Consider the following 69,150-nt stretch of genomic DNA (forward strand, 5'->3'; position numbering starts at 1 on the left):
ACTGCCCTCTGCCCCACTGCTCCCTTCTCTTAATGTGGAGTGGAGGCTGCAGCCCGGATCGCAGTGTCTGGCTGCGCTGGGAGGAACCCAGGCGTCCTGCAGCCCCTGCTGCGGCCAGGAGCCCACTTTGAGCTCTGTGCTCCTGCAGGTTGCCCACCCGCTGGTGCAGAAGCAGCTGGTGAATTACGTCCACAACGGCTTCCTGGTGCCCGTCCTGGGCCCGGCCCTGCACAAGGTAGGCCAGAGCTGGGAATGGTGGGCTGCTGGCATGGGTAACGCACCCCGGCCTGGCTCCGCTGCTGTGGGGGGCTCTGGCAGAGCCATGCAGTGGGGGGGCCCCGGCGGCCGAGCCCTGCGGCGGGGGGGGGTGTTTCCGGCGGCCGAGCCCTGCGGCGGGGGGGGTGTTTCCGGCGGCCGAGCCCTGCGGCGGGGGGGGTGTTTCCGGCGGCCGAGCCCTGCGGCGGGGGGGTGTTTCCGGCGGCCGAGCCCTGCGGCGGGGGGGGTGTTTCCGGCGGCCGAGCCCTGCGGCGGGGGGGGTGTTTCCGGCGGCCGAGCCCTGCGGCGGGGGGGTGTTTCCGGCGGCCGAGCCCTGCGGCGGGGGGGGTGTTTCCGGCGGCCGAGCCCTGCGGCGGGGGGGTGTTTCCGGCGGCCGAGCCCTGCGGCGGGGGGGGTGTTTCCGGCGGCCGAGCCCTGCGGCGGGGGGGGGTGTTTCCGGCGGCCGAGCCCTGCGGCGGGGGGGTGTTTCCGGCGGCCGAGCCCTGCGGCGGGGGGGGTGTTTCCGGCGGCCGAGCCCTGCGGCGGGGGGGGTGTTTCCGGCGGCCGAGCCCTGCGGCGGGGGGGTGTTTCCGGTGGCCGAGCCCTGTGGGGGGGCCCGGCTGAGCGGCTGTCCCGCAGACGGCGGTGGAGGAGCTGATGGCCAGCACGGCGTACCTGGAGCTGTTCCTGCGCAGCGTCAGCGACCCGGCTCTGCTCCAAACCTTCCTGCGTTTCATCCTGCTGCACCGGCACGACCACAGCCCCATCCTGGACACGCTCGTTGCCCGCATCGCCGCCAACTCCCGGGTACGGGCCCCCGCTACCCCCCGACTCCCCTCCCGGGGACGGGCCCCGGCTCCTCCCCCAGCTCCCGGGGACGGGCCCCCCGGCTCCCCTCCCGGGGACGGGCCCCCCGGCTCCTCCCCCAGCTCCCGGGGACGGGCCCCCCGGCTCCTCCCCCAGCTTCCGGGATTGGGCCCCTGCTACCCCCCGGCTCCCCTCCCGGGGACGGGCCCCGGCTCCTCCCCCATCTCCCGGGTACGGGCCCTGGCCCCCCCGGCTCCCCCCACGGCTCCCCTCCTGGGGACCGGTCCCGGCCCCCCCGGCTACCCCCGGCTCCCCTCCCGGGGACGGGCCCCGGCTCCTCCCCTAGCTCCCGGGAATGGGCCCCCGTATCCCCTCCCGGAGACGGGCCCCGGCTCCTCCCCCAGCTCCCGGGGACAGGCCCCCCGGCTCCTCCCCCAGCTCCCGGGGACAGGCCCCCCGGCTCCTCCCCCAGCTCCCGGGGACGGGCCCCCCGGCTCCTCCCCCAGCTCCCGGGGACGGGCCCCGGCTCCTCCCCCAGCTCCCGGGATTGGGCCCCCGCTACCCCCCGGCTCCCCTCCCGGGGACGGGCCCCGGCTCCTCCCCCAACTCCCGGGTACGGGCCCTGGCCCCCCCGGCTCCCCCCACGGCTCCCCTCCCGGGGACGGGTCCTGGCCCCCTCGGCTACCCCCCGGCTACCCCCCGGCTCCCCTCCCGAGGACGGGCCCTGGCCTCCCCCAGCTCCCGAGGACGGGCCCCAGCTCCCCCCCCATGCTCCCAGGGACAGGCCCCAGCTTTCCCCCCAGCTCCCGGGGACGGGCCCCAGTTCCCCCCCATGCTCCCGGGGACGGGCCCCAGCTCCCTGCAGCTCCCTGTTTGGGGTTCCATGGGCCTGTCCCCCCAAGGACTCAGCTCCCCCAGCGGATGTGCTGAGGGGTAGGAGCCAGCCTGGCCCGCCTAGTGCGTGGCTAACACCTCCCTCTCCCCCCAGCTCTGCATGGTGTCTCTGAGCCTCTTCCGCACTCTGCTCAACCTGAACTGCGAGGACGTGATGCTACAGCTGGTGCTCAGGTGACCCGGCGCGATGCGTCCTGGCTTCCAGCCCAGGCTCCCCAGTGACCCTAAGCAAAGCCCTGCCCCACTCTGTGCCTCAGTTTCCCCATCTCTGCCAGGCGCTGCGGAAGGAGGGGCTAGAGCATGTGGTGGCTCTCCAGCAGCGCCATGGCACCCCGGGCAGAGCGCTGGGCCCTGGCTCTTGGCTGGACCGTGTTGTGGCTCTAGGGCTGCTGGAGCAGATCCTGACCCAGGCTCGGACCAGCCAGGCCTAGCCCTGCACCACCTGGCTGCTGCGTCTGTGGCTTGGCCCCATGGGGAGCCCCAGTGCCGGGGCAGGGCTGCTTCCTCCCGAAGCGCATAGGGCTCCGGGCCCCCTCGCTAGCCGGCCAGGCTGTCAGTCTAGCTACTTGGTCCCAGTGTGGCTCCGGCTCCCACCTCAGGCGGGGGCAGCCTTCCCCAGAGCCCGGGGGGCCAGGGACCATAGGGGTCACTTCAGGGTGTGCCGTGGGCCTGGAGCACCCCGGGGCTGGCAGGACGGGAGCCTTTAGGGGGAGTCCTGGCCACATGCTGCTCGGCTTGGAACTAGGGCTTCCCCAGGGCTGGTGGGCGGCGTGTCCCGGGGCTATGCAGCAGGCACAGCCAGCGGCGCGGGGGGGTCAAGACTGTCTGAGGGGGGCCCAGAGCTGGCCGAGACTGGGGGCCCTGGAGAGCCCCCCAAGCTCCTGCTGGAGCCCCGAGCCCTTTGGGGCTGGTGGACAGGGCTGGGCGTGCTTCACCCTTGGGCACCTGGAGGGGAAGCTTGGAGCACAGCACCCCTAGTGCCTGCTCCTGGCATGGCTCTGCTCTGGCTGCCAAGGGAACAGCGGGCACCCTGCCCCCCAGTGGGCTGGGAGCGGGGCCAGGGTGAGCCTGGGGAAGGTGAGGCAGTCTCGAGGCCCATGCCCAGCCCTGGCGGGGAGCTGGGTCCCTGACAGAGGGGGGCGGGCGGGGCCTGGTGTGACCGGGCTGCTCCCCTGCCCCCAGGTACCTGATCCCCTGCAGCCACGTCATGCTGAGCCAGAAGCGGGCGGTGAAGGACCTGGACATCTACGGCAAGACGGCCGACAAGTTCCTGTCGCTGATCCCGCGCTGCTGCCGGGCTGAGAGCCTGCCCGCGCCCGACTGGGAGGAGGAGCACGCCACCTGGGCCAAAGGTGGGCCGGCCCCTGGCACCCCGGGCCCTACCGGAGCCGCCCGGCACTGGGCCAGCCAGGCTTCCCGTGGGGAAAGGGGGCACCGTCACCCAGCAACCCGGGAGCCCCTGGCGTGGTCTTTGGGGGTGCCTGTTGGCGGCTGGCACGCGGGAGTCAGGCTGGCGGGAGGTGCTGTCTGGCCTCACCTGGGGCCATGTGCCCACCCAGAAGATGGGGGGGCTGCTCAGGGCACCCAGCGGGCAGGTGTCCATTCCCCCACCCTGGGGCTGGGGCGCTCGGGGTCGGGGCCAGGCCCACAGTAACGCTCCCTCTCGGCTCCCCCTCGCAGCCCACGGGAGCCCCACCGTGGACACCTCCACCGTGGTCACCGTGCCCAAGCCCTCCACGCCGTCCCGCCTCGCCTTCTTCATGCGCCAGCAGAGCTGCAGCTCGGAGGCGGGGAGCCCGGCGCCCCGCTCGCCCGGCCTGGCCACGCCCGGCGGGAGCCCCTGTCACCGCCCGGCCAGGTGGGAGGAGGTGGCGGAGCTGGACGGGAACTACCTGGAGTACCTGCGGGACGCGCAGCTCGGCGTGGAGCAGTGCGTGCGGGCCTGCCGCGTCTGGTCAGCCCCCTACGACGGGGAGCAGCCGAGCGCCGCCAGCCTGGCCCCCTCCCAGCCCGCCGGCCCCCCTGGCCCCGCCACCCCGCGCACGAAGAAGAGGGGCCTGGCGGAGGAGGGGGTGTGGCTGGCCGGGGCCCCCAGCAGCAGTGAGCCCAGCGCTGGCCCCTCCATGCCCGACGTCGAGGACTCAGCCCCGCTCCTGAACGGGGCCCCTGGGGCGGAGCCGAGCCGGCCCGGCAGGCCAGCCGGGGATGTGGCGGTGAAGAAGGTGTGCCGGGGTCCCCCCTCTGCCGGCTTGGAGCGGGAGCGGAGGGGGCTCAAGGTCCAGGCGGAGAACGGCTCCCCCACCGACCCGGCCCCAGCTTGGGAGCAGCCATCCGTGGACTCCCTGATCGACGAGCTGCTGGCCCGGGCCCCCAGCGAGCCCAACGGCTCCAGCCTGAGCATCGAGAGCTTCTCGCGGGAGCTGCGGGAGCTGGAGGCTGAGCTGCAGAGCGGAGCTGGGCAGCCCCCCGCCTCCCCCACCGGGCCCCTCTCCCAGGAGGAGGAGACCTACGAGCGGTTCGCCTTGCCTCCCGACCGCCCAGCTCCGGCCGCCTCTGGGGGGGCCCCGGGCCCCCTGGCCCAGCTCGTCAGCAGCCCCCTGCGCACCCCAGGACAGCCACCCAGCCAGCCCTTCACAGGTGAGTGGGGGCGGGGGAGCCCCCGTCCCAGCCAGCCGGCACCTGGCATATCCCGGGTCCCAGCGCCAGCCTCAGAGCCAGGGACACCCGGAGCCTGGCTCGTGGCCTGCGATGGACCTGCCCCCTCTGGGGGGTGCCGGCTCCCATCCGGTCCCAGGCCGGGGACTGGCTGGGGTGGGCGGGGGATTGGCTTCATGAAGCCACCTCCTCTTTATTGAGAAGAGGAAGAGTGTGGGGGGGGCTGGAGGGTGGGATGGGCTGGAGCCTCCAGTGGACAGAGTGGGGGCTGGTACCCCAGTGGGAAGGGCAGAGTGGGGACAGGGGCTGGTGGGCAGCGGGAGGCGGGGGCAGGAGGAGGCCGGCGCCCGGCAGGCAGGGGCAGGGACACGGGCAGGGGGAGGCGGGAGCAGAGGGAGGCCAGGGGCAGGGGGAGGCGGGGGCAGGGGGAGGCCGGCGCCCGGCGGGCAGGGCAGGGGGAGGCCGGCGCCCGGCGGGCTGGGGCAGGGGGAGGCGGGAGGAGGGGGAGGCGGGCGCCCGGCGGGCAGGGCAGGGGGAGGCGGGTGCCCGGCGGGCAGGGCAGGGACACGGGCAGGGGGAGGCGGGAGCAGAGGGAGGCCAGGGGCAGGGGGAGGTGGGAGCAGAGGGAGGCCAGGGGCAGGGGGAGGCGGGAGCAGAGGGAGGCCAGGGGCAGGGGGAGGCGGGGGCAGGGGGAGGCGGGAGGAGGGGGAGGCCGGCGCCCGGCGGGCAGGGGAGGGGGAGGCCGGCGCCCGGCGGGCAGGGCCGGGGGCGGCCGGCGCCCGGCGGGCAGGGCAGGGGGAGGCCGGCGCCCGGCGGGCAGGGCAGGGGGAGGCCGGCGCCCGGCGGGCAGGGCAGGGGGAGGCGGGAGGAGGGGGAGGCCGGCGCCCGGCGGGCGGGGCAGGGGGAGGCGGGAGGAGGGGGAGGCCGGCGCACGGCGGGCGGGGCAGGGGGAGGCGGGAGGAGGGGGAGGCCGGCGCCCGGCGGGCAGGGCAGGGGGAGGCTGGCGCCCGGCGGGCGGGGCAGGGGGAGGCGGGAGGTGGGCAGGGCAGGGGGAGGCGGGAGGAGGGGGATGCCGGCGCACGGCGGGCAGGGCAGGGGGAGGCGGGAGGAGGGGGAGGCCGGCGCCCGGCGGGCGGGGCAGGGGGAGGCGGGAGGAGGGGGAGGCCGGCGCACGGCGGGCAGGGCAGGGGGAGGCCGGCGCCCGGCGGGCAGGGCGGGGGAGGCGGGAGGAGGGGGAGGCCGCGCCGGGGGGCGGGGCAGGGGGAGGCGGGAGGAGGGGGAGGCCGGCGCACGGCGGGCAGGGCAGGGGGAGGCGGGAGGAGGGGAGGCCGGCGCCCGGCGGGCGGGGGCAGGGGGAGGCGGGAGGAGGGGGAGGCCGGCGCACGGCGGGCGGGCAGGGGGAGGCGGGAGGAGGGGGAGGCCGGCGCACGGCGGGCAGGGCAGGGGGAGGCGGGAGGAGGGGGAGGCCGGCGCCCGGCGGGCAGGGCAGGGGGAGGCCGGCGCCCGGCGGGCGGGGCAGGGGGAGGCGGGAGGAGGGGGAGGCCGGCGCACGGCGGGCAGGGCAGGGGGAGGCGGGAGGAGGGGGAGGCCGGCGCCCGGCGGGCAGGGCAGGGGGAGGCGGGAGGAGGGGGAGGCCGGCGCCCGGCGGGCGGGGCAGGGGGAGGCCGGCGCCCGGCGGGCGGGGCAGGGGGAGGCGGGAGGAGGGGGAGGCCGGCGCCCGGCGGGCGGGGCAGGGGGAGGCGGGAGGAGGGGGAGGCCGGCGCCCGGCGGGCGGGGCAGGGGGAGGCGGGAGGAGGGGGAGGCCGGCGCCCGGCGGGCGGGGCAGGGGGAGGCGGGAGGAGGGGGAGGCCGGCGCACGGCGGGCGGGGCAGGGGGAGGCGGGAGGAGGGGGAGGCCGGCGCCCGGCGGGCGGGGCAGGGGGAGGCCGGCGCCCGGCGGGCGGGGCAGGGGGAGGCGGGAGGAGGGGGAGGCCGGCGCCCGGCGGGCAGGGCAGGGGGAGGCCGGCGCCCTGGGTGACACCGTGCCCCGCGCAGGTCCCTTCGTGGCCGTGCTGCTGGCCAAGCTGGAGAACATGGTGCAGAACTCGCTGTACGTGAACGTGCTGGTGACGGGGCTGGTGGCGCGACTCGCCTGCTACCCGCAGCCCCTGCTCCGCTCCTTCCTGCTCAACACCAACATGGTTTTCCAGCCCAGCGTCAAGTCCCTGCTGCAGGTACGGCCCGGGGCGTCTGCGTGTGCCAGCCTGCGGCTGGGCCGGGAGCCCGCGGGGCTCGCTGCCCACAGGGGCCGCTGGGGGTGACGGCAGCCCAGGCACGGCCCCTGCCCGCTCTCGGGGTCCCACTGGGCCTGGCTGGCAGCTCCTGTCCCCGCTGGGCCTCTCAGCTCGGTGGCACAACAGTGACCCACGGACGGGGGGGCTTAGATTGCTGGGGGGTCGCAGGGGCTTCGGGCTGAGCCAGCGGGGAGCCCCAGCCCCAGGGCTCCATGTTCTGGGGTCTCCGTACGCTGCCCCTTGGCATCTCAGCAGCTCCCCTGCAGCCTGGCCGGGCCCCCTGCCCTCGGTGGGCACTGACCCGCCTGCCTTGCAGGTCCTGGGCTCGGTGAAGAACAAGATCGAGAGCTTCGCCGCCAGGCAGGAGGACTTCCCCGCCCTGCTCTTCAAAGCCCGCAAGTACCTGCTCGCTCGCGGCCAGCTGGACTGGGCCGATGCCCCGAACGCCGTGCCTGCCCTGCGCCGCTCGGAGACGCTGGGTAGGGCCAGGGACACGGGGGGAGGGGCACTGGCAGGGGGCTGCCGCCTGCTTTGGGCCTGCCTGGCACCGCGCTCAGCCTGCATGTAGCAGGGTGTCCCGGAGTCCCCAGGCCGGCTCCCTACGAAGCCAGGCAGGACTCCAGGGAAGTCTCTCCCCAGGACAAGAAGCTCACACAACTTCCACCATCCTGGGGCTGACCTCGGAGATTCAGCATCCCCGTCCGCACCGTGTGCTTTCCACAGCGAGTCCACCCGGGTGGGCTCCTGGGGATGCCAGAGGGTCCTGCCCCCCAACTCCGCAGTCAGACGGGACTCTCAGCCAGCTGGAAAAACAGAAGGTTTATTAGACCATGTTCCTGTCGTCTAACGCAGAGCTTGTAGGTGCAGAGAACAGGACCCCTCAGCCGGGTCCATCTTGTGGGGCAGGGAGGCCAGAGCCCCATCTGGGCCTCCCTCCATTTCCCCAGCCAGCTCCAAACTGAAACTTTCCCACCCCTCCTCTGGCCTTTGTCTCTCTCCTGGGCCAGGAGGCCACTGATCCCTTTGTTCTCCAACCCCTTCAGTTGGCCCCTTTGCAGAGGGGGGGCCCAGGCCTTCGGTGGCCAGGAGACAGGGCATCGGCCATTCTCTGTGCAGACACCATCCCACTGGCCCTCTAGGGCTCTGCCACAATCACCCCCCTATCCCACCAGGTCACACTCGCTGGGGTCAGCCCCTCGGCTCTCCCCTTCCCAGGACCGACCCTTGGAGCCCCCATCCCCTACCTCACACCGGGAGCTCCCTCGGCGAGTCCCCCTGGGTGGGACCCCGATGGGAGACTTGTACCCCAAGGGAGCCAGGCACCCCCCTGCCTGACTCTGCAGTGACTCAGCCAGCGGGTAACAGCAGGGGGTGCCTGGGGGTCTAGACCCAGCGCAGAGAGTTACAGCCTGGCCAGCCGGGTTGGATCAGAATAACCCCCTCCCTTGTAACCAGGCAGCGCATGGGGGGCACTGAGGCACACACAGCATTTCCCCGTGCTCTCTGCCCCCGGGAGCCGACCCTGCTGACCCCGCTCTCTGCCCGCAGTGAAGAGCCGCAAGCCGTCCATCGGGGAGCTGCTCCTGCGGCACGCCAACAGCCCGACGCGGGTGCGGCAGGCGGCCCAGCTGGCCCTGCAGCAGGCGCGGGAGGTGCCGGCGGGCACGGAGAAGCCGAGCGAGGCGCTGCGGGTGAGGAACGCCGTGTACAGCGCCGTGATCTTCAGCGAGTTCCTCAAGGAGCTGGCAGCCATTGCCCAGGTCCACGCGGTCACCTCGCCCTTCCTGCTGGAGCCCGAGGAGTGAGGGGCACCGGGCCGCACCCCCTGCCCGCCGGCCCCGTCCTCCCGCTGGCCGGGCGCTGCTGGGACTCGCCTTTTTAACCTGCCCTCGGGACACGGACCTTAATTTATTGGGGGTGCGGGGGGGGGGGGGGGTTGCACTGTGGATAAAGGAGAGTGTCCCTCTGGCTGGTGTGTGTGTGCAGGGCCCCCGCGACCTCTGGGCTGTTCCTGCTGCCCCCTGCCCTCCGTGACCTCCTGCCCAGCAGGTTGCCCCCTGCCCCACGGGCTGCCCCCTGTGTCCCCCTGCCCAGCGTGCTGCCCCCCATCTACCTCCATAACCCCCCCGCCCAGTGTGCTGCCCCCCGCGACCCCCTGCCCAGTGTGCTGCCCCTCATCTACCTCCGTAACCCCCCGCCCAGTGTGCTGCCCCCCGCGACCCCCTGCCCAGTGTGCTGCCCCCATCTACCTCCACAACCCCCCACCCTGCGGCTGCCCCCCGTGACCCCCTGCCCAGCAGGCTGCCCCCTTGCCCAGCAGGCTGCCCCCCATCTGCCCCCATGACCCCCTGCTGCAAGCTGCCCCCCCATCTACCCCCATGACCCCCTGCCTTCAGCTGCCCCCTGCTCTGCGGGCTGTCCCCCACAACCTCCTGCTGCAGGCTGCCCTCTCATCTACCCCACGACCCCCTGCTACGGGCTGCCCCCTCTGTCTACCTCCATGACCCCCCTCTCGCAAAGGGCCTGGCAGCTTAGAAGGGGGCCCAGAAGAACGGCAGGAACATTGGGGAGCTGGACCCTGCTGGGCAGTGGGGGGTGCCCTGTGCCCGGGCCTGGTCTACCCAGTGAAGGCTAAGGGGCGCTGCATCACTAGCTGCAGGCTCCTGATTCCTGCGGGAAGCCGGCAGTACCAGGCCAAGGCAGGGCGAGCCCCAGTGGGATTGTGTGGGGCAGGGTCAGCCCAGCCCCCTCACCCTTCATCTTCGCTGCCCACCCTGTGGCAAGGTGCCTGGCTGGGCCCTGCGCTGCCCGCAGTGTGCTCCTCCGCCTCAGGCCTTCGCTCCCCCGCCAGGGGGGCCATGAGGAGGGGCTCAGGACTCCTGGGTTCTTCTTCAAGGGCCTGCTCATATCTATTCCAATAAGGTGTGTGCGTGCCGTGTGCACGATCATCAGAGAATTTTTACCCCCAACACCTGGTGGCTCGGCTGTGGAGCCCTCTGGTGTGGTGCCCTTCATGGCGCTGGATATATGCCCCAGCCCGCCCATTGCCCCTCAGTTCCTTGTTGCTGCCCGGGACGGCTGTTGGAACTGTGGAGCGCGGAGTAGCTGTCCTCCACGCTCCCTAGCTTTTTGCTTCCCGTTGTTAGATGTCATAGTTGTATATAGTATAGTTGCAGTAGTTATAGAGATAGTGATAAGTTTAGACTAAATTTAATGGATTGGAAGGGTCCTTTCTCTCCTCCCTGCCTGCTGCTTTGGCTCATGCCCAAGGCTCCGGGTTTCAAACCTTGCTCAGCCTGCTCAGAGCCTATGCCAACGGGAGACACCCACGACTCCTGTCTGAAGTGCCTCGGGGAGTCTCACCAGGCTGACAAGTGTAGGATCTGTAAGGCGTTCAGACCTTGGACCAAAAAGGAGCAGGACTTTAGACTCAAGCAGCTCCTTATGGAGGCAGCCCTTAGCCTGGGTCCTCCATCGGCACGCCAAGTTCTGGCACCAGGCACTTCGGTGCACAGCACCCTGGCGGCAGCATCAGGTACTGCACTGCGGTTGGACTCTGATAGAGGCCTGCGGCACTGGACCCCTCCGGCACGACAGCCAGTACAAGTGACCCGGTGCCGTTCTCTGTCTCCGGGCCAGAAGAGACAGCGCAAGAGAGACGACTGTCCCACCTCAACAGTCACCGGCAGCTCCTATACCAGCCTCAGAGTCGCGTCCAGCACCGGAGCGACTGAGGGTACAAGCGCCGATATCAGCATCGTTGACTGGCACCGCTCCCCAGCACCTTGCCGGCACCGCTCTCCAGCGATCCAGTACCGATCCGCCCCGCACCCCAGAGAGTCGACACAGGCACGCTCCGCACACCTTGGCCCTCGCGCTCTGCCTGACGGTCGTCACGGTCTGAGGGCGGCTCGCGCTCAGCTACGCCATGCTCCAAGCCACGGCGAGGGTGATGTGGGCCACTGGCAGGAGGAAGGTCTAGACCCTAATCAGGAGCTTTCACAATGGTCCTTCTGGACCCCATGGGCTTTGCCCATTAACCACACCATCCAGACCAATGCAAGACAATATGGCAAACCCCTGCCTCCATCCCACCGACGGCCAGAGGAGTGGAGAGGAAATACTTTGTCCCCTCCAAGGAGTACAAGTATCTTTAAACGCACCCTCAGCCGTATTCACTAGTGGTGGCCTCAGTGAACGAAAGGGAGCGGCATGGTCAACAGGCTCCGGCACCCAAATTGAAAGACGCCAGGGGTCTCGATTTGTTTGGGTGCAAGATTTACTCCTCGGGGGGGCTACAGCTCAGGGTCGTGAATCAACAGGCGCTCCTGAGCCGTTATGACTATAATTTGTGGAGCTCCATGTTAAATTTAAGGAGTTAATTCCTCAGAAGTCCAGGGATGAGTTTGGGGCCTTAGTGGAAGAGGGCAAAAAGGTGGCTAGGACCTCCTTGCAGGCCTCCTTGGATATGGCAGACTCTGTGGCTAGGATCCTTGCATTGGGCGTAGCCATGCGACGCATCTCGTGGCTGCAGGTATTTGGCCTGCCGCCAGAGCTACAACAGACCCTGCAGGACCTTCCATTTGATGGGCAGGGCCTGTTTTTGGACAAAATGGACTCCAGACTTCAGAGCCTGAAAGATTCCAGGGTTACCATGTGCTCCCTAGGAATGCACACACCAGTTACCCAGCGCAGACCCTTTAAGCTGCAGCCTCAACGGTCCTACCTGCATCCTCGACTGAGGCAGGACTTTTATAGATGGTGCAGGCGAGGTGGTAGGAAGAGATCTACCGGCCACCAACTCGATCAGAATCAGGGCCCTCCCAAACCACCAGCGGGGCCTAAGCAAAACTTCTGAAGGTGCGCCTCTCCCATTTCCACTGTCCGTGGTCCCGTATAACTTCAGACCATTGGATTCTTAGCACGGTGGAAAAGGGATATTCTCTTCAGTTTTCTTTCTTCCCTCCCTCCCATCCTCCCTCCCCGACCCTCTTCAGGGACCCTTCTCACAAGCAGCTCCTTACAAGTCCTCCTTTTCTTTTTGCGGATACAGACTAACACGGCTGCTACTCTGAAACAGGAGGTCCAAACGCTCCTGACCATGGGAACGATGGAGGAGGTTCCAAGGGAGCTAAGGGGCAGGGATTTTTACTCCCATTACTTCCTAATCCCCAAGGCCAAGGGCGGGCTTCGACCCATCCTAGATATGCGCAGACTCAACAAATTCATGGTAAAGTTGAAGTTCCGCATAGTTTCACTGGGGACCATTATTCCTTCCCTGGATCCTGGAGACTGCCCTCGACGTGAAGGACGCGTACTTCCACATAGCAATTCATCCAGCGCACAGATGTTTCCTTCGCTTTGTGGTCAATCACGAACACTACTAATTTACCGTCCTTCCCTTTGGCCTGTCCTCAGCTCCCAGGGGGTTCACCAAGTGTGTGGCCATTGTGGCAGCCTCCCTTCGTCGACGGTGGATCCAAGTGTTTCCGTACCTCGACGACTGGCTTATTTGGGGCCGCACCAGGGACCAAGTACAATCCCACGTTCGACTCACCACAGACATGTTCCATCAGCTGGGTCTCCTGCTCAACACCGAAAAGTTGACTCTGGAACCAACCCAGAGAATAGAGTTTATCGGGGCAGTCTTAGACTCCAGACTCGCCCGAGCTCTCCTACCGGACGCCCGCTTTCAGTCACTGGCGAACATCGTCCACAGCCTTCAGCGCTTCCCGACTTCAACCCCGTAAAGGCGTGCCTGAGACTTCTGGGGCACATGGCTTCGTGCACGTACGTAACCAGGCATGCCAGACTTCGGCTTCACCCACTTCAGGCCTGGCTGTCAACAGTATATTGGCCAGGTTGAGACAGCTGGAGCATGGTGGTCACTGTCCCAGAAGTGGTTTTAACCTCCCTCCACTGGTGGTTGGACCCCAGGTCAGTGTGCGAAGGGGTACCATTTCACGCCCACAACCCTCCTTGTCCCAGACGCAGCATCTCTGGGATGGGGTTCCCACCTCAGGAACTGCCGAACACAGGGTCTATGGACCGCATCCGAGCTATCTCCGCACATCAATGTGCGAGTGCTGATGTCAGTGCACCTGGCATGTCAGGAGTTTTGTGGGCACCTACATGGCCGTTCTGTGGCGGTCCTTACAGCCAACACCACGGCCATGTTCTACATCAACAAGCAAGGGGGAACCCGGTCGTCCCCGCTCTGTCAGGAAGCCATTCTCCTGTGGGAGTTCTGCATAGCCCACTCGATCCATCTGGTGGCGTCGTTTCTCCCGCTGGCGGATCGCCTCAGCAGGTCCTTCCAGTCTCACGAGTGGTCGGTTCGCCCAGATGTCATCCACTCCATCTCCCTGACAGGGGGGTTTCCCCAGATTGACCTGCTCGCCTCGCGCAACAATCGGAAGTGCCAAGTGTTGTGTTCTCTCCAGGGACGTTCCCCGGGTTCCCTACCAGACGCCTTCCTACTTCCGTGGAAAGACCAGCTGTTGTATGCCTTCCCTCTGTTCCCGCTAGCCCACAGGGTCCTGCTCAAGTTACGCAGGGACAGAGCACGCCTGATTCTGGTCGCCCCGGCATGGCCCAGGCAGCACTGGTACATCTCGCTCCTGGAGATATTGGTAGACGCTCCGATCACACTCCCGCTGTGGCCGAACCTGATCTCACAAGACCATGGACGCCTCTGTCACCTCGACCTGCACTCCCTCCACCTCACAGCGTGGATGCTGCATGGCTAACTCGGGCAGAGCTGCTCTGCTCACACTCAGTGCAGCAGGTACCGCTAGGTAGCAGGAAACCCTCCACCCGAGCCACATACCTGGCCAAATGGAAATGGTTTTCCTGCCGGTGTGCTCAGAACGGCACGCCACCGCTGCAGACTTTGGTGCCTTTCATCCTGGATTACCTCATGTCCTTAATACAACAAGGTTTGGCTGCATCGTCTGTCAGGGTGCACCCGGGGGAACATGATCGCTCGGTTTTCTCCTATCCTGTCGTCAGCAGATTCCTTAAGAGACTGGACCGTCTATACCCGCAGATGCAACAACCAGTTCCCGCGTGGGACCTTAACTTGGTCCTCTCCAGGCTTATGGGGGCCCCATTTGAGCCAATGGCCACCTGCTTGCTCCTGTACCTCTCCTGGAAGACAGCCTTCCTTGTGGCTATCACCTCTGCGAGGCGTGTGTCCGAGCTCAGAGCCCTCACGTCGGAACCACCATATACGGTGTTGCACAAAGACAAGGTACAGCTGCAACCTCACCCTGCCTTCCTTCCTAAGGTAGCGTCAGCCTTTCACGTCAGCCAGGACCTCTTCCTTCCGATCTTGGTTCTGGCACCGATCCTAGGTAAGGCTTGGGAGTCACCTAATTGGAATCGATATGAGCAAACACTTGAAGAAGAAAAGACGGTTACTCACTTTGTAACTGTTGTTCTTCGAGGTGTGTTGCTCACGTCTATCCAAATCTGCCCTCTTTCCCCTGTTGGAGTAGCCGGCAAGAAGGAACTGAGGGGGCAATGGGCCGGCTGGGGTATATATCCAGCGCCATGAAGGCACCACGCCAGGGGGCTCCACGGCCGACCCACCAGGTACTGCTAGGGTATAAATTCTCCGATGATGGGTGCATGTGGCGCGCACACCTAATTGGAATGGACGTGAGCAACACCTCTCGAAGAACACCAGTTACAAAGGTGAGTAACCGTCTTTTCTCGCTTGGAGCCCACCTGCTGCAGTGGGCTAACCCCAGGCCCGGCTTCAGGCACCAGCAAGGCAAGCACCTGCTGGGGGCGGCACAATTCCAGGGGCGGCCAAACCTAGAGCTGGCCCTGGCTAACCCCCAGGCTGGGAGCGGAAAGGTGACTGGCTCCCCACGCACCCAGCCTGGCCACTGGCACTGGGCTCAGCTGGCGTCTCCCTGGGGTGGGTGCTGCAGCCCCCAGACCGGGCAAGGGGCCTGTGGCAGCAGGGGAAGATAAGAGCCGTGGGTTCGGCTGGTGCAACGCCAAGGCTGGCACAGGGCCCGCCCCCACAGCTGGGATCGCGGGGGAACTGCCAGGCAGGGAGAAAAGGGCCTGGCCTGAGGGAGCTGCCACAGGCAGCCCCCCCCCACTGTGTGTGTGTGTGTGTGTGGGGGGGGGGGGGGGGGGGGAATTGGTCTAGGGCCTGGCCCAGTGCTGGGCCCTGCCCTGGGTCCTGCCCTCCCCTAAGCCCTGGGTCCTGCCCAGCCCTGCCCTGGCCAGGAGCCCCCCAGGACACTCAGACGCCCAGCTGGGTTCAGTGCAGATGCCGTGTTGCATGGCGGGTCGGGGCCCGGGCCCGGTTCAGCCGTCGCTCTCGGACTCGGTGCTCAGGCTCTGCAGCAGTGGCAGGGACATGGCGTGCCGGTCGGGGTCTCCGCGGCTGGGGGTGGCTGGCTGGGTGCGGCTCCTGGTGAACGGCCACTTCCCTGGGGGCAGAGAAGGGGTTGGCGTTGCAGGGCCCTTATGCGTCCATATTGCCCTAGGGCAGGCGCCAGCTGGGCACGCTCCGGCACAGAGCTGAGGGGAGCTGAGCCAGGCTGCCTAGTAGTACCGTGGGGCCCCAGGGTAACGCTGCCCTGGCTGGACCCTGCAGGGGGCTCCCTGAGGCCCCCAGAATCCCTCACCCATGGGCTGCCCTAAATGACCCCCAAATTGGCAGATGTCCCCCAGACCGGGCAGGGTGCATGTTTGCGGCCTATGACTGCCCGTCCCCAAGCCAGGAGACCCCCGGGGCTGGCCTCAGTCCAGTGCTGCCTGCCCCAGCGTGAGGGCCAAGGCTGGGGCTGGCCCTAAGCTCCCCATGGCCCCCCTCCAGTGCCCACAGCACCCCCCACGCTGGCCCGGTTATCTGTCCCCAGGTGGTGGCCATGACTGGGGCTGGCCCTAAGATCCCCAAGGCCCCCCAACGCCCCCTGGCCTCCGCCCACGCCAGCCCCCTTACCTCTCCTGGAGGCGCGGCGGAAGGGGCTCTGGCCCTTGGGGCTGCTCTTGGCAGGAGGCGCCGGGGGCTCCAGCGACCCCAGCTTGAGCCAGACCACCCGCGTGGGCAGCGCGGGGCCTATGGGCTTCTGGGGCCCGAGGAGGCCGCTGGGGCCGAGGGCGAACTTGAGGCAGCAGAAGGCGACGGGGCAGGGCCCCGGCAGGTGCAGGGTGCGCTGGGACTGCCCCCGGGTGACGGCCAGCACCAGGCCGGAGCAGTAGAAGACCTCGTGCAGGAGGTAGAGGCTGCGCAGGCCCCGGAGCCAGGGCAGGTCGGGGCGCAGGGCCACCTGGCCGGGGCGCAGGGCCAGGAAGGCTACCTTCTTGTGCACGTTGGCCAGCTGCAGCCGGATGTGGCACGGGGCGCCCTCCACCAGCCGCGTCTCCTCATAGCGCGCCTCGCCCCGCGCTCGGGCGCGGTATTCCCGTGTGCCACGCGCCAGCTCCGCCGGCTCCACCCCATGCTGCGCCAGCTGGGCCAGCCCCCCCACTGGCACCAGGGGCCGGGCCCGCCCCAGCAGGCGCGGCGCCCGGCCCGGCCTCCTCACCAGCACGCTCAGCAGGTTGTAGGCCGCGGCGTCCTCCAGGAAGGGCACGGGCACCACGGCGGGGCCAAAGCGCTCCTCGATCACCTGCTGGGACGGCGCCGCTTGGAGGGGCTGGGGACGGTGACCTCCCCGTGGGCCACCCAGCCACGCGCAGCCCGAAGGCCATATGGATGAACCCGCCCGGCCCGGCCCGGCCCGGAAATGCGGCTGGCTCTGGGGTGGGGCAGGGAGGGGCAGGGGGCTGGTTATACAGGGACTGGCCTGGCTTGGAGATGTGGCTGGCTCTGGGGTGGGGCAGGGGGCTGGTTATGCAGGGACTGGCCCGGCCTGGAGATGCAGCTAGCTCTGGGGTGGGGAGGGAGGAGCAGGGGGCTGGTTATGCAGGGACTGGCCCGGAGATGCGGCTGGCTCTGAGGCGGGGCAGGGGCTGGTTATGCAGGGACTGGCCCGGCCCAGAGATGCAGCTAGCTCTGGGGTAGGGGAGGGAAGGGCAGGGGGCTGGTTATGCAGGGACTGGCCTGGCTTGGAGATGCGGCTGGATCTGGGGCGGGACAGGGGGCTGGTTATGCAGGGACCACTGCAGTGGTGCTGTGCCCGCAGCACATCTCAGGGGCTCCCTTCCCAGCCCCGAATAGCCTTGACTGCCCACGGGCTGGATGTGGGGCTGGGCATGTGACCCCCTGCAGGTGGAACCTGGGCTGGGGCCCCACGCCCCACACCGCCCTTGCCCCCACCTTGTCTCTGATCAGTGCCCAGTTGCTATCGGCTTCCCCGATCTCCAGCGCCGGGGCCCCACCGTCTGCCATGTTCAGGGGCCGGGCGTGAGGGCTGCACTGGCCCTGCCGGCAGAGCCCAGGCCTGGGGCCCCAGCTGGGCATGGGGCCCGGCTGTGAGGTCACAAAGCCGCTGGCTCCATCAGCCCCCTCCTCTGGCCATTCCCCCCCCGCCTCACGGCCACAGCCCAGGGCTCGCCAAGGACCAGTGCCCCTGGCCCTGGGGTGCCCCAGGAGGGGACGTGGCTGGCGCCCCTGGCAGGGGGCATGTCAGACCCTGCTAGTCACCCTCCGCTGGGTCTGCTCGGTTCCTGGCTGGGGGACCTGGCGGGGGGGAGTTCCACAGGCCCATTGTGCAGCCGTGAGCGCGGCCCCCCCCCCCAATCTCCCGCCCCCGTCGGTGCAGGCCTGTCAGCGCAGGATCTGCATTGCCACGGGGGGTGCCGGCGAACGGACCGGGGCAGGCAGTCATTGCATCACCGCCCCACGGCTTGGGGGCTGCAGCCGGAGCCAGGCCCTGAGCCCAGACGTTGGCCTGGAGCTCTGCCCCCATCCCGTGGTGCTGCTGCAGGGGTGGGGCACAGCAGGTTGGGGGCAGGAAGGGAGGAGGGGCAGCTTCCATGGGGAGGGCAGTTCATGGGGGCGGGGTGGGGCATTTAATGTTGCTGGGGCAGGAGCTGGAGTCTCAGTTTTGCTGCATTTGGGGTGAGCTTGGAGGGTCACAGGGGGGCTGCATTGGGGGGGTGCTCACAGTCAGACTTTCACCTGATGTCCCAGCTGGGCCTCCCCCAGGCGAGTCCCTCAGGCACAGACGGTAGCAATTAACCATCCCCCCCACCCCAGGGGTGGCTGCGTCCCAGCGGCGGGCGAGGGGCTCCCTGTATAACCAGCCCCCTCACGCCCACCCCAGAGGTGGCTGTCCTGTCCCGCACTTTAAGGCCCACTTTGAAGTGCCCAGCCGGTGCCCCTCACTCCCCACCCACAGCCCCCTACCCCCCCAGCCCCGCCGGTGCCCCTCCCTCCCCACCCGCAGCCCCCTGCTCCCCCCAGCCCCATTGGTGCCCCTCACTCCCGCCCCACCGCCCCCTGCTCCCCCCAGCCCCATTGGTGCCCCTCACTCCCCACCCGCAGCCCCACCGGTGCCCCTCACAGAACCCGGCCCCCCTTTCCAGACCCGGTCCCGCCCTCCCGGGTTCCCTGCCCCCGGCCCGCGGGCGCTGGCCGGCTCCGGGCCCGAGCGCGCAGCAGAGCGCGGGTGGCTGCAGCGGGAGCCGCCCTGCGCCAGGCCTCGGGGACGCGAGAGGCGCGGGCGGGGCCGGGATCGGGGCCGCTCCCGGGACACGGCGCCGGAACCTGCCTCGGGCAGCACCGCGCCCCCCGCTGAGACCCCGGCCCACAGCACGAGCCCCCTACTGAACCCCCGCCCCTGCTCAGCCCCCGCCCCACAGCACCGCGCCCCCCCGCTGAGACCCCGGCCCACAGCACCGCGCCCCCCGCTGACCCCCGCCCCACAGCACCGCACCCCTGCTGACCCCCACCCCGCAGCACGAGCCCCCTACTGAACCCCGCCCCTGCTCAGCCCCCGCCCCACATCACCGCGCCCCCCGCTGAGACCCCGGCCCACAGCACCGCGCCCCCTGCTCAGCCCCCGCCCCACAGCACCGCGCCCCCCGCTGAGACCCCGCCCCACAGCACGAGCCCCCTACTGAACCCCCGCCCCTGCTCAGCCCCCGCCCCACAGCACCGCGCCCCCCGCTGACCCCCGCCCCACAGCACCACGCCCCCCGCTGACCCCCACCCCGCAGCACGAGCCCCCTACTGAACCCCGCCCCTGCTCAGCCCCCGCCCCACATCACCGCGCCCCCCGCTGAGACCCCGGCCCACAGCACCGCGCCCCCTGCTCAGCCCCCGCCCCACAGCACCGCGCCCCCCGCTGAGACCCCGCCCCACAGCACGAGCCCCCTACTGAACCCCCGCCCCTGCTCAGCCCCCGCCCCACAGCACCGCGCCCCCCGCTGACCCCCGCCCCACAGCACCACGCCCCCTACTGAACCCCCGCCCCTGCTCAGCCCCCGCCCCACAGCACCGCGCCCCCCGCTGAGACCCCGGCCCACAGCACGAGCCCCCTACTGAACCCCCGCCCCTGCTCAGCCCCCGCCCCACAGCACCGCGCCCCCCGCTGAGACCCCGGCCCACAGCACGAGCCCCCTACTGAACCCCCGCCCCTGCTCAGCCCCCCGCCCCACAGCACCGCGCCCCCCGCTGAGACCCCGGCCCACAGCACCGCGCCCCCTGCTCAGCCCCCGCCCCACAGCACCGCGCCCCCCGCTGACCCCCGCCCCACAGCACCACGCCCCCCGCTGACCCCCACCCCGCAGCACGAGCCCCCTACTGAACCCCCGCCCCTGCTCAGCCCCCGCCCCACAGCACCGCGCCCCCTGCTGAGACCCCGGCCCACAGCACCGCGCCCCCTGCTCAGCCCCCGCCCCACAGCACGAGCCCCTACTGAACCCCCGCCCCTGCTCAGCCCCCGCCCCACAGCACCGCGCCCCCCGCTGAGACCCCGCCCCACAGCACCGCACCCCTGCTGACCCCCACCCCGCAGCACGAGCCCCCTACTGAACCCCCGCCCCTGCTCAGCCCCCGCCCCACAGCACCGCGCCCCCCGCTGAGACCCCGGCCCACAGCACCGCGCCCCCTGCTCAGCCCCCGCCCCACAGCACCGCGCCCCCCGCTGAGACCCCGGCCCACAGCACGAGCCCCCTACTGAACCCCCGCCCCTGCTCAGCCCCCGCCCCACAGCACCGCGCCCCCCGCTGACCCCCGCCCCACAGCACCGCACCCCTGCTGACCCCCACCCGCAGCACGAGCCCCCTACTGAACCCCCGCCCCTGCTCAGCCCCCGCCCCACAGCACCGCGCCCCCCGCTGAGACCCCGGCCCACAGCACCGCGCCCCCTGCTCAGCCCCCGCCCCACAGCACCGCGCCCCCCGCTGAGACCCCGGCCCACAGCACCGCGCCCCCTGCTCAGCCCCCGCCCCACAGCACGAGCCCCCTACTGAACCCCCGCCCCTGCTCAGCCCCCGCCCCACAGCACCGCGCCCCCCGCTGAGACCCCGGCCCACAGCACGAGCCCCCTACTGAACCCCCGCCCCTGCTCAGCCCCCGCCCCACAGCACCGCGCCCCCCCGCTGAGCCCCCGCCCCACAGCACCGCACCCCTGCTGACCCCCACCCCGCAGCACGAGCCCCCTACTGAACCCCCGCCCCTGCTCAGCCCCCGCCCCACAGCACCGCGCCCCCCGCTGAGACCCCGGCCCACAGCACCACGCCCCCCGCTGACCCGCACCCCACAGCACGAGCCCCCTACTGAACCCCCGCCCCTGCTCAGCCCCCGCCCCACAGCACCGCGCCCCCCGCTGACCCCCGCCCCACAGCACCACGCCCCCCGCTGACCCCCACCCCGCAGCACGAGCCCCCTACTGAACCCCGCCCCTGCTCAGCCCCGCCCCACATCACCGCGCCCCCCGCTGAGACCCCGGCCCACAGCACCGCGCCCCCTGCTCAGCCCCCGCCCCACAGCACCGCGCCCCCCGCTGAGACCCCGCCCCACAGCACGAGCCCCCTACTGAACCCCCGCCCCTGCTCAGCCCCCGCCCCACAGCACCGCGCCCCCCGCTGACCCCCGCCCCACAGCACGAGCCCCCTACTGAACCCCCGCCCCAGCTCAGCCCCCGCCCCACAGCACCGCGCCCCCCGCTGACCCCCGCCCCACAGCACCACGCCCCCTACTGAACCCCCGCCCCTGCTCAGCCCCCGCCCCACAGCACCGCGCCCCCCGCTGAGACCCCGGCCCACAGCACGAGCCCCCTACTGAACCCCCGCCCCTGCTCAGCCCCCGCCCCACAGCACCGCGCCCCCCGCTGAGACCCCGGCCCACAGCACGAGCCCCCTACTGAACCCCCGCCCCTGCTCAGCCCCCGCCCCACAGCACCGCGCCCCCGCTGAGACCCCGGCCCACAGCACCGCGCCCCCTGCTCAGCCCCCGCCCCACAGCACCGCGCCCCCCGCTGACCCCCACCCCGCAGCACGAGCCCCCTACTGAACCCCCCGCCCCTGCTCAGCCCCCGCCCCACAGCACCGCGCCCCCCGCTGAGACCCCGGCCCACAGCACCGCGCCCCCTGCTCAGCCCCCGCCCCACAGCACGAGCCCCCTACTGAACCCCCGCCCCTGCTCAGCCCCCCGCCCCACAGCACCGCGCCCCCCGCTGACCCCCGCCCCACAGCACCGCACCCCTGCTGACCCCCACCCCGCAGCACGAGCCCCCTACTGAACCCCCGCCCCTGCTCAGCCCCCGCCCCACAGCACCGCGCCCCCCCGCTGAGACCCCGGCCCACAGCACCGCGCCCCCTGCTCAGCCCCCGCCCCACAGCACCGCGCCCCCCGCTGAGACCCCGGCCCACAGCACCGCGCCCCCTGCTCAGCCCCCCGCCCCACAGCACGAGCCCCCTACTGAACCCCCGCCCCTGCTCAGCCCCCGCCCCACAGCACCGCGCCCCCCGCTGAGACCCCGGCCCACAGCACGAGCCCCCTACTGAACCCCCGCCCCTGCTCAGCCCCCCCCCCCACAGCACCGCGCCCCCCGCTGACCCCCGCCCCACAGCACCGCACCCTGCTGACCCCCACCCCGCAGCACGAGCCCCCTACTGAACCCCCGCCCCTGCTCAGCCCCCGCCCCACAGCACCGCGCCCCCCGCTGAGACCCCGGCCCACAGCACCACGCCCCCCGCTGACCCGCACCCCACAGCACGAGCCCCCTACTGAACCCCCGCCCCTGCTCAGCCCCCGCCCCACAGCACCGCGCCCCCCGCTGACCCCCGCCCCACAGCACCGCACCCCTGCTGACCCCCACCCCGCAGCACGAGCCCCCTACTGAACCCCCGCCCCTGCTCAGCCCCCGCCCCACAGCACCGCGCCCCCCGCTGAGACCCCGGCCCACAGCACCACGCCCCCCGCTGACCCCCACCCCACAGCACGAGCCCCCTACTGAACCCCCGCCCCTGCTCAGCCCCCGCCCCACAGCACCGCGCCCCCCGCTGACCCCCGCCCCACAGCACCGCACCCCTGCTGACCCCCACCCCGCAGCACGAGCCCCCTACTGAACCCCCGCCCCTGCTCAGCCCCCGCCCCACAGCACCGCGCCCCCCGCTGAGACCCCGGCCCACAGCACGCTGACCCCCACCCCACAGCACGAGCCCCCTACTGAACCCCCGCCCCTGCTCAGCCTCCGCCCCACAGCACCGCGCCCCCCGCTGGCCCCCACCCCACAGCACCGCACCCCTGCTGACCCCCACCCCGCAGCACGAGCCCCCTACTGAACCCCCGCCCCTGCTCAGCCCCCGCCCCACAGCACCGCGCCCCCTGCTCAGCCCCCGCCCCACAGCACGAGCCCCCTACTGAACCCCCGCCCCTGCTCAGCCCCCGCCCCACAGCACCGCGCCCCCCGCTGAGACCCCGGCCCACAGCACCACGCCCCCCGCTGACCCCCACCCCACAGCTCGAGCCCCCTACTGAACCCCCGCCCCTGCTCAGCCCCCGCCCCACAGCACCACGCCCCCCGCTGACCCCCGCCCCACAGCACCGCACCTCTGCTGACCCCCACCCCGCAGCACGAGCCCCCTACTGAACCCCCGCCCCTGCTCAGCCCCCGCCCCACAGCACCGCGCCCCCCGCTGACCCCCGCCCCACAGCACCGCACCCCTGCTGACCCCCACCCCACAGCACGAGCCCCCTACTGAACCCCCGCCCCTGCTCAGCCCCCGCCCCACAGCACCGCGCCCCCCACCCTGTGGCAGGGTGGGGGGAGGGGGACTGTGGTGAGGTTGGGGTTGGACGTGGCGGGCGAAGGGGATGGACATGTGGGGCAGATAGACATGGTGGGGGCTCTGGCATGGTGGGAGAGGGGGATGGGCGTGGCTGGGGAGGGGGGAGGACATAGTGGGGAGGAGGGCTGTCCTGGGGTGGGGATGGGCGTGGCAGGGGAGGGGGTGGACATGGTGGGGGAGGAGGTGGAGCCGTGGCGTTGTCATGGGATAAGAGGGAGGGTCCCTCTCATGGATCGGTAACTGGCTAAAAGAGGAAACAAAGGGGAGGAATAAATGGTCAGTTTTCAGAATGGAGAGAGGTAAACAGTGGTGTCCCCCAGGGGTCTGTACGGGGCCCAGTCCTATCTCAAGATAGTTAAGACTCAGACAGACTGTGAAGAGCTGCAAAAGGATCTCTCAAAACTGAGTGACTTGGCAACAAAATGGCAGACGAAATTTGCCCACACCTTGAATGCTGCATGCGGATGTGGTCGCCCTATCTCAAAAAAGATCCATTCGAATTGGAAAAGGTTCAGAAAAGGGCAACAAAAATGATGAGGGGTCTGGAACGGCTGCCGTATGAGGAGAGAGGAATAAAACAGGGACTTTTCAGCTTGGAAAAGAGGCAGCTAAAGAGGGATATGATAGAGGTCTATAAAATCATGACTGGTGTGGAGAAAGTAAACAAGGAAGTGTTATTTACTCCTCATAACACAAAAACTAGGCATCACCAAATGAAATTAATAGGCAGCAGTTTTAAAACAAACACACTATGCACAATTAACCTGTGGAACTCTGTGCCAGAGGATGTTCATAGAATATCAGGGTTGGAAGGGACCTCAGGAGGTCACCTAGTCCAACCCCCTGCTCAAAGCAGGACCAATCCCCAACTAAATCATCCTAGCCAGGGCTTTGTCAAGCAGGGCCTTAAAAACCTCTAAGGATGGAGATTCCACCACCTCCCTAGGTAACCCATTCCAGTGCTTCACCACCCTCTTAGTGAAAAAGTTTTTCCTAATATCCAATCTAAACCTCCCCCATTGCAACTTGAGACCATTACTCCTCGTTCTGTCATCTGCTACCATTGAGAACAGTCTAGAGCCATCCTCTTTGGAACCCCCTTTCAGGTAGTTGAAAGCAGCTATCAAATCCCCCCTCATTCTTCTATTCTGCAGACTAAACAATCCCAGTTCCCTCAGTTCTCCTCATAAGTCATGTGTTCCAGTCCCCTCATCATTTTTGTTGCCCTCCATTGAACGTTTTCCAATTTTTCCACATCCTTCTTGTGGTGTGGGGCCCAAAACTGGACACAGGACTCCAGATGAGGCCTCACCAATGTTGAATAGAGGGGAATGATCACGTCCCTCGATCTGCTGGCAATGCCCCTACCTATACAGCCCAAAATGCCATTGGCCTTCTTGGCAACAAGGGCCCACTGTTGACTCATATCCAGCTTCTCATCCACTGTAACCCCTAGGTCCTTTTCTGCAGAACTTCTGCTGAGCTATTCGGTCCCTAGTCTGTAGCGGTGCCTGGGATTCTTCCATCCTAAATGCAGGACTCTGCACTTGTCCTTGTTGAACCTCATCAGATTTTTTTTGGCCCAATCCCCTAATTTGTCCAGGTCCCTCTGTATCCTACCCCTACCCTCCAGATGCATTCTTGGAGGATAGGTCCATCAATGGCTATTAGCCAGCATGGGCAGGGATGGTGCCTCTGTTTGCCAGACCCTGGCAATGGGTGACAGGGGACGGGTCACTTGATGATTGCCTGTTCTGTTCACTCCCTCTGGGGCACCTGGCACTGGCCACTGTCGGCAGACAGGACACTGGGCTCGATGGACCTTTGCTCTGACCCAGTCTGGCAGTTCTGGTGTTTTAAGGTATGTCAGTGGCCTTGTCACGGGAGGTAGCACCAGGGCGGGCGCAGGCAGGGCCATGGCATGGTTAGGGCAGATGTGGGAGGCCGTGGCAGGGCAGGCCGCACCATGGCGGGGTGGGGGGTGGGCGTGGGATGGGTGTGGTGGAGTAGGGGGTGGGGATCATGGCAAGGTGGGCGTGGGGCGGTAGCAGGGTGGGGGATGGGCGTGGAAGTCATGGCAGGGCAGGCAGCACCATGGCAGGGTGGGGGATGAGCTTGGCGGGATGGTGGCACCGTGGCGGGGCGGGGGATGGGCGTGACGGGGTGGGGGGTGGGCATGGGGGTCATGGCAGGGTGGGTGTGGGATGGTGGCAGGGTGGGGGATGGACGTGGGGTTCATGGCAGGGTAGGTGGCACCGTGGCAGGTGGGGAATGAGCATGGCAGGGTGGGGGGTCGGCATGGGGGTCATGGCAGAATGGGTGTGGGGGGTGGGGGGATGGGCATGGGCATCATGGCAAGGCAGGCGGCACCGTGGCAGGGTGGGGGGTGGGCGTGGGGACGAGGCAGGGCGGGAGATGGGCGGGGCGGGGTAGGGGGTGTGTGGGGGTCATGGCAGGGTGGGTGTGGGGCCGTGGCAGGGTGGGGGATGGATGTGGGGTTCATGGCAGGGCAGGTGGCACAGTGGCAGGGTGGGGGTGGGTGTAGGGCTGTGGCAGGGCAGGCAGCACCATGGCGGGGTGGGGGATGGGTGTGGCAGGGTAGGGGGTGGGCGTGGGGGTCATGGCAGGGCAAGTGGCACCGTGGCAGGGTGGGGCGTGTCGTGGGGCCGTGGCAGGGCAGGCAACACCATGGTGGGGCGGGGGATGGGTGTGGCAGGGTAGGGGTGGGCGTGGGGGTCATGGCAGGGCAGGGGGCACCGTGGCAGGGTGGGGGGTGGGCGTGGGGCCGTGGCAGGGCAGGCGGCCCTGTGGCGGGGCGGGGTAGGGGGTGGGTGTGGGGATCATGGCAGGATGGGGTTGGGGCGTGGGTGTGGCAGGGGCACACTTGGGCAGTCGTGGCATCTCTGGGTGAACTCTCCTCTCCCCCCACAGGTCTGCCTGCGCCTGGCCATGCTGCCCCCACGCAACACGGCAGCCAGGGCGCGGCTGCCCCGATCTGGGGCCTGGCGCGGTGCGGCACGGTGGGGGCAGAGAGCCTGCTGCGGGGCAAACCCTTCCACTGCCGGGAGTGGGCGCTGCAGCGGCTGGCTGGGGGCTGGGGGCTGGCGCGGGGCGGGCCGGGGGGGCTGCTGCTCACAGGGGGGCCCGGCAGCGGCAAGACGGCGCCGTGCACGGAGCTGCTGTGGCCCACGTCGGAGCAGGGCTGCCAGACAGGGCTGGGCGCCCAGGCGCTGGGCCGGCACTTCTGCCAGGCCCATGAAACAGCCACGCTGTCCCTGCACCACTTCGTCCTGGGCCTGGCGCGCCAGGTGGAGCACTGTCCCCTGCTGCCCGGGTACGGCCCCTGCCTGCGCCAGCCTGGGGCCCAGGCCGCCCTGTGGCCCGCCCGCTGCGAGCCGTCCTGATGAGGCCTTCAAGAGGTGAGAGCCCCAGACTGCCCCTGCGCCTCCAGACTGAACCCTGTGCCCCCAGCGCCCCCCAGACTGCCCCGTGAGCTCCCAGTGCCTCCAGCTTGTGCCCTTTGCCCCCAGCGCCCTCCAGACTGCCCCCAGTGCCCCCAGACTGCCCTGTGTCCCCAGCACCCCCCAGACTGTGCACTCTGCCCCCAGCTCCCCCCAGACTGCCCCTGTGCCCCCAATGCCCCCCAGACTGTGCCCTATGACCTCAGCTTCCCCAGACAGCACCCGGTGCCCTGTGCCCCCCAGACTGCGCCCTGTACCCCAGACTGCCCCCAGCACCCCAGTACTCCCACACCCCCTGGCATCCCTGTCCCCTTAGTACCCCTGAGACCACATGGCACCCTCTCTGTGGGGCTGGGCCAGGCTGAGCCCCCGGGTGGTGGGGAGGGGATGGGGCCCCATCCCTGAGCTGAAGAGGGCCAGTGAGGATGGGGGGGGAGCTGTAGGGGAGTTCGCTCAGGTGCTGCATCATCTTGGGGGGGGGCAGAGACTCTCCCCAACCAAATCCCCTGTAACCCCTCCCGTCACCCTGGGGGTCTGGTCTCCCCTCTGACCCCCGTGTTTCCCCAGGGCTGTGCTGCCGGTGGACACGGTAGACGCAGGCGGAGCCCTGGGGGCCAGCGAGTGGCAGCTGGGGGGGGGCGCAGCATCACCATCACCCAGCTGCTGCTCGTCTGCTTGGCCCGGCGCCATGGCAAGGCACTCGCCCGGATGTTTGCTGGTGAGAGTCTGGCCGGGGGGCGGGATGGGGAGGGCGGCTGTTTGCATGGAGGGAGGGGCTGGGATTGGGGTGGGGCCTGGATTCAGATGGGGACCGGCAGCACGCTGGGTGGCGGTGGTTGCATGCGGGGGGGCTAGTTGCACGCGGCGGGGGAGGCCTGTGGCACCCCACCAGGCTGACCCCACCCGCCTGCCCCCAGCGTTCCGGCGGATCTGCCTGGACGACCTGCGGAGGGCGCCGGTGGTGCGGGACGTGCAGCAATACGTCCTGTGCCGGCTGGAGCAGGAGGCAGCGCTGCACCGGCACCTGACTCCCGAGATGGCCGAGATGCTCAACCAGCTGCACATCACCAGCAATGGCTGCATCCTGTACCTGGAGCGGGTGCTCGACGGGGTGGCTGAAGGGTCGGTGGTGCTGCGGGAGACCCACCACATCCCCGGCACGCTCAACGGCCTCTACCTGTGGCTCTTCCAGCGCCTCTTCTCTGCCAAGCTCTTCGCCCGCCTGCGGCTGCGGCTCAACATGCTGCTGGCTGCACCCCACCCACTGCACTCCCACCAGCTCCAAGCCGCCCTCTGGGCGCGCCAGGCCGGCCCCGGCCCCAGCTGGGAGGAGTTCCAGCGCCAGCTCGACAGCCTGACCACGCTGCTGCTGGACGGCCCAAGCGGCACCCAGATCCTCTTCCACACCAGCTTCGCCGAGTGGCTGCTAGACATGAAGTACTGCACCCAGCGCCACCTGTGCAGCACGGCCGAGGGCCACAGCCTGCTGGCCCTCAGCGCCGCCTGCCGTGCCCCCCAGCTCAGCCCCCATGAGGTGCACGACCTGGCTCATCATCTGCTGTGCACCCACCTGCACCTGATGCCCTGCCAGCTGGCACTCTGGATGGTGTGGCAGGACGTGTCCGTGGCCCACTGCCTGCAGGCTGACCTGCCGACACTGCCTCTGGAGACGGAGGTGCTGCAGCTGCTGGTGCTGGCGGAGGCACGCCTGGGCGAGCGGGAGGCCGGTGCGGGGGCCCTGCTGCACCAGGCGCTGGAGCGGGAGGACTCAGTGTGCATGCTGCTGGAGAACGGGGCCAGCGCCAACCAGCAGGATGCCGACAGGTGCACCCTGCTGGCCAGTGCTGCCCACAGCGGCAACCCCGAGGTGGCCAGCCTGCTGCTGGCCTGGGGCGCTGAGGTGGAGGTCCCTGACTGGCACGGGCAGACCCCGCTGACACTGGCCACACACCAGGGCCATGCTAAGGTCCTGCACTGCCTGCTTGCCCATGGCGCCCATGTCAACCACGCTGACTGGAAAGGCTGGACGGCTCTGCGCTTGGTTGCCTGGGGTGGGCACCGAGGCCATGGATACCCTGCTGCGGGCAGGCGGGGACGTGGACAGCTGGGACACGGAGGACCGCACGGCGCTCCGGGCAGCCACCTGGGGGGGCCATGAGGACACCGTGTGGATGCTGCTGGTGCACAGTGCCCAGGTGAACTGGGCCGACACTGAGGGGCGCACGGCCCTGATCGCTGCCGCCTACATGGGGCACCGTGAGATCGCGGAGCAGCTGCTCAGTCATGGTGCCAATGTGGACAGCGCCGATGCGGACGGGCACACGGCACTGTCCCTGGCAGCCCTGTGCGTGTTGGCCAGCCGCGGCCACGCCGAGGTGCTGAGCCTGCTGCTGGAGCATGGGACCGACATGGAGCAGGCAGACGCCGTGGGGCGCAGCCCACTGCTGGAGGCCACCGCCATGGGGCACAGTGCCGTGGTGCAGACCCTGCTGCTGTGGGGCGCAGCCACGGGCGCCAAGGACAGCAAGGGCCGGACGGCTCTGAGCCTGGCGGCCGCCCAGGACAATGAGGATGTGGTGCAGGCCCTCCTGGAGTGCGGGCTGGACAAGAACCACCAGGACGCCATGGGCTGGAGCCTGCTACAACTGGCCGCCCACGAGGGGCACGTGGGGGCCTGTGGGGCACTGGCCAAGCATGGCGCCCGCCTGGCCCAGCAGGACTGGGACGGCCACACCCCTCTCATCCTGGCAGCCCAGGAGGCCCACGGGGAGTGTGTGCGGTTGCTACTGGAGAGCGGCTCACACGTGGATCACCGGGGCCATGATGGGCGCACAGCGCTGGGTGCAGTCGCACTGGGGGGGCACCGTGCCACAGCTGAGCTGCTGCTGCGCCACAGGGCTGACCCCAACCTGCTGGATGCCAAGGGGTGGCCCCTGGCCTACCTGCTGGTGCTGGAGGGACGCCAGGCCCTGCTGGAGCTGCTCATGGCAAGCGGCAGTGACCCGGAGGCACGGGATGCCCAGGGGCGCACAGCGCTGCACGTCTCCTGCTGGCAGGGTCGGCTGGAGGTGGTGCGGGCGCTGGTGCACCACGGCGCCGATATCAATGCACTGGACACGGAGTGGTGCTCAGCCCTGCACTCGGCCGCTTGGCAGGGCCACGTTGGCACCGTGAGCTTCCTGCTGGAGTGTGGGACCCACGTGGACCAGGCCTGCATCCAGGGCGCACGCCCAGCCATGTGGCCGCCCACTAGGGCCACGCCACCATCCTGCACCTGCTGCAGAGTTACAGGGCACCAACCGCCACCACCACCTCCCCACTGGCCTCCTCTGGCAGCAGCCCCCTTGCTGCCCCTGCCCCCAGCCAGGGTCCCGGCTCAGACGGTGCCGGCTGACAGCCCGACCTTCACCCAGCAGCTGCAGCACTCGCTGCCCCGCAGCCGCCCGGCCCCTGCCCCCAAGAGCCCCCAGCCGCAGGCAGGCAGCCCAGGGCGGGAGGTGCCATCCCCCGAGTGGGACATCAAGCCCAATGGCCTCCTGCCCTGGCTGGGGGGCTGCGGGTGGGGAGGGGGTGTGCCGGCGGGGCTGCGGGTGGGGAGGGAGGGGCCCTGGGGGGGCGGGGGGCTGCGGGTCGGGAGTGAGGGGGCCGGCGGGGCTGGGGGAGCAGGGGGCTGCGGGTGGGAAGTGAGGGGCACTGGCGGGGCTGGGGGGAGCAGGGGGCTGCAGGTTAGGAGTGAGGGGCACCGGCGGGGTTGGGGGGGGCAGGGGGCTGTGGGCTGGGAGTGAGGGGCATTAGCAGGGCTGGGCTCCCACGCCGCCCCCAGTAACAAAATTTCCCGCCTCGTTTCCAGGCCCCTCCCGGAGGGGGGCACAGCCCATCATTTCACAGGGCAAGGGCAAGGAGGGGCTGGGGGGTGGATGACTGGGACATGGGGCTTTTCCCTTCTGGGGGGCGCCGGCTCCGATCCATCCAGCTGTGCCCCTGCACTTCAGTGCCAGGCGCTGCGTTCTTGGGGGCAGGTCTGGGTGGTTGCCAGGCGGGGCCCGGGCGGGGGAGCGTGAGGGCCGGGGCCATGGCTGGGCACAGGGCTTGGGCTCCCCCTTCCCCAGGAGCAGCTCCGCCTGCCACCCCGTCCCCTGAGACCCTGGAGCGGGCCGTGGTTCTGGGTAAGGAAGGGCCCCGTCAGTTCTGACCTGAGCCCCCACCCCCTGGTCCCGGCGAGGGGCTGGCCGCCCCTGGGGACACCTGCTGCACCCCCAGCCTGGCAGCCCCGCGAGCAGCCCCCCGGCCGGCCCCCTGCTGTGGGAGGGGGATGGAGCGGTGCCGGGCCCAGGGCAGGACCCTCAGCTGAGGGGCAGCTGGGCCAGGCTCTGGGGAGCGTGAACCCCACTCCGGGGGCTGCTGGGCCCCCTGACACCCATAGACAGGGCTGCACCCCCTCCCCAGGGCTGCGCCATGCGCCACCCCCCCTGTATGGGGCTCACGGGGGGGGGTGGCGGGCAGGGGCAGGAGGAAGAGGAGATGAGCCCAGTCGGGGAGAAGGGAGGAAGGAAACAAGCTCCCTGGGGCCAGAAACACCTTTACACCTGTGTGAGCACGACTGGCGCACGGGGCCTTTCCCCTCCAGGGGGCGCTGGATCCCATTGAGCCCGAGGGCCGGCCAGATGTGGACCTCAGAGGTTGATGCAGTCGCTTTCCCCAGTGCCATGTGCTTCCCCTGCTCCAGCTCACCACTCCCTTGCTTATGCATCCCAGGATCTATCAGCCCCTTTGGCCACAGCATCATACTGGGAGCTCCCAATGAGCTGGTTTTACACAATGACATCTAAATCCTGTTCAGGATCCTTGCATTGCATAATACAGTGTCCAAGACTGTGGGCCAGGCCTGCATTTCCTGTTACGAGAGGATACGATACGAGAGGTTTGCATCTGGCTGTATTAAAACATCTCGTTTGCATGGGACACTCTTACCGATGGTCCAGATCAATCGGTATGCCTGCCCTGACCTCCTCATTTTCACCACTCTGCCAATCTTTGGGTCATCTGAAAATTTTACCTGCAGTGATTTTCTGTGTCCTCTCAGATCATTGATGAAAATACTGAATAGCATCGGGTCTAGAGCTGATCCCTTCAGAACGCCATTAGAAACAGGCCCATTCACTAACAATGGCCGATTAACAATCAATTTCTGAGATCTGTCAGTTCACCAGTTTTAGTGTATTTTATTTGTGCACGACTGATATTGTAGAGTGTTAATTATTTTATCTCAGTGTTTTCCCTGAATATATCAAATGCCTCAGGAAAATCAAAGCTTCTTGCAGCTGCATGGTTCCCTTGATCAGCCAAATGTGTACTCTATTAAAGGGATGAAATCAGGTTTATTTGACAAGACCGGGTTTGCATAAACCATGTTGTTGAATGGCATTACTTATATTATAGAATTTTTTTCTTGAACTAATTCCACACCAGCTTTTCCATTGCTTCCTAATCTTCTCAAATCTTTTTTTTAAATAGTACCTTAATTTTTTTTAATACTACATGTAACAAAGGAATTTCCCTAAAACTTTTCTAGGATTCCTTTTGTTCTTAATATACTTAATAACCTCCTTTTTGTAGTCCTCAGCCCTGCCAACTATGGATTTTCCCCTGATGTCTTCAGCGTCCCTTATCAGTTTTCATAACTTCCGTTATGTGTTGCTGGCTATTTTCCCTTTTCCCCATTGATATACATATATCTTCCCCACCCTAATTACTGCCTTCACTTTGCAACTGGACCAGCTTTTTAGCCAAAGGTTTTCACCATCTTGACTGAGCAATCATGCCTTTTTTGCTATCTAATGATCTCTTTTTAAAAAACACTCTCAACTTGCATTCCCATTTTTTGTCTAATTATTTCCTTCCAATCAGTTTTGATGAGAGTTTTCCTCAGCTTCGGGGAATTAGCGCTTTAAAAGCACTAAGTGTCTATAGAAAGTACTGGTTTGGTGTTCTTCTCTGTTTCTCCATTTGAATGTAATCAGTTCCGTTCTTTATTTTGCTGTCCTCTATTATATGCCCCCTTGTTTGTCTCTTCTCTAAACAGCCTCAGACTTTTCAGTCTGTACACATAAGGCAGCCTCCCCATTCTCAGAGCCTGTCTTGGAAATCTCCTTTTTATTTGCTAGATCATTTATAGAGACTAGGTAACCAAAACTGAGCACATATCCAGAGCTGGTTAGTTTCCATTCCATTCCAAAGGCATCCAAATATTGTTTTTATTTTGGCCACTGCTGTGAATGAGCAGGTGTTTCTCCAGAGCTGTTATCAATATGCCCAGGTCCTTTCTCTGAGGTGTTTTCTAGTTGGGATGTTTCCCCTGGCACGTCTTGGCAAAGGTTTGAGGTTTTCTCTCCTCTCATATTTTAAGCAACCAGATGAAAAATGGGAACTCTCTACATGGATTCTCTAGCCTGGCTTTCATTGCGTTAAGGAACAATGATTGATGGCCAATAGTCACACTCATGTTTCCTGTTGGTGCCTCTTCCCTCACTAAGACATGTAAGAATTATTGATGCCTGGAGCATCATAATATATTGAATTGGCATAAGAAGGGTCAATTGTTCAAAATTCATTTATTTAAATAATAAGAATGTCATTTCTCAGTGTATGAAGAGCAACCAATCTACTTCACTCACAAGAGCAGTCTCCAGTAGTGCATGTAGTGTCTCATATTAACATTGTCTCTCCATCTAGGCATTTATAAAGCGACCATCACCCTGCACCCTGGGGACATACAAGAAGTTAGGGGAACCTATGGTGCATGCAGGAGACACCGTTCTGCCTCAGAGTTGGACATCTTCTCCCCTACTCCATGTCAGATTCCAACACAACCGACTTCACCAACCCCTCCACCTTCATCCTCCTGGGCATTCCTGGCCTGGAGCCCGTCCATGTCTGGATCTCCATCCCCTTCTGCACCATATACACCATAGACATCTTGGTCATTGTGAAGATGGAGCCGAGCCTCCATGGGCCCATGTACTATTTCCTCTGCATGCTGGCTGTCACCGACCTGGTCCTGTCTACGTCCACCCTGCCTCTGAAAAAAGAAAGTCGGCGGGGGTGGGGGGGATGGATAGCTCCCTTTGATGGACACCCAGCCAGCCAGTTAGCTGTAAAATCCCTCTTGGTCTGTTTCTCTACTTGCTTTACCTGTAAAGGGTTAAAAGTCCCCCAGGTAAGGAAAAAAAAAGTGGCACCTGAGCAAAAGAGCCAATGGGAAGGTAAGAACAGGAGGACTTGGGGCACCTCAGAGACTAACCAATTTATTAGAGCAGAAGCTTTCGTGAGCTACAGCTCACTTCATCGGACGCATGCAGTGGAAAATACAGTGGGGAGATGTATATACACAGAGAACATGAAACAATGGGTGTTACCATACACACTGTAACGAGAGTGAAAAGGGAAGGAACTTTTTAAAATGGGGAAAGAAACTTTCCCTTTGTCTGTTGTTCTCGGGCTGCAGGGACACGGCAGCCATGCTGTAAGCAGCGTCAGCCAGGGCTGATTACAGATTATCGATTCATACCTTGAACCTACTTATCTGGAGCCTCAGCTATGTAAGTAAAATTAGGGAATGTCTAGAAAGACGCCATTAGGGTTATTTCTTTCATTTCGTATTGGCTTGTGGACTCCTCTGTGCTAACCCCAGATGCTTTAGTTTGCTTGTAACCTTTAAGCTGAACCCCCAAGAAAGCTAGTTTGGGTGCTTGATTTTTGGAATTTCTCTTTTAAAATCTAGCAAAACCCTAAGTTCCAGATGGATTTTCTTCCTTTTTGTTATTAATAAAATGTATCGTTTTTAAGAACAGGATTGGATTTTTGGTGCCTTAAGAGGCTTGTGTGGGTTGTTTGATGAGCTGGTGGCCACAGGTGAATTCCTTTGTTTCCTTTCTCAGCTCTTCCCTGGAGGGGGGTGAAAGGGCTTGTGGGTGCCCCACAGGGAGGAATTCCCAAGTGCTCCTTCCTGGGTCCAAGGGGTGTTTTGCATTTGGCTGGTGGCAGCGTTTACTAAGCCAAGGTCAGAGAGAAGCTGTAACCTTGGGAGTTTAATACAAGCCTGGAGTGGCCAGTATTAATTTTTGAAATCCTTGCGGGCCCCCACCGTCTGCACTCGGAGTGACGGAGTGGGGATTCAGCCTTGACGGGCCTTTTCCCTCTAGGGGACGCCGGCTCTGATCCAGGCCCAGGGCTGGCCACTGGGACACAGGGCGTTTCCTCTCTAAGGGTCTCAGGCTCCCATCCAGAGATAGGGCTGGCCACTGATACACAGGGCCTTTCCCCAGGCAGGAACGTCCCCTGGGACATGGGCACTTTCCCCTCTAGTGGGTTCCGGCTCCAATCCAGCTCCAGGGCCAGCCACTGGGAAACGGGGCCTTTCCCCACCCATGTCCAGCCACTGGGATATGGGGCCTTTCTCCTCTCGGAGGCGCCAGCTCCCATCCAGCCCCAGGGCCGGCCGCAGGGACACGGGGCCTTTCCCCTCTATGGGGTACCGGCTCCCATAGAGCTCCAGGGTTGGCCACGAGAACACAGGTCCTTTCCCTGGGGGTTCACCGGCTCCCATCCAGCCCCAGTGCTAGCAACTGGGAAACAGGGCCTTTCCCCTCTAGGGGTCTCCAGCTCTCATCCAGCCCCAGGGCTGGCCAATGGGACACGGGGCATTTCCCCTATAGGAGGCGCCAGCTCCCATCCAGCCCAAGGTCTGGCCACTGGGATACGGGGTCTTTGTCCTTTAGGGACTGCTGGCTCTGATCCAGACACAGGGCTGGCCACTGGGCTACGAGGCCCTTTCCATATCGGAGGCGTCAGGTCCCATCCAGCCACAAGGCAGGCCACTGAGTTACAGCGACTTTCCAATCTAGGGGGCACCAGCTCCCACCCATCCCTTGGGTTGGCTACGGGGACATGGGGCCTTTCCCCACCTGGATCCAGCCACTGAGACATGGGGCCTTTCTCTTCGAGGGGGTGCCAGCTCCCAGCCAGCCCCAGGGCCAGTTACTGGGACATGGGGCCTTTCCCTTCTAGGGGGTGCCATCTCCTTTTAGCCCCAGGGCCGGCTACTGGTTCACTGGGCCTGTCCCCTCTAGGGGTCAGCGGCTCCCATCCAGCCCCAGGGCTGGCTGCAGGCACATGGGGCCTTTCCTCTCTTGGGGTGCCAGATCCCATCCCACCTCTGGGCCGGTCACTGGGACACAGGGGCATTCCCCTTTAGGAGGCCGCTTCCATCTAGCCCCAGGTCTGGCCACTCAGACGTGGGGTCTTTCCGCTCTAGGGGGTTTCAGGTCTGATCCAGCCCCAGGGCTGGCCTGTGGGATATGGGGACTCTGCAATCTACAGGGAGCTGGCTCCCATCCAGCCCCAAGGCCGGCAACTGGGACACGGGGCCTTTCCCCTCTAGGGGGTGCCATCTCCTTTTAGCCCCAGGGCCAGCCACTGGTTCACTGGGCCTGTCCCCTCTAGGTGTCAGCGCCTCCCATCCAGCCCCAGGGCCAGCTACAGGGACACGGGGCCTTTCCCCTCTAGGGGAAACCAGCTCCCATCCATCTCCAGGGCTGGCCACTGCTACACAGGGGCTTCCCCCTCTTCAGGGCGCTTGATCCCATCCAGCCCCAGGGTGGGAAACTAAGACATGGGGTTCTTCCCCTGTAGGGGGCACCGGCTCCGATTGAGCAACTGGCCTGGCCACTGGGACATGGGGCCTTTTCCCTCTGAGGGGCGCCAGCAGCAATCCAGCCCCAGGGCTGGCCAGTGGGACATGGGGCACTTCCCCTCTAGGGGGCACCGGCTCCCATCCAGACCCAAGTCCGGCCACTGGGATACAGGGTCTTTCCCATCTAGGGACCGCTGGCTCTGATCCAGACCCAGGGCTGGCAAGTGGGATACGAGGCCCTTTCCCTCTAGGGGGCACCAGTTCCCTAACCAGCCCCAGGGCTGGCCACTGAGATACGGGGCTGTCAAGGTTCAACCCCACTCTGAACTCTGGGGTACAGATGTGGGGACCTGCATGAAAGACCCCCTAAGCTTATATTCTACCAGCTTAGGTTAAAACTTCCCCAAGGCACAAATCCTTCCCTTATCTTTGGACTGGTATTGCCGCCACCACCAAGTGATTTACACAAAAATTCAGGGAAGCATCACTTGGTATCCCTATCTCCCCCAAAATATCCCCCCAAGCCCATTCATCCCCTTTTGTGGGGAAGCTTGAGAATAAGAATACCAACCAGTTCCTTAGCAATGGGAGCACAGACCAGACCCTTTGTCTTCAGGACACTGAAATCAATCAGGTTCTTAAAAGAAGAACTTTATTTAAAAAGAAAAAAGTAAAAGAGTCACACCTGCAAAATCAGGATGGAAGGTAACTTTATAGGGTAATAAAAAGATTTAAAACACAGACAATTCCCCTCTGGGCTCAGCTTCACAGTTACAAAAAACAGGAATAAAACTCCCTCTGTAACATAGGAAAATTCACAAGCCAAAACAAAAGATAACCTAATGCATTTCCTTGCTCTACTCACAGTTTCTGTGGTTTTAGATGGATTATTCCAGGTATATTTTCAGGAGATGTTGTACCCGCTTGGCTTCTCCCTCCATCTGGAGAGGGAACAACCCACAGAACAACAAAAAAAACCCTTCCCCCCCCAGATTTGAAAGTATCTTCTTTTCTCATTGGTCCTTCTGGTCAGGTGCCAACTAGGTTATTTGAACTGCTTAACCCTTTACAGGTAAGGCAATCAGTACTGCTGCCAATGCTAAATAAAGATTGCTACCCTTCCCCCTATATTCATGACATGCCCCCAAATCACAGATGGTGCTGGACAGCCTGTTCCACACTTGCTGTGATTTCTTCCTGGAGCTCTAGGAGGAAACAGAGTTAATAAGACACATACACATCTAGACATACTACTGATTATATAAGAACTAACAGTATTTCCTACATTTCAAGGACAATTTTAACCAGTTGATTCTGGGAAACTTTCACGGGAGAGTGCATCAGCCACTTTGTTAGGAGCTCCTGAAATGTGTTGTATTTCAAAATCAAAATCTTGGAGAGCTAAACTCCACCGAAGAGGTTTTTTGTTATTTCCCTTAGCAGTATGCAGTCACTTCAGCTCAGCATGGTCGGTTTGCAGGTGGAAACGCCGTCCCCAAACATATGGGCGTAGCTTTTCCAGAGTGTAGACAATGGCGTAACATTCCTTTTCACTGACTGACCAGTTGCTTTCCCTCTCAGACAGCTTCTTGCTGAGAAACACGACAGGATGGAATTCTTGATCCGGTCCTTCCTGCATTAAAACTGCTCCCACACCAAGCTCGGATGCATATGACTTTTTGTAGATGTTCCAGGTGTTCTGCCCATGAATCAGAAAATATGGCCAGATCATCAAGGTAGGCGACTGCATATTCTCCCAATCCCGCTAGGAGACCATCTACAAGTCTTTGGAAGGTGGCAGGTGCATTCCGCAGCCCGAAAGGGAGCATATTAGATTCATACAGCCCTACATGTGTGGGGAAGGCTGACCTTTCCTTGGTGGATTCATCTAGCGGTACCTGCCAGTACCCCTTGGTTAAGTCCAAGGTAGAGATGAACTGGACCCGTCCAGTTTCTCTAATAGTTCATCTGTGCATGGCATTGGATAGTTGTCGGGGTGAGTTACAGCATTTAGCATTTACAGTAGTCCACACAAAAACGTATCTCCCCATCTAGTTTGGGAACTAGAACCACTGGAGATGCCCATGCACTGCCAGAGGGGTAGAGCATGTCCTGGATCTCCCATTCTATAGCAGTTTTAGCTTGAGGAGACACCCGGTAAGGTTGGGCTTTAATTGGGTGAGCATTACCTGTGTTAATGGAGTGGTATGCCCGTTCGGTCCATCCTGGGGTGGCTGAGAACATCGATGCAAAGCTAGTGCACAGCTCCCAAATCTGCTGTCGCTGCATACGCCCAAGGGTCATGGAGAGGTTCACCTCTTCCACGCCACCAGCACTTTTTCCTTCATAGTAGACACCAGGCCACTCAGCGTCATCTCCTCCCTGGGCTGTAAACTGACAAACTTTTAATTCTCTGGAATAAAAGGGCTTTAGAGAATCAACATGGTACACTTTAGACTTTAGGTTTGAGGTGGGGGATGCTATGAGGTAGTTAACAGCTCCCAGGCACTCTTGGAGTGTAAATGACCCTACCAACGACACTTCCATCTTATGGGCCTGGAGCGCTTTCAAGATCATGGCCTGGTCCCCTACTTTGAAGGAACGCTCTCTGCCATGTTTATCATACCAGGCTTTTTACTTTTTGAGCATCCTGTAGGTTTTCTTTAGCAAGGGCTAAAGAGGTTCGGAGGGTGTTTTGTAGGTTGTTTACAAAGTCCAGAATGTTAGTTCATGGAGAAGGTGTAAACCCCTCCCATTTCTGCTTCACCAACTATAATGGCCCCTGTCTTAAATATAAAGGGAAGGGTAACAACCTTTATGTATGCAATAATATAAAATCCCTCCTGGCGAGAGGTACAGAATCACTTACCTGTAAGGGGTTAATCAGTTCAATTAACCTAGTTAGCACCTGACCAGAAGGACCAATGGGGAAAGAAGATACTTTCAAATCTGGGTTGGGGGGGGGGAAAGGTTTTGTTTGTGCTCTTTGTGTGTGCCCTCTAGGAGAGAGTGAGAGAGACCAGGGCAGGAAAAAACATCTCCTAACAAGATCCTGAAATGATATATCTAAAGTTACAGACATTGTAAGTAATAACAAGGAAATGCATTAGATTAACTTTTGTTTTAGCTTGTGAATTTTCCCTTTGCTAAGAGGGAGTTTTATTCTGTTTTTTGTAACTTTGAAGCTAAGCCTAGAGGGGAATCCTCTGTGTTTTAAATCTTTTTATTTGCCCTGTAAAGTTACCTTCCATCCTGATTTTGCAGGTGTGATTCTTTTACTTTTTTTTAAAATAAAATTCTTCTTTTAAGAACCTGATTGATTTTCAGTGTCCTAAAAACCCAGGGGTTTGATCTGTGCTCGCTTTGTAACCAATTGTTTAGTATATTATTCTTAAGCCTCCCCAGGAAAGGGGATGAAGGGCTAGGGGGGATATTTTTGGGGGGGGGTATAGGGCTCCAAGTGGCCCCTCCATGAATGTTTATTTAAATCACTTGGTGGTAGCAGCAATACCATCCAAGACCAAGGATAGGAATTTGTGCCTTGGGGAAGTTTTTAACCTAAGCTGGTGGAATATAAACTTAGGGGGTCTTTCATGTGGGTCCCCACATCTGTTCCCCAGAGTTCAGAGTGGGGAGGAAAACCCTGACAGCCCCTTAACCTCACGGCCATACACGAGTTCAAATGGTGAAAACCCTAAACTGGGATGTGGTACAGCCCTGTTGGCAAAGAGCAACTGCTGCAACACTAGGTCCCAATCGTTGGAGTGCTCATTTACAAATTTATGTATCATGGCCCCCAAAGTTCTATTAAACTTCTCCACGAGGCCATTTGTTTGATGGTGGTAAGGGATGCAATGAAGTGGTTCACCCAATGAGCTTCCCAAAGGCTTTCCATGGTTCCTGCCAGGAAATTAGTTCCTGCATCTATAAAGATGTCGGAGGGCCAACCTACCCTGGCAAAAATGTCTGCAAGTGCCTGGCACACACTTTTAGCCCTGGTGTTGCTTAGAGCTACTGCTTCTGGCCAATGGTTTGCAAAATCCATGAAAGTCAGTATGTACTGCTTTCCTCTGGGTGTCTTTTTTTGGAAAAGGACCTAGAATATCCACAGCTACTCGCTGAAATGGAACCTCAATTATGGGGAGTGACTGAAGGGGGGCTTTGACCTAGTCTTGGGGTTTTCCCACTCTTTGGCATACCTCACAAGATCGGACATAGATAGAAACATCCTTGCCCATTCCCTCCCAGTGGAATGACCTCCCCAACCGGTCTTTGGTCCTGTTCACCCCAGCATGGCCACTAGGATGATTGTGGGCTAAGCTTAAGAGCTTTACCTGGTACTTAGTTGGAACTACCAACTGTCTCTGAGGATGCCAGTCTTCCTGGTGTCCACCAGAAAGAGTTTCCTTGTATAAAAGTCCTCTTTCTACCACAAACCAGGATAGATTAGAAGAGCTGAGAGGCGGTGGGTTGCTTCGTGCCTCAGTCCAAGGTCCCTGGAGACTTTTATCTGCTTCCTGGTCAGCCTGGAACTGTTCCCTTGATGCTGGAGACATCAATTCCTCCCTGGATTGGGGACCTGGGCTTGGTCCCTCTGGAAGTGATGCAGGTGATGGGGCTGTTTCTGTTGACTGTGACCCACTCTCCATTGGTGCACTATGGGGTATTTCAGGCTCCGGCTGAGCCTCTTGTGCAGGGTCATTGGCTGCTGCTGCCAGGGCGGGCTCGGTGGTGCTCTCTGGTGTTGGAGCTGTAGACAGGATTGCAAGCGCTGGACTCAGGGCTGGCAATGGTTCTGGTGCTGGTTGCTTGGCTAGTTTCAGTTTTGGGGACTCGCTCTGGCTGGGTCTCTGGGACTGGATCCACTACTGCTGTTGAGGTTGTTGGCAGGGGATCCGGTTCCACCACCTCCATCTGGGTCTTTGGTAACACAGATGGGGCCCTGGTGGAAGGCTTAGGAACAGGGATAGGTGTGGAAGTTTGTTTAGCCTGGCTGCGGGTGACCATTCCCACCCTCTTGGCCAGCTTTACCTGGTTGGCCAAGTCTTCCCCCAGCAGCATGGGGATGGGATAATCATAACAGACTGCAAAAGTCCACATTCCTGACCAGGCCTTGTACTGGACAGGCAACTTGGCTGTAGGCAAGTTTAAAGAGTTTGATATGAAGGGTTGAATTGTCACTTGGGCATCTGGGTTGATGAATCTGGGGTCCACTAAGGATTGGTGGATAGCTGACACCTGTGCTCCAGTGTCCCTCCATGCGATAACCTTCTTCCCACCCACACTCACACTTTCCCTTTGCTCTAAGGGTATCTGGGAGGCATCTGGGCCTGAGGACACTTTAGTGTGACCCTGGTGCAATGAATGGCAATCTGTTGGGGTTCTTGGGGCAGTTGGCCTTCACATGCCCCAGCTCATTACATTTAAACATCACCCAGCTGACTGGTCACTGGGGCGAAGTGGGTTGCTGGAGAATGGTGTGGTGGGATGATAAGGTGTTTGGGGTTTTCCTTGGGGTGTAGGTGGGGCCTTGGGCTGCCCCCGGTGTTAGGGTTTTGTCTCAGGTTGCTCCATCTGATATCTGCTCCAACTGCTACTAGCTTTCTTTTTCTCCACCACCTCCACCCATTTGGCTCCAATCTCCCCCGCCTCGATTACATTTTTGGGCCACTCCCTCCCTCCCTTCCTCTTCTCCGCTCGGGCAGCCCCCCCTGCAGCAGCTCCCCGCCTCCCCCTCCCTCCCTCCCTCCCTCCCTCCGCTCAGCCCAGGGAGCCCCCCCTGCGGCAGCTCCCTGCCCCAGCTCACCTCTGCTCCATCTCCCTGAGCAGCCGCTGCCACTTCTCCCGCCTCCCAGGCTTGCGGCGCCAATCAGCTGTTTGGCGGCAAGCCTGGGAGGGAGAGAAGCAGAGCGGGGCAGGGCTCGGGGAGGAGGCAGAGCAGAGGTGAGCTGGGGCAGGAAGTGGTTCCCCTGCGCGCCCCCCCCCCATTACTTGCTGCAGGCGGCCCTGCCTGCGCCCCCCCGCCCCAGCTCACCTCCGCTCCACAGCCGCCCCCAACCACTTGGCGCCCTAGGCGACCGCCTAGTTCACAACGTGGTTGCACCGGTCCAGCCAGCTCTAGTTTATTAGCTGCTTCGCTGGTAGTCATTTTCCTGCTTTCTTGTGCGTAACTCTAGCTATACCCGAGAGTTAGGAAAAAACAAAACAAAACAAAAATCTTGTGAATTTCTCTGCAGGAGGTTAACTACCCTGCCTTTAGGTAGAGAAAAACCCAGCTCAAAAAAGAAAAATCCCTTTGTAAAAAAACTAACACTTCTGTCTCCAGGCAAATAGACAGAAAACTCTCTAGCTGCTCTCAGGTTAAAAAAAAAAAACACCTCTTCAGGTCTGTGCTTTTGGTTCAAAATGATCCCACCGCTCTGCCACCATGTCAGGGTTCCCTCCACACTCTGAATTCTAGGGTACAGATGTGGGGACCTGCATGAGAGACCCCCTGAGCTTATTTTTACCAGTTTAGGTTAAAACTTCCCCAAGGTACAAACTTTGCCTTGGCCTTGAACCGTATGCTGCCACCACCAAGCGCTTTAAACAAAGAACAGAGAAAAAGCCCACTTGGAGATGTCTTCACCCAAAATATCCCCCCCAAGCCCTACACCCCCTTTCCTGGGGAAGGCTTGATACAAATCCTCACCAATTTGTACAGGTGAACATAGACCCAAACCCTTGGATCTTAAGAACAATGAAAAAGCAATCAGGTTCTTAAAATAATTTTAATTAGAGAAAAGGTAAAAGAATCACATCTGTAAAATCAGGATGGAACATACTTTCTAGGGTATTCAGATTCAAAACACAGAGGATCCCTTTCTGGGCAAAACCTTAAAGTTACAGAAAACGGGAATAAACCTCCCTCTTAACACAGGGAAAATTCACATAAAACAAAAGATGAACTAATCCCCCTTGCCTGGCTTCCTCTACTGGTTGCAATATTGGAGACTTGGATCAGGGTGGGTTGGAGAAGATGGATTTCTGTTTGGCCTCTCTCAGTCCCAAGAGAGAACAACCACATAAACAAAGAGCATAAACAAAACCCTTCCCCCTCCCACTCCCCAAAGATTTGAAAGTACCTTGACCCCTTCTTGGTCCTTTGGGTCAGGTGCCAGCCAGGTTAGCTGAGCTTCTTAACCCTTCACAGGTAACAGGATGTTGCCTCTGGCCAGGAGGGATTTTATAGCACTGTGTACAGAAAGGTGGTTACCCTTCTCTTTATATTTGTAACCCTTGGCCCGTCAGAGTTGGCAGCAACAAGGCCGGGTTCAGTATCTAGAGGTTCCATTCCAATAACACAATGCCAAACCGGCTCGAGCCCCCACCCAGTGACAAATATATACCACCCCCGCTGGGCGCCTCTAAGAGGCAATACTTCCCCTCTCACAAGCACAGCGTCTGAGTGTAGCAAAAGCCTTTTAATAACAGAGAGAAACAATGTGGCATTATGTTGGGGAGACACCACATACAGAATTCATAACACAACCCATGAGCAAAAAACCCACCCCAAGCAAATTGGGCTGTTTCCTTTCCCTTTGGTTCTTGAGTCCAGCAACCCAAAATCACCCAAAGTCCCAAAAGTCCAATGACCCAAAAGTCTCTGTCCCTGGTCAGGGCAGCCCCAGAGTTTGAAAGTTTATCTACAGAGTTTTACCTCCCAACCTGGGTGGAGATGCGGTGGGGGGGAAGGGGTTAAGGGGCACCTTACGGGGTCCAAAGCTGATTGCCCCACCTCTCTATGGGGCTCCGCTCTGCCAGCCGCCCCCATGAGCTGCTCCAGGCATCCGACAAACTGCTCCGCTCCACCAGCCGCTCTGCTCTGCCAGCTGTCCCATAAACTGCTCCGCTCCACCAGCTGCTCTGCTTGCCATCCTGCAAACTGCTCCACCATATATCTTCAGGCTCCCCCACTACACAACACTCAGTGATTTCAGCTCTTAGTAAGTTTAGCTCTTTAGTGATTTCAGCTTGTAGTAGGGGACCCTCAGTGCTGGTGCACCATTAGCCCAAACTGAATTCAGCTCAGCAGCCTGTAACTAGACTCCTAATGGAATCAAAATTAGCTCTGATATTCCACAGTAGAGAGAGGAGGAATTGCAATTAACACATAAGACTCTCACCAGGGGGCCCATACCACCAAATATTAATACCTATCCCCTGCCTCTCTCCCTTCACTGGGTTTTGGAGCCCATGACCTTTGCCTAGCGAGTGCTGCTTAGTTGATGGTGAGTCCCTCCATCATAAGAAAGGTCCAAGTACAGTTCCACTGTCCTTGATTCACATAATCATGATAATAACAGTTTATTCCTGCCCCAATAACCGAGAAACTGGGGCTCCTACAGCAGCCAAAGTGACCATCTAGGCAGGGTGGGTGGGCCTATGCAAATGAGATCAGCCCTTGAAGTTCTTTTCCACAACCCACCATGACTTGCCACCAGATGTCAGGGTCGAGCTCATCCTGACTCTGCTTGCATATTTATGACACCAAAAGAAAAGGAGTACTTGTGGCACCTTAGAGACTAACAAATTTAATAAACATGAAGTTGACAGATTTCCACTCTATACGGCTAAATTCAGTGCCTTGCATAATCACAGGTTTCAGAGTAGCAGCCGTGTTAGTCTGTATTCACAAAAAGAAAAGGAGTACTTGTGGCACCTTAGAAACTAAAAAAAAATTTGTTAGTCTCTAAGGTGCCACAAGTACTCCTTTTCTTTTTGCAAATACAGACTAACACGGCTGCTACTCTGAAACTTATGACACCAAGTAATCCGAAGAAGACCACAGTATCCCAGCCTTCTGCAGACTACACAATGCAGTGCTTCTCTGCCACACCTCACCCTTCTTCTCCAGTGCTCGCTGCTTCTGCCCAGTCTGGTCTCCGATTCAGACTTAACGTGGATATTGGCCACTCACAAGCTTCATCTGCACCCTGCTGCGAATTGCCTTTTCCTTAGAACTCCTCCCTGTGTGCCCACCTCTCTTGCCTCTTGACTGGAGAGTGCAAGCTCTGTGGGGCAGGGTGTAGGCAGTTGGGTTCAGTGGTTAGAGCCAGAGGCAGTCAGGCCTGAGGGATTAAGCCAGAGTCGGTAGCCGCAGTCCACAGCCCAGGGTCAGGCTAGAATCAGTAGCCAGGAACCGCAGGGCAGGGCAGGGCAGGGTGCGGAAGTGGGGATCAGGAGCAAGGCAAGGGCCATCTTGGCAGCAGATCTGGGATCTGCCGAGTGCACAGATGATTTCATAGCACTCCCTCCGGGCTTAAATAATTGGTCTGGACTAAATCGGGGGGCCCAGATAATCTTCATCCAAGAATATTAAAGGAATTGGCAACTGAAATTGCAAGCCCATTAGCAAGAATTTTTAATGAATCTGTAAACTCAGGAGTAGTACCGAATGATTGGAGAATTGCTAATATAGTTCCTATTTTTAAGAAAGGAAAAAAAAGTGATCCGGGTAACTACAGGCCACTTAGTTTGACATCTGTAGTATGCAAGGTCCTGGAAAAAATCTTGAAGGAGAAATTAGTTAAGGACATTGAAGTCAATGGTAAATGGGACAAAATACAACATGGTTTTACAAAAGGTAGATCGTGCCAAACCAACCTAATCTCCTTTTTTGAAAAAGTAACAGATTTTTTAGATAAAGGAAATGCAGTGGATCTAGTTTACCTAGATTTCAGTAAGGCATTTGATACCGTGCCACATGGGGAATTATTAGTTAAATTGGAGAAGATGGGGATCAATATGAACATCAGAAGGTGGATAAGGAATTGGTTAAAGGGGAGACTGCAACGGGTCCTACTGAAAGGCGAACTGTCAGGTTGGAGGGAGGTTACCAGTGGAGTTCCTCAGGGATCGGTTTTGGGACCAATCTTATTTAATCTTTTTGTTACTGACCTTGGCACAAAAAGTGGGAGTGTGCTAATAAAGTTTGCAGAGGATACAAAGCTGGGAGGTATTGCCAATTCGGAGAAGGATCGGGATATTATACAGGAGGATCTGGATGACCTTGTAAACTGGAGTAATAGTAATAGGATGAAATTTAATAGTGAGAAGTGTAAGGTTATGCATTTAGGGATTAATAACAAGAATTTTAGTTCTAAGTTGGGGATGCATCAATTAGAAGTAACGGAAGAGGAGAAGGACCTTGGAGTATTGGTTGATCATAGGATGACTATGAGCTGCCAATGTGATATGGCTGTGAAAAAAGCTAATGCGGTTTTGGGATGCATCAGGAGAGGCATTTCCAGTAGGGATAAGGAGGTTTTCGTACCGTTATACAAGGCACTGGTGAGACCTCACCTAGAATACTGTGTGCAGTTCTGGTCTCCCATGTTTAAAAAGGATGAATTCAAACTGGAGCAGGTACAGAGAAGGGCTACTAGGATGATCCGAGGAATGGAAAACTTGTCTTATGAAAGGAGACTTAAGGAGCTTGGCTTGTTTAGCCTAACTAAAAGAAGGTTGAGGGGAGATATGATTGCTCTCTATAAATATATCAGAGGGATAAATATAGGAGAGGGAGAGGAATTATTTAAGCTCAGCACCAATGTGGACACAAGAACAAATGGGTATAAACTGGCCACCAGGAAGTTTAGACTTGAAATCAGACGAAGGTTTTTAACCATCAGAGGAGTGAAGTTTTGGAATAGCCTTCCAAGGGAAGCAGTGGGGGCAAAAGATCTATCTGGTTTTAAGATTCTACATGGTAAGTTTATGGAGGAGATGGTATGATGGGATAATGGGATTTTGGTAAGTAATTGATCTTTAAATATTCAGGGTAAATAGGCCAAATCCCCTGAGATGGGATATTAGATGGATGGGATCTGATTTACTATAGAAAACTCTTTCCTGGGTATCTGGCTGGTGAATCTTGCCCATGTGCTCAGGGTTTAGCTGATCCCCATGTTTGGGGTCGGGAGGGAGTTTTCCTCCAGGGCAGATTGGAGAGGCCCTGGAGGTTTTTTTGCCTTCCTCTGTAGCATGGGGCATGGTTGACTGGAGGGAGGCTTCTCTGCTCCTTGAAGTTTTGAACCATGATTTGAGGACTTCAATAGCTCAGACATGGGTGAGGTTTTTCATAGGAGTGGGTGGGTGACATTCTGTGGCCTGCGCTGTGCAGGAGGTCGGACTAGATGATCAGAGTGGTCCCTTCTGACCTTAGTATCTATGAATCTATATCAGAGTTCGCGGGAGGGGCTGTGTGGGTGTCACTTCCTGCAGCGGCTGGTCTCCCAGCACTGGGGGGGGGGTTCTGCTGAGGCTGTCTGGGGGTGGTGCGGAAGCGCTGCCTGCCTGGAGCTCCACCAAGCTGGGTTCAGTTCTCACAAATACCCACTGTCGCACATACGGCGTTGCACATGGAAGGGTGTGTGCAGAAGGCTGCTTCTAGCGATCCAGCCTCTATTCCGCCACCTTGTCTGGCGCCCAGGAGATGCTGTCGTGCAGACAGAGGGGCCGCTGCTCGGTGTCCCTTACACCCACCCTGATGTTTCCTCAGTGGGTGGCAGTGCCAAGTGTTCCTGCTGGGCCCTGTATCTTGGGGCTGGATCTTGGGGCTGGACATTGCTCCCTGGGTCTCTCTATGCAAGTGCTGCTGCCTGCAAGCGCAAGAGGAAGGAGCAGGCTCCATCGCAGCCAAACTTTGTAGCTGGGGCCCTACCACATTCACGCTCCAGTTTGGTCGATTTCACGGTCATGGGATTTTAAAAAGCGTAACTGGCATGATTTCAGCTCTTAAATCTGAAATGTCATGGTGCTGTAATTGTAGGGTTCTGACCCAAAAAGGAGCGGTGGGGGGTCACAAGGTTTTCTTTAGGTATACCTTAGGCTTTCGGTTGGAGGTGGGGAATGCTATGAGGTAATTAACAGCTCCCAGGCGCTCCTGGACCATGAATGGCCCTTCCCACGATGCTTCCATTTTATGGGCCTGGAGTGCCTTTAAGACCATGACCTGGTCCCCTACTTTGAAGGAATGCTCTCTGGCATGTCTATTATACCAGGCTTTTTGCTCTTTTTGAGCATCCTGTAGGTTTTCTTTAGCAAGGGCTAGAGAGATTCAGAGGGTGTTCTGTAGGTTGGTTACAAAGTCCAGAATGTTAGTTCCTGGAAAAGGTATAAATCCCTCCCATTGCTGCTTCACCAACTGTAATGGCCCCTTAACCTCACGGCCATATACAAGTTCAAATGATGAAAAGCCCAGACTGGGATGTGGTACAGCTCTGTAGGCAAAGTGCATCTGCTGCAACACTAGGTCCCAATCACTGGAGTGCTCATTTAGGAATTTACTTATCATGGTCCCCAAAGTTCCATTAAACTTCTCCACCAGGCCATTTGTTTGATGGTGGTAAGCGGTGGCAACCAAGTGATTTGCCCCATGAGCTTCCCAAAGGCTTTCCATAGTTCCTGCCAGGAAATTAGTTCCTGCATCTGTGAGGATGTCAGAGGGCCAACCTACCCTGGCAAAAATGTCTGCTAGTGCCTGGCACACACTTTTAGCCCTTGTGTTGCTTAGAGCTACTGTTTCCGGCCATTGGGTGGCAAAAATCCATGAAAGTCAGTATATACTGCTTTCCTCTGGGTGTCTTTTTTGGAAAAGGACCCAGAATATCCACAGCTACTCGCTGAAATGGAACTTCAATAATGGGGAGTGGCTGGAGAGGGGCTTTGACCTGGTCTTGGCATTTTCCCACTTTTTGGCATACCTCACAAGACCGGACATAGGTATAAAACATCCTTGCCCATTCCCTCCCAGTGGAATGACCTCCCCAACCAGTCTTTGGTCCTGTTCACCCCAGCATGGCCACTAGGATGATTGTGGGCTAAGCTCAAGAGCTTGACCCGGTACTTAGTTGGAACTACCAACTGTCTCTGAGGATGCCAGTCTTCCTGATGTCCACCAGAAAGAGTTTCCTTGTATAAGAGTCCTCTTTCTACAACAAGTCTGGATTGATTAGAAGAGCTGAGAGGTGGTGGGTTGCTCCGTGACACCGTCCAAGCTCTCTCGAGTCTTTCATCTACTTCCTGTTCAGCCTGGAACTGTTTCCGTGATGCTGGAGACATCAGTTCCTCATTGGATTGTGGACCTATGCTTGGTCCCTCTGGAAGTGATGTAGGGGATGGGGCTGTTTCCGTTGACTGTGAACCGCTCTTCGCTGGTGCACTATGTTGGGGTTCAGGCTCCGGCTGAGCCTCTTGTGTAGGGTTATCGGCTGCTGCCGGTTCAGGTTCGGTGGGGCCCTCTGGGGTTGGGGTTGCAAGTACTGGCTTCAGTGCTGGCAATGGGTCTGATGCGGGTTGCTTGGCTAGTTTCAGTTTTGGGGACTCGCTCTGGCTGGGTCTCTGGGACTGGATCCACTACTGCTGTTGCAGACATTGGCCTAGGGTCTGGGTCCATCACCTCTGACTGGGTCCTGGTAGAAGTTTCTGGAACAGAGCTGGGCGTAATGTCTTGTTTAGTCTGGCTGTGGGTGACCATTCCCACCCTCTTGGCTGACTTCACATGATTGGCCAAGTCTTCCCCCAACAGCATGGGGATGGGATAATCATCATAGACTGCAAAAGTCCACGTTCCTGACCAGCCCTTGTACTGGACAGGCAACTTGGCTGTAGGCAAATTGAAAGAGTTGGACTTGAAGGGTTGAATCGTCACTTGGATCTCTGGGTTGATTAAATTGGGGTCCCCACTAAGGAAGCATGGATAGCTGACACCTGTGCTCCGGTGTCCCTCCAAGTGGTGACCTTCTTCCCGTCCACACTCACAGTTTCCCTCCGCTCCAAGGGTATTTGGGAGGTATCTGGGCCTGAGGATCTCTGGGGTGATTCCGGTGCAATGAACTGTAATCTGTTGGGGTTCTTGGGGCAGTTGGCCTTCACATGCCCCGGCTCATTACATTTAAACCATCGTCCAGCTAACGGGTCACTGGGGTGAGGTGGGTTGCTGGAGAACGGTGTGGCGGGACGATAAGGTGGCTGGAGGGTTCCTTGGGGGGTAGCTGGGGCCTTGAATGGCCCCCAGCAGTAGGGTTTGGTCTGAGGTTGTCCCTTCTGGTATCCGCTCCAACTGCGACCCAGTTTTTTTCTTCTCTGCCACCTCCACCCATTTGGCTCCAATCTCCCCCGCCTCAATTACAGTTTTGGGCTTCCCATCTAGGATGTATCTTTCTATTTCCTCAGGAACACCCTCTAAGAACTGCTCCATTTGCATTAGGAAGGGCAAATCTGCTGGAGATTTAACACTTGCTCCTGATATCGAGGCAGCCCAATGTTTCACAATGTGTAGGCATGTTGGGTAAATGACACGTCTGGTTTCCACCTTAGGGCTCTGAACTGCCGACGGGAATGCTCGGTGGTTAGCCCCATTCTGACTCTCGCCTTGGTTTTTAACAGTTCATACTGGTTCACGTGTTCCTTAGGCATTTCATCCGCCACCTCAGCTAAGGGTCCACTGAGCTGCGGCCTCAGCTCTACCATGTATTGGTCTGTAGAGATGCTGTACTACCCAAGGCAGGCCCTTTCGAAGTTTTCTAAGAAGGCCTCGGTATCATCGCCTGCCTTGTAGGTGGGGAACTTTCTGGGATGGGAAGTGGTACCTGGAGAAGGATTGCTAGAGTTTGTTGGTACATTCTGCTGAGCCTTTGCCTTCTCCATCTCCAGTGCATGCTTCCTCTCTTTTTCCTTCTCCTCCATTTCTTTGGCCCTTGCCTCCATTTCTTTGTCCTTGGCCTCCATTTCTCTCCGCATGAGTTCTAGCTGTCTTTCATGTTCCTTTTGTTTTTCCTCAGCCTCAAATTTGGCTAATTCCAGCTTTTGTTGAACCGTGGAGTCTGTCATCCTAACCTCTCTGTTTTTAACTATCTTTACACCAGAGAGTTATACAGAAAATCAAAACAAAAAAAAAACTTGGCTTGTAAAATTTTGCTGTGCTGAATATGATACCTATATTCTCTGATAGTGATTGTCAACCTACAGAGAAATCCTAAAAAAAAAGCTAACACCTTTGACTCCAGGCAAATAGGCAGAAAACCCCTCTAGTTGCTCTTAGGGAAAAAAACAAAACAAAACAAAACAAAACTTCAGGTCCGTGAAGGCTTGTGAATTTCCCTGCAGGAGGTTAACTATCCCGCTTTTAGGTAGAGAAAACTCCAGCTCACAAAAGGCAATTCCCTTTTGTCTCTGCTCTGGCCCCAAAGCAGAGAAAAAAAACCACCTGCTAACTGTTTTCAGTTTAACCTGCTTTCCAGCAGCCCAAAGGAAAAAAAAATATCCTTTTCAAATCTGTGCTTCTGGTTCAAAAAAATCTCAAAATGATTTCAAGTTGATCCCACTGCTCTGCCATCATGTCAAGGTTCCTTCCCCACTGTGAACTCTAGGGTACAGATGTGGGGACCTGCATGAAAACCTCCTAAGCTTACTTTACCAGCTTAGGTTAAAACTTCCCCAAGGTACAAACTCTTTTACACTTTGCCCTTGGACTTCCACTGCCACCACCAAATGTTTGACTGGTTTACTGGTTGTTTGGGAACGTCTTTCCCCCCAAAATCCTCACCAAAACCTTGCACCCCCCTGCCTGGGGAAGGCTTGATAAAAATCCTCACCAATTTGCATAGATGACCACAGACCAAACCCTTGGATCTTAAGAACAATGAAAAAAGCATTCAGTTTCTTACAAGAAGAATTTTAATCTAAGAAAAGGTAAAAAGAATCACCTCTGTAAAATCAGGATGGTAAATACCTTACAGGGTAATTAGATTCAAAACATAGAGAATCCCTCTAGGCAAAACCTTAAGTTACAAGAAAGATACAAAGACAAGAATATCCATTCTATTAGCACAGTCTAATTTCTCAGCCATTTAAAGAAATCATAATCTAACGCATCTCTAGCTAGATATTTACTAAGTTCTAAGACTCCATTCCTGATCTGTCCCCAGCAAAATCATCACACAGACAGACGGACCCTCTGTTTTTCCCTCTCTCCAGCTTTTGAAAGTATCTTGTCTCCTCATTGGTCACTTTGGTCAGGTGCCAGCGAGGTTATCCTAGCTCCTTAACCCTTTACAGGTGAAAGGGTTCACAAAAAGAAAAGGAGTACTTGTGTCACCTTAGAGATGGTAATAGCTCACCTTAAGTGATCACTCTCATTACAGTGTGTATGATAAACCCATTGTTTCATGTTCTCTGTGTGTATATAAATCTCCCCTCTGTATTTTCCACCAAATGCATCCGATGAAGTGAGCTGTAGCTTTTGACACGGTCTCCCACAGCATTCTTGTCAGCAAGTTAAGGAAGTATGGGCTGGATGAATGCACTATAAGGTGGGTAGAAAGCTGGCTAGATTGTCGGGCTCAACGGGTAGTGATCAATGGCTCCATGTCTAGTTGGCAGCCGGTGTCAAGTGGAGTGCCCCAGGGGTCGGTCCTGGGGCCCGTTTTGTTCAATATCTTCATAAATGATCTGGAGGATGGTGTGGATTGCACTCTCAGCAAATTTGCGGATGATACTAAACTGGGAGGAGTGGTAGATACGCTGGAGGGGAGGGATAGGATACAGAAGGACCTAGACAAATTGGAGGATTGGGCCAAAAGAAATCTAATGAGGTTCAATAAGGATAAGTGCAGGGTCCTGCACTTAGGATGGAAGAATCCAATGCACCGCTACAGACTAGGGACCGAATGGCTCGGCAGCAGTTCTGCGGAAAAGGACCTAGGGGTGACAGTGGACGAGAAGCTGGATATGAGTCAGCAGTGTGCCCTTGTTGCCAAGAAGGCCAATGGCATTTTGGGATGTATAAGTAGGGGCATAGCGAGCAGATCGAGGGACGTGATCGTTCCCCTCTATTCGACACTGGTGAGGCCTCATCTGGAGTACTGTGTCCAGTTTTGGGCCCCACACTACAAGAAGGATGTGGATAAATTGGAAAGAGTACAGCGAAGGGCAACAAAAATGATTAGGGGTCTAGAGCACATGACTTATGAGGAGAGGCTGAGGGAGCTGGGATTGTTTAGTCTGCAGAAGAGAAGAATGAGGGGGGATTTGATAGCTGCTTTCAACTACCTGAAAGGGGGTTTCAAAGAGGATGGATCTAGACTGTTCTCAATGGTAGCAGATGACAGAACGAGGAGTAATGGTCTCAAGTTGCAATGGGGGAGGTTTAGATTGGATATTAGGAAAAACTTTTTCACTAAGAGGGTGGTGAAACACTGGAATGCGTTACCTAGGGAGGTGGTAGAATCTCCTTCCTTAGAGGTTTTTAAGGTCAGGCTTGACAAAGCCCTGGCTAGGATGATTTAACTGGGACTTGGTCCTGCTTTGAGCAGGGGGTTGGACTAGATGACCTTCTGGGGTCCCTTCCAACCCTGATATTCTATGATTCTATGATTCTATGAAAGCTTATGCTCAAATAAATTTGTTAGTTTCTAAGGTGCCACAATTACTCCTTTTCTTTCAGTTACATTGAAAGTCTGAACAGATAACACTGATAAAAGAAAATGTTATGGCTGCGCAGAGCAGAATGGAACACAGTCTTACTCTCTATCCCATCAAGCCCATGTTGTACTGGGTTTGTCGAGCAGGTGGGCTCGTCAGCAAGAGATGGTACCTGTGAATTCTGAGACGGAAGTGGCTTCCCTGGGAATCCCCCTCAGGTAGCCGTGCCCCACACCTCTCTCACCCCAGCATCTGCATGCTGAGAGCCAACACAGTGTGCACCATTATAATATAGCTCCATGCAATCCCAGTGGGGTTCGCTCAGCCTCAAGGGGAGAAACAGCATCTGGATGGAAACAGGCTGGAGACCGGAGACACTCTAGCTAATGTCTCTTGTTCCATGTCTGCACTTCTGTGTTATTTATCCAGCTTTAGGAGTAAACAGCAATTATGGGATCTTCCCAAATGGAGATGAGAACTCTTGGACTCTGTGCTCAGGTAGAGAGGAATTGGCTGCTCTCTTTATCTGTGTATATTTAAAAACTATAGTTCATTATGGTGACGTTGCAATCCATATGCTCTATGAATTACATAAATTATATACATAAATTACATAGCTGGAATATGTTTTATGCAAAAGGTCTCTTGTAACACATCATTGGAAAATTTATTATGTGCTAAATTTCATTTTCCTATTCGTATGCATGTATCATTCTTATTTCTGACTTTAGAAATATAAGGTATAAACCTGTACTACTAATGAGGTCAGATTAAGCGGAGACCATTAAGAGTGCTTCAGAAACATTGAGTTGTAAATGGCTCATTTACCTGCAAGCCTTCCTGTCTACATGTGGGCCAGCTGGTGGGTAATGAAGAATGAGGTCTCACATGGACATGTGACCATGTCACCTGATACAGAAATCCATCTTAAATCTTGTACTTTTCTATTTAGAAGGAGGGGTGGGGGCCAAGCACAGACAAAAGACTCCTGCCTTGTGCCAAAGCTATAAAAGGGGGTGGAGCAGGACAAAGGGGGCAACCAGTCATGAGAAAACTCCTGCTTACCACCTGAGATGTCTTCTGGAACTAACAAGGACTGTACCAGGGGAAAGGAGTAGGCCCAGACTAGGAAGGAGTCTAGTCTGTGAAAGAAACTTATTGCAACATCTTTCAGGGTGAGATATTACCTGTAATCAGTTTCTTAATGTATTAGGCTTAGACATGAGTGTTTTGTTTTATTTTACTTTGTGACTTACTTTGTTCTGTCTGTTATTACTTGAAACAACTTAAATCCTACTTTTTATACTTAATAAAATCACTTTTGTTTATTAATAAGACCAGAGTAAGTAATTGGTACCTGGGGGAGGCAAACAGCCGTGCATATCTCTCTGTCAGTGATATAGAGGGCATCATATTTTATGAATTTACTCTGTATAAACTTTATACAGAGGAAAACAGATTTATTTGGAGTTCAGGCTCTCAGAAAGGCTAAACATTGGGAAAGTCCCTGTTAACTGATAAGCCCCTTGGGCTGAGTGAATCTCAGTTTCTGTGAACTGCAGAGGGGTGTGGTCCAACCTCTGAGTCTGTGCTGAAGCTGATCTGGAGTGTCTGCTCAGTAAGACAAGAGTGTAGGGGCGCCCGTTCTGGCAGGAGGCTTGTCATCAGTGGTACCCCAGCTCATCAAGTGACAGTCTCGAGGGGGTCTCTATTTAATTAGGCACCTGAAAACTCTAGGTTTTGGGCAGATAATCTAGCAATTAGCTGACAAGAGCACTGTATCTAATTTCTGTCTAAAAAAGAAACATAAATAAATATTAGACCAACTTAGCTCTGATACTAACATTTTCTTACATCAAGTCACTTAAGGGACACTGATGAGTTTTAAAAGTTGAATGTATATTCTTACTTTGTTACTAACTCAGGAGAGAGAGAGACCCCATCAGGACTCTGGTTTCTATCTCAGCTCTGGGAGAGAGGGGTCTAATAGATTACAGCAGGGGGGGATAAATCTGCATTCTATATAAGAACATCAGAATGGCCATCTCTCCCACTATCCTATCTTCCAACAGTGGCAATGCCAGGTGCTTCAGAGGGAATGGTAGAAGAATCATAGAAGATTAGAGTTCGAAGGGACCTCAGGAGGTTATCCAGTCCTATCCCCTGCTCAAAGCAGGACCAACCCCAACTAAATCATTCCATCCAGGACTTTGTCAAGCAGGACCTTAAAAACCTCTAAGGATGGAGAATCCACCACCTCCCTAGGTAACCCATTCCAGTTCTTCACCACCCTGCTAGTGAAATAGTGTTTCCTAATATCCAACCTAGACCTCCCCCACTGCAACTTGAGACCATTGCTCCTCGTTCTGTCATCTGCTACCATTGAGAACAGTCTAGATCCATCCTCTTTGGACCCCCCCTTCAGGTAGTTGAAAGCAGCTATCAAATCCCCCCTCATTCTTCTCTTCTGCAGATTAAACAATCCCAGTTCCCTCAGCCTCTCCTCATAAGTCATGTGTTCCAGTCCCCTAATCATTTTTGTTGCCCTCCACTGGACACTTTCCAATATTTCCGCATCCTTCTTGTAGTGTGGGGCCCAAAACTGGACACAGTACTCCAGATGAGGCCTCACCAATGCCAAATAGAGGGGAATGATCACGTCCCTCGATCTGCTGGCAATGCCCCTACTTATACATCCCAAAATGCCATTGGCCTTCTTGGCAACAAGGGCACACTGTTGACTCATATCCAGCTTCTCATCCACTGTAACCCCTAGGTCCTTTTCTGCAGAACTGCTGCTGAGCCATTCGGTCACTAGTCTGTAGCAGTGCAAGGGATTCTTCCGTCCTAAGTGCAGGACTCTGCACTTGTCCTTGTTGAACCTCATCAGATTTCTTTTGGCTCAATCCTCTAATTTGTCTAGGGCCCTCTGTATCCTACCCCTACCCTCCAGTGTATCTACCTCTCCTCCCAGTTTAGTGTCATCTGCAAACTTGCTGAGGGTGCAATCCACCCAGGTGGTTCCCAGGTGATGGTGGTAGCTCAGGGTCCTGAGTGTTGGAGATAGGCAGAGCCCGCAGCACGATCAGTCAGGAGAAGATGAAATCCTAGTGGAACTGCTGCGGAGTTTGGATCCATGCATCAGAACACTTACTTGAGCATGGGTAGGAGTTTCTTGTAGGGAAGCAGCAATGGAGAGAACACTATATTTGTTTAAGGATAAACTGATGACTCAAGGGTTTTCTTTAGGCTAGCCAGGGATAGGCAACCTATGGCATGCGAGCTGATTTTCAGTGGCACTCACACTGCCTGGGTCCTGGCCACCGGTCCGGGGGGCTCTGCATTCTAATTTAATTTTTAATGAAGTTTCTTAATCATTTTAAAAACCTTTATTACTTTACATATAACAATACTTTAGTTATATATTATGGACTTATAGAAAGAGACCTTCTAAAAACATTAAAATGTTTTACTGGCATGCAAAACTTTAAATTAGAATGAATAAATGAAGACTCGGCACACCACTTCTGAAAGGTTGCCGACCCCTGGGCTAGATAACAGAAGCTGATTGCTCTTGGCTATGGTTGATGTTCCTTCCAGGGAGCTCACAGTGCAATTAGGCATCTTCGATATTTTGGATACCAATCAAAGATTTATTACTAGAATTGGTCTGATAACTGCTGAGTTGGGTGTGTGCTGGTGTAGGTTCATTAACATCTGGAGCAAGAGATTCCCCATGATGCAGAGCTTCCCTGCTTTTCTGGTCCCAGAGTTCAGTGCGGTTCTCGCCTTGGTATCTCCGTTCTCCATTCTGTATGCTAATGGAAATGCCTCCCTGTCCCATCTTTGATGCAGATAAGGCTAGGGGAGTTGCCTTAATCCTGTCACCCGTGTCAGAAGGGGTCTAGGTGTTTCTCCCACCGCCCTTCACTGATCTCTGCAAGTCTTTTCTCTGTTTGGTTTTGGTTCAAGCAGAGGCTGGGGTAGGGGTGTCCTTTATGAGTCAGACAGGCTGGATACTATGCCCTGGTTCCCCAAGAACACAGAGTTGACTGGTATCAATGGAGGACCATCAAATATGGAATTGGCATTAGTAGGGTCAGTTGTTCATAATTAATTTCTCTGAAACATGAAAATCTGTGTGAAGAGCAACCAATGTGCTTAAACCATGAGAAAAGTATCCAGTAGTGAATGTAGTGGCTCATATTAACATTGTCTCTCCATCTTGGTTTTTGGACTGTGACCATCACCCTGGGCCCTGGGAATTCTTCAGAATTGGACACCTTCTTCCCTACTCCATGTCAGATTCCAACACAACCAACTTCACCAACCCCTCCCACTTCATCCTGCTGGGCATTCCTGGCCTGGAGGTGGCCCATGTCTGGATCTCCATCCCCTTCTGCACCATGTATGCCATAGCCATCTTGGGGAACTTCACCATCCTGTTGATCGTGAAGATGGAACCAAGCCTCTATGGTCCCCTGTACTTTCCTCTGCATGTTGGCCATCAGTGACCTGGTCCTGTCCACTTCCACCCTGCCCAAAATGCTGAGCATCTACTGGTTCAATTCCAGGGAGATCGATTTCAGTGTCTGCCTCACCCAGATGTACTTCCTTCACTCTTTCTTAGTGATGGAGTCTGGGATCTTTGTGGCCATGGCTTTGAATGCTATATGGCCTCTGTGATCCCCTCAGATATTCTACCATTCAAGATGGCAAAGACTGGCCTGGCAGTGGTGCTGCACGGTGACTTACTCATACTGTCCCATCCCGTCCTAACCAGACAGTGGCCATATTGCAGAACCAAAACCATCCGCCACACGTACTGGGAACACATGGCCGTGGTGAAGCTGGCCTGCGGTGATACCCGTGTCGGTAGTTACTACGGCCTCTTTCTGGTATTCTGTGTGAGGGGTTTGCATATGATTTTTATCGCTTTGTCCTATACCCATATCCTCAAGGCCATTTTCAGCCTCCCCACAAAGGATGCCAGGCTCAAGGCTTTGGGGACCTGCAGCTGCCGCCTCTGTGCCATCTTAGCCTTTTACATCCCAGGTCTCTTTTCCTCCCTCACGCACTGGTTTGGCCACAATGTTTCCCTGTATTTCCACATTCTCATTGCCAGCTTGTACCTTCTGGTGCCCCCCATGTGCAACCCCATCATCTACGGGGTGAAGACCAGACAGATCTGGGGCAGGCTACTCCAGGTCTTTATTCATAAAGGGATTTAAACTTTTTTCCGGTGCTCTGGCTCTCAGACCAAGCTCTGTGCAGAGCTGGCTGGTGACTTGGTGCTGTGCTCTCTTCCCTGAATCACTGACTATGCAGTCAGTGACATTACACCCGTTCCTGACCTTACTGTGCTGTGTCAGTGCGACAAACTGGGGAGTCGGGCAGTGCAGAACTCATTGGTTTGCCACCCTTCTAATTCCTCATCACTGGACCTCTGAGAATATAAGAACATAAGAATGGCCAGAGTGGGTCAGACCAAGGATCCACTAGCCCAGTATCCTGTCTTCTGACAGTGGCCAGTGCCAGATGTCCCAGAGGGAATGAACAGATCAGGTAATCAAGTGATCCATCCCCTGTAACCCATTTCCAGCTGCTGGCAAACAGACAGCATCCCTTCCCATCTTGGCCATTGATGGACCTTCTCCACATGCTCTGGCAAGGAGTTCCACAGGTTGCTGTGTGTTGTGTGAAGAAATACTTCCTTTTGTTTGTTTTAAACTGTTGCCGATTAATTTCATTTGGTAACCCCTAGTTCTTTGTATTATGAGAAGGAGTAAATACCACTTCCTTATTTACTTTCTCCACACCAGTCATGATTTTATAGACCTCTGTCATATCCCTCCTTATTCATTTCTTTTCCAAGCTGAAAAGTCCCTGTCCATGCCCATAATCATTTTTATTGCCCTTTTTGAATCTTTTCCAATTCCAATATATCTTCTTTGTGATGTGGCAATGTCGTAAATATAAAGGGAAGGGTAAACACCTTTAAAATCCCTCCTGGCCAGAGGAAAAACCCTTTCACCTTCAAAGCTGGATGGGGGGAGAAACAAAGGGTCTGGGTCTGTCTGTGTGATGCTTTTGCCGGGGACAGAACAGGAATGGAGTCTTAGGACTTAGTAAGTAATCGAGCTAGATATGTGTTAGATTATGATTTCTTTAAATGGCTGAAAAAATAGGCTGTGCTTGTGGAATGTATATTCCTTTTTTTGTGTCTTTTTGTAACTTAAGGTTTTGCCTAGAGGGATTATCTGTGTTTTGAATCTGATTACCCTGTAAGGTATTTACCATCCTGATTTTACAGAGGTAATTCTTTTACTTTTTTTCTTCAATTAAAATTCTTCTTGGAAGAAACTGAACCCTTTTTTCATTGTTCTTAAGATCCAAGGGTTGGGGTCTAGGGTTTGGGGATGATTTTTGAGGGAAAGATGTTTCCAAGCGGGCTCTTTCCCTGTTATATATTTGTTAGACACTCGGTGGTGGCAGCAATAAAGTCCAAGGGCAAAAGATAAAATAGTTTGTACCTTGGGGAAGTTTTAACCTAAGCTGGTAAAAATAAGCTTGGGGGTTTTCATGCAGGTCCCCACATCTGTACCCTAAAGTTCGGAGTGGGGAAGGAACCTTGAGAGGCAATCTGATATTTTCTCTCTTATTTTCTCTCCCTTTCTTAACGATTCTCAACATTCTGTTCGCTTTTTTGACTGCCGCTGCCCATTGAGTGGATGTTTTCAGAGAACTATTCACCATGACCCCTGGATCCCTGCCTCTTACCCCGCTACATCCCCCAAGGCCATGCCCCTGGTACATATCTTCCCTCAAGGCAACAGCCACTTCTTGGCCTACTCCCCCAAGACACAGCCCCTGCTCCACCTCTTGCCTCTTTGCCCACTCCCTTCTCCGCCTCTTGCCCCAAATACCTACTGCTGCTGCTCGCTATTTTTCTCCCCTCTCCATCGCTCGCTGGATCACCTCCACCTCCCCGCCCCCCAGTTGGGCTCCATCTGCTCTGGGGGTGGGACGGGAGCTGCTGCAGCCTTACAAGGAGCCTGCAGTGAGTGCAACAAGGATGCCATGCTGGGGCCAACAGGCCAGTCAGGATAGGTGAGGGAAGCCAGGAACCCATATAAAAGCAGCTGTGGGTTGGGAGAAGGGCTGTGTGGCAGGCAGATGAGGTTGTGCATCATACAGCTTTTGGGCCCTGAAGCTCAGCTACAAACTTCTGAGGGCAGAGACCATTGTGTGGCTCATTTCCTTAGCTTTCAGCTCCCTTGTGTTCCTCCCAGCTGGGGGCCTATAGAAGGCAGGGTCCCTGCAATGGGGATGGGCTGGGAGCCCTTTGCCCTGAACCAGGCCTCAGGAGCAGGGCAAGGGATCAGCTTTGAAGCTAGGAGGACAAGAGCTGAGAGAGACAGAAGGATCAGCCCCTGCATTAGCTGGGAAGACGGGATGCTGGGCAGAGGTGGGATGGCTTCGATAGCTCACAGGACAGGAGATAAACTGCACACCTGACATTAGCCGGCTATTTACATATCTATACAGACACCTTATCTGGAACTACAGGGGATGTGTTGCCCAAGGCCTGAAGCTTAGGGTTACATGATGCTTTTGATCACTATATTTAGAAGCTCTGTAGCTAGGCTGCTAGGCAGCATTATCCCCGTGTCATGGATGGACTGAGCCCTGCAGAGGTCAAGTGATTTACTCAAGGACACACAAGGAGTCGGTGGCAGAGCTGAGAATAGAAACTGGGAATCCTGACACCTCCAAACCCCCCTCCTCCTAGCACCACTGCTCCGGCCATGAACTGCTATTGCTCCTCTGGGTTGTATTAGACACACTGAGGCTATTTGTGTCTCGTGATCAGTGGTGTTGCAGTTCTTAAACAGGAGGAATTTATTAAAGAAACTATGGTCACAAAACAGGTTTCCACACAGCTCAGTTTTCAGTCCCCTCTTGCTTGTTTACCAGGGACGACACATCGCCTGGAAGTCTGCACAGAGCATCGACCTCAATGATGTGCTGCAAGGAACGACATCAGGGCAGTGTGTGAGTCAGCCCTGATTAGGGCCCTTTGGTAGCGGAACATGAACCATAATAAATAGTCATCTTCCCTCCCAGCTCACTGGTCTCTGCTGATGCTTTATCTCTAGTTAAATGACTTAGGCCAAATACTCAAATGGTGTCAGTGGGTGCATGGACCATATGAGCCAGATCTGAGAGAGACTGGGAGAGATGGGTCAGCAGCTAGGGACTCGTGGGCTATATTCTTGGCTTAAGACACTTCCTTTCATGCTGCCACTGTTTCCCCATCTGTAAGAGGGGGATACCTCCTGGGAGTAGTGAGCAATACTCTGTGAAGCACCTGTCAGCGGTGTCCATGTGTCACCGCGCCTCAGTGGGACACAGCCGAGGATGCCAAATTCAGAACAAACTGCTGAGAAATGGGGCAGATTCACCCCAGACGGGTGGTTGTTCTATCATTAGATTAAACCAGTGGTTCTCAACCTTTGCTGCATCCTGCACCCCTTGGTTCTCAAAATGTCTTCTCGCCCTCCTGATCAAAAATTGTTGAAGTAGGTCAATTCTTTAAACCTGTTTGTATATTACAGCAATCGTTAAAAACGTATAATGTTAATAAATACATAGGTATGGTAGTTGTACTTACGAGCCTGTGCTTAATTTGTGTTTTTGATGATTTACCTTCTAAAAAAACCTGGCATGTCTCGCACCCCCACGGGGTACGTGCACCCCTGGTTAAGAACCACTCGATTATACAAAGCCAGTAACAAACGTAAACATCTGTCTCACCACACTGGTTAACTAGAAGCCAAAAATGCAGTGTTCTGACACCACAATGAGATAAGCCATCACTAGCAGCAGGGGGGGGAAAGGAGGAAAACCTTTCATGGTAACAAGCAAGGTAGGCTAATTCCAGCAGTTAACAAGAATATCAGAGGAACAGTGGGGGTGGGGTGGGGGGGAGAAATACCATGGGGAAATAGTTTTACTTTGTGTAATGACTCATCCATTCCCAGTCTCTATTCAAGCCTAAGTTAATTGTATCCAGTTTGCAAATTAATTCCAATTCAGCAGTCTCTCGTTGGAGTCTGTTTTTGAAGCTTTTTTGTTGAAGGATAGCCACTCTTAGGTCTGTGATCGAGTGACCAGAGAGATTGAAGTGTTCTCCAACTGGTTTTTGAATGTTATAATTCTTGACGTCTGATTTGTGTCCATTCATTCTTTTACGTAGAGACTGTCCAGTTTGGCCAATGTACATGGCAGAGGGGCATTGCTGGCACATGATGGCATAGATCACATTGGTAGATGCGCAGGTGAACGAGCCTCTGATAGTGTGGCTGATGTGATTAGGCCCTATGATGGTGTCCCCTCAATAGATATGTGGACAGAGTTGGCAACGGGCTTTGTTGCAAGGATAGGTTCCTGGGTTAGTGGTTCTGTTGTGTGGTGTGTGGTTGCTTCAGCTCTCTCTCAGCACAGCATCTTGGGGCCAGGGAGAGGTGCCAGGCTGGCGGAGGGGACTTTTCCCATCTGGCATGGCCTTTGGTAGCCTGCTGTATAGTCACACAGCTTGGAAGGAACTTAGTGGGTGACCCCGAGTTTTTGCGTTATGAGAAGTAGTGAATAACACTTACTTATTCAACTTTTCCACACCAGTCATGATTTGATAGACCTCTATCATATCCCCCCTTAATTGTTTCTTTTCCAAGCTGAAAAGTTCCAGTCTTATTAATCTCTCCTCATACGGAAGCCGTTCCATACCCCTAATAATTTCTGTTGTCCTCTTCTGTACCTCCCTTAATGATGCCCATGTCCAGCTGGGCTTCCTCGGCCCTGGGATGGGATGGGAGTTGCTCCAACCTGAGAAGGAGCTTGCCTGCAGCAGAAGGCAGCACCGGGGGAGCACGGGCTGCCATAGGTTAATGACCCAAGGTTTCCCTCCACCCTGCAGTAACTAGACACTGCCAGATCCCCCCTTCCAGTTGAAAACTGGGTACCTGGCAACTTGAAATGGCACCTGGACACAGAAACCAAAACCCAGGTCTGGCTGCTGCCAGAAAGAGCAACTGAATGTGCTAGGAGGTGGGGGGAGCTGGCGCAGTGGAAGGACAGAATCCTCCTCCCAGAAGTAACATGGGGTAGTGTGGGGGGGAAGATGCGGGGTGCCCCAGGCTGGGGCGGGTGGGACAAGGAGAAGTCATCTGGGGAGGTCATGTGTCCTCCCCTTTAGCTTTTGCCCACCCAGTGTTGGGAGACACCAGGAATTTATGAATGCAGGTGATACTTGCTGTACAAGGAAAGTGAGAGTGACAGTTTCAGTGTGTGTGATGGGGAGTGGGGAAAACACTCATTCATTGTCCTTTGCTCTGTACCTTGGCTTGCTTTTCTCCTCTGGTATGGACCACAAGGCAGTCTTTTTCAGGACATGGATGTCTGTCTTCTATAAAAATTCAAAATTAGATCTCAGAGACCTCTAGTTCAATTGATAAATTGCTGTGATACTTTATACTCCCAAAGCAACACCCTGGCACCCCCTATATTCACCTCTGTTATATCATTGCAACAAATCTTGTACAAAATATGTCATGTGAGGTGTCAGTGGAGTATGGTGGTTTGCTGAATATGATTATCCTATTTGAATGCATGTCTCATTTTTGGATCTTAAGTCATTAATATTGACTATCTACTTCCATTTCAAATGTGTTTGCTCCTGTGGTAACTCCCACAAGGTAGTTTACACCCAGTCTAGCCAGCATATTGTGAATGGACTATTCAAGTTGGTGGTCCCTCAATGAACACGATGGGACATGGAAGAAACTTATCCCCATCTGATGGACTTTCCTGTGGATGTTCTAGCCAGAATATGGATAACGGTCCCTATTAATGACAGGTTTCAGAGTAGCAGCCGTGTTAGTCTGTATTCTCAAAAAGAAAAGGAGTACTTGTGGCATCTTAGAGACTAACACATTTATTTCCCTACTAAGACACATCGAAGCAAAGGACATGTGACCAGCTCATGTAAAACTGGACTCCCTCTTGTGCCTGAACTTTCCCACTAACTGTACTGGGGGCTTTTGCTTGGAAAAATTAAGATCCGTCCACAGGGCAGACGCTATGAAAGACTCTGACTGGGCAGGTGGTCCCTGGCGGGAAAGGAGAAATCCCAGCCTGTTTATGGAGGGTTGGGAACCTGTTGGTACCATGAGGGTGAGACATGGCTTGACTCAAATCCTGTCTACTTTATAGGACTCATATTGTGATTTTGCTTTATTTCTCGAGTAATCTACATTGTTCTGTACACTTATTACTTATAACCACTTAAGAGCTCCCTTTCTGTAGTTAATAAATGTGGTTCATATTTTTTCCTAAAACAGTGCATTGTTTGAAGTGTAAAGGGAAATCTGCTCATGAAAAGGGGTTGATGCATTGAGGGAGGGACAGACTGGTAATAAACAATAGTATTCAGAAGGGTAGCTGTGTTAGTCTGTATCAGCAAAAACAATGAGAAGTCCTTGTGGCACCTTAGAGATGAAGAAATTTCTTTGGACATAAGTTTTTTTGGGCTAGTACCTACTTCAAGTGGATTCTAGCCTATGAAAGCTTATGCCCAAATAAATTTGTTCATCTCTAAGGTGCCACAAGAACTCCTCTTTGTTTAAACGATAGTCTATATATATATAAATTTTAAACCTAACCAGTGTCCCTTATGTGACTTGCCACCAGATGTCAGAACATGTTAGTGGAGTGGATCTAATATTTCTTTAATTTTCTCTCTTTTATATTAGAATTAGATACAGTGCTTCTGCCACAAATTTTGCAAAGTTAGCTGCCAAAAAACTAGAGTTTTCAAGAGTCTAAGTAGCCCTGGGAATCATGGTTATGTTGCTCACCCCAACCAAAATCTGAAACAACTCCCTTGCAACTGAGGGTGGGTAAGGAAGGTGAAAATGATCAAGTGTGTGATGGGGGTAGGGAGTAGAGAAGCAAGACATAACGGAAAGAGGAGAAGCAGGGGCAGAGCCTTGGCAGAAGAGGTGGGGTATGGCGTGGCATTTTGGGGGTCCATTACAAGCAATTAGAAAGAAGGCAACCAAATGAGTTCTACATAGATGAATTCCCCATGTTCTCACACTGACACTGCACACTAAGATCAGGAAAAGGTTTAGGTCTCTTTGACTGTCCAGTCAGTGATTCAGGGAAGAGTGATGCACCAGCCAGCTCTGCATGGAGCTCGGTCTGAGAGTCAGAGCACAAGGAGAAACTTTAGGTGCCTTTATGAGTGAAGAGCCGGAACAGCCTGTTCCGGAACTGTTTGGTGCTCACCACGTAGATGATGGGGTTCAGCATGGGAGGCACCAGGAGGTACAAGTTAGCAATGAGAATGTGGAAGTGCAGGGGGACATTCTGGCCAAACCGGTGTGTGAGAATGGAGAAAAAAGATGGGATGAAAAAGACTAAGAAGACAAAGAGGTGGGAGCCACAGGTCCTAAAAACCTTGAGCTGGGTGTCCTTTGTGGGGAGACTGAAGATGGCCCTGAGGATCTGGATATAGGACATTGTGATCAAAAATATATCCACACCACTTACCGAGAATGCCAAAAAGAGGCCGTAGTAACTACTGATGCGGATGTCAGCGCAGGCCAGCTTCACCACAGCTATGCCATCACAGTAGGAGTGGGGGATGATGTTGGTTCTGCAATATGGCCACTGACTTGCCAGGATGGGATTGGGCATTAGGAGCATGCCAGCACGCAGAACCACAACCAGGCCGATCTTGGCCACCACAGAGTTTCTGAGGATGATGGAATGTCTCAGGGGATGGCAGATGGCCACGTAGCGATCAAACGCCATGGCCACAAGGATCCCAGATGCCATCACTGAGAAGCACTGAATGAAGTACATCTGGGTGAGGCAGGCACTGAAATCAATGTCCCTGGAATTGAACCAGAAGATATTCAGCATTTTGGGAATGGCGGACGTAGACATTAAAAGGTCGGTGATGGCCAGCATACAGAGGAAATAGTACATGGGCTCATGGAGGCTCTGCTCCATCTTGACAATAAAGAGGATGGTGAAGTTCCCGAAGATGGCTATAGCATAAATGGTGCAGAAGGGGATGGAGATCCAAACATGAGCCGCCTCCAGGCCAGGAATGCCCAGCAGGATGAAGGTGGAGGGGTTGGTGAAGTCGGTTGTGTTGGAATCTGACATGGAGAAGGTGTCCAACTCTGAGGCAGAACGGTGTCTCCTGCATGTACTGTACGTCCCCCTGACTTCCTGTATGTGCCCAGGCTCTAGGGTAATTCCTGTATGGAAAGACAATGTGAATATGAGAGACTACATGCATTACTGGAAGCTGTTCTCATGGGTGAAGCAGATTGGGTGCTCTTCTTCACACACTGAAAAATGATATTTTCATTATTCAGATAAATGAATTTTGAAGAACTGACTCAGATATTGCCCAGTCCATATTTCATGAGGTGCTCCATGTGTCAATATTTCCTACATATCGTGGTGTGGGAAATCTTCATAGGCACCAGCAGGAAACATGAGCCTGGCTAGATAGCCACTGTAGAGGTCCGTTCCCCATATACCTAGTTACTCAAAATGTGAGAGCGCAAAAAACACCAAACCTTTTCCAAAACGTAGACCAGGGAAAACAACCCAATTAGAACACACCACAGGGAAAATCCCTCGGTGTCATTGACAGAAATATGGTAGTGACAACCTAGAATTCGTTAAGAAGAGTTTATTAAATAGCTAAAAAGACATAATTCTACAGTCAAGAAAGTGAACAGCTTTGGTTAAAAATGCAAGTCAGTGACAAAATCAAGTCCAGCAATTGGTAGGGTGTGGGGTGGGGGAAGCAATATATAACAAATGGGAAAAAGGAAAAAATAGATAGCAATCAATATAAATTGGAAGTTATGAACATTGATAAGAAACATTAAAGACATTCAAATTTATTACAGCATAAGCTTTCATGAGCTACAGCTCACTTCATCCGGCTGCTACTCTGAAACCTGTCATTAAAGACATTGGTAGAAATAGTTTTGTTCAGCATTAGGAAAGAACACAAGCCTGACCAACAGACTAAATCACTGTATTATGCAAGGCAGGGACCCTGAAAAGGATTTAGAGGTCACTGTGAACGACCATCTCACGGAGAGCTCCAAGTGTGATGCTGTGGCCAAAAGAACTGATGCGATCCCTGGATGTATACATGGGGGAGTGATGAACTGGAGCGATGGAAGGACTGTACCTCTGCATGTGGCCTGGGTGAAACTGACTGCGTCCAGTCGTGGGTTCCACATTTCAAAAAGGATATTGAAAAATTAGTAGGGTGCAGAAAAGAGCCACAAAAAGGATTGGAGGCTGCAGAAAATGCCAGATAGTGAGAGACATTAAGAGCTTCATCTATTTATTGTTCACAAGGATGGTCAAATGGAGACTCTCATGGGGAGAAATCCATGGGTAAGAATGGGCTCTGTACTACAGCAGAGAAGAACAGAGGAAACCCAACTGGCTCTGTGGATATGGTGAAAGCAGTGGACATGATTTATCTTGACTTTAGCAAAGCATTTGATATGGTCTCTAACTCTATTCTTGCCAGCAAGTTAAAAAAGTACGGATTGGAAGAATGGACTGTAAGGTGGATAGAAAGCTGGCTAAATTGCTAGGCTCAACGGACAGTGATCAAAGGGTTGATGTCTGGTTGGCAGCCAGTGTCAAGCACAGTGCCCCAGGGATCAGTCCAGGGGGTGGTTTTGTTCAACGTCTTCATTAATGATCTGGGGGATGGCGTGGATTACTCCCTCAGCAAATTTGCAGATGACACTAAACTGTGGGGAGAGGTAGATACGCTGGAGGGTCAGAATAGGATCCAGAGTGACCTAGACAAATTGGAGGATTGGGCTAAAAGAAATCTGATGAGGTTCAACAAGGACAAGGCAGACTCCTGCACTTAGGACGGAAGAATCCCATGCACTGCTCCAGATCAGGGACCGAGTGGCTAGGCAGCAGTTCTGCAGAAAAGGACCTGGGGGTTACAGTGGACGAGAAGCTGGAGATGAGTCAGCAATGTGGCCTTGTTGCCAAGAAGGCCAATGGCATATTGGGCTCTATTAGTAGGAGCATGGCTGAGGCACATGACTTATGAGGAGAGGCTGAGGGAACTGGGCTTGTTTAGTTTGCAGAAGAGAGGAGTGAGGGGGGATTTGTTAGCAGCTTTCAACTACCTGAAAGGGGGTTCCAAAGAGGATGGAGTTCGGCTGTTCTCAGGGGTGGCAGATAACAGAAGGAGGAGTAATGGTCTCAAGTTGCAGTGGGGGAGGTCTAGGTTGGATATTAGGAAAGACTATTTCACTAGGAGGGTGGTGAAGCACTGGAATGTGTTACCTAGGGAGGTG

General features: G+C 57.5%; 4 protein-coding genes and 1 long non-coding RNA gene across 5 annotated transcripts in view; 2 read left to right on the top strand and 3 right to left on the bottom strand.

Moving 5' to 3' along the window:
- The window catches only part of FHIP1B (FHF complex subunit HOOK interacting protein 1B), an 18,253-nt gene extending 9,407 nt beyond the window's left edge, over positions 1 to 8,846 (top strand). The window contains exons 4-11 of the mRNA XM_043503905.1: positions 149 to 235; positions 895 to 1,062; positions 2,051 to 2,130; positions 3,139 to 3,308; positions 3,637 to 4,593; positions 6,645 to 6,823; positions 7,200 to 7,362; positions 8,432 to 8,846. Of these exons, the coding sequence (XP_043359840.1) occupies positions 149 to 235; positions 895 to 1,062; positions 2,051 to 2,130; positions 3,139 to 3,308; positions 3,637 to 4,593; positions 6,645 to 6,823; positions 7,200 to 7,362; positions 8,432 to 8,688 (2,061 nt within the window). The 3' untranslated portion in view covers positions 8,689 to 8,846. The remainder of the gene's footprint in view (positions 1 to 148; positions 236 to 894; positions 1,063 to 2,050; positions 2,131 to 3,138; positions 3,309 to 3,636; positions 4,594 to 6,644; positions 6,824 to 7,199; positions 7,363 to 8,431) is intronic.
- A 6,365-nt stretch (positions 8,847 to 15,211) lies between these two features.
- Positions 15,212 to 17,243, bottom strand: C1H11orf42 (chromosome 1 C11orf42 homolog). The gene is made up of 3 exons (XM_038419157.1): positions 17,172 to 17,243; positions 15,852 to 16,521; positions 15,212 to 15,336 (listed from the first exon to the last, which is right to left on the bottom strand). The coding sequence occupies exons 1-3, from the start codon at positions 17,241 to 17,243 to the stop codon at positions 15,212 to 15,214; spliced, it is 867 nt and encodes a 288-aa protein (XP_038275085.1).
- Positions 17,244 to 26,752: 9,509 nt separating this feature from the next.
- LOC119862609 (ankyrin repeat domain-containing protein 50-like) lies at positions 26,753 to 31,240 on the top strand. The gene is given in 5 exon segments (XM_038419599.1): positions 26,753 to 26,809; positions 27,124 to 27,274; positions 27,474 to 28,614; positions 28,616 to 30,053; positions 31,184 to 31,240. Coding segments are annotated over 5 exon segments (2,844 nt in total).
- A 7,671-nt stretch (positions 31,241 to 38,911) lies between these two features.
- LOC122457485 lies at positions 38,912 to 48,477 on the bottom strand. The gene is made up of 3 exons (XR_006277026.1): positions 48,432 to 48,477; positions 44,488 to 44,493; positions 38,912 to 39,008 (listed from the first exon to the last, which is right to left on the bottom strand). It is a non-coding gene; the product is annotated as an uncharacterized LOC122457485 (long non-coding RNA).
- A 17,527-nt stretch (positions 48,478 to 66,004) lies between these two features.
- LOC119862913 (olfactory receptor 52E4-like) lies at positions 66,005 to 66,952 on the bottom strand. The gene has a single exon (XM_038420446.1). It carries the CDS (start codon positions 66,950 to 66,952, stop codon positions 66,005 to 66,007), a length of 948 nt encoding a protein of 315 aa, XP_038276374.1.
- Positions 66,953 to 69,150: the final 2,198 nt, after the last annotated feature.

Source organism: Dermochelys coriacea, chromosome 1, assembly GCF_009764565.3.
Source record: "Dermochelys coriacea isolate rDerCor1 chromosome 1, rDerCor1.pri.v4, whole genome shotgun sequence".
NCBI lineage: Eukaryota > Metazoa > Chordata > Testudines > Dermochelyidae > Dermochelys > Dermochelys coriacea.

Coding starts and splice junctions, on each gene's coding strand:
- LOC119862913 (XM_038420446.1), bottom strand. CDS start 66,952: ATGTCAGATTCCAACACAACCGACTTCACCAACCCCTCCACCTTCATC.
- C1H11orf42 (XM_038419157.1), bottom strand. CDS start 17,243: ATGGCAGACGGTGGGGCCCCGGCGCTGGAGATCGGGGAAGCCGATAGC. Junction 16,522..17,171: donor GGGCACTGATCAGAGACAAG/GTGGGGGCAAGG, acceptor CCGTCCCAGCAG/GTGATCGAGGAGCGCTTTGG. Junction 15,337..15,851: donor CCGCCGCGCCTCCAGGAGAG/GTAAGGGGGCTG, acceptor CTCTGCCCCCAG/GGAAGTGGCCGTTCACCAGG.